We start from the raw sequence: 72089 nt of genomic DNA on the forward strand, positions 1-72089 counted from the left end.
GATTGACTTCTTCAGGACTGCGTGATTGGTAGACAGTACTCCATTTTATAGGCTGAAGGTCTGCCAATCAGACCGCTGGGCGGGACAACCACTGCCATACTAGTGTAGTCCGAATGGTAACTAGGCAACCCTACCGTCGGACTCGCAGTGAAAACAAGCCTGTTTTCCACAGACCCTATAGATCACAGGGCAGTACTTCTTAATGGCACTATATAGTATATATCCCTTAATGGCTCCCAACATCATTATTGGACAGTATAAATTGGACAGCCTCAAAAAACCTTTAATAATCTAAATAATTATAAATTTGATAAAAATACACTAGATAAAAAAATAAAAAAACTCACCCCCTAATCCTCAAAAAAAACGGGTGATACCAACCTGATGCAATTAATATAAAAATTAGTATACAGAATTATATGTATATAAAAAATATTTTAATATACAAAACCTTTAATCAAATACTGTATACTAATAATCTCATATTGCCAATCCATAATATATGTGAATAAACCAAAATAAAATTACCTTTTATTAATATAATTAAAAAAGTAAATAAACCCTTAAAAAACAGAGAAATAATGCTCATAATAGTGTATTAGCACAGGATTTTTTTTAGGCGGAGTGTAGACACTCTGTGCCTGAAGGAATGGAGTGAGGCTACCTCTCGGGGAAGCTCTGAAACTGTGGCAGGACAGGAATGTTGGTGGTGCATAGTTCTGAGGAAGTCTCGGCCTTCCTGTTGGGTTCACGAAGTTCAGAATTGATTGCACCTCCTCCCAGTTGGGTGTGGTCTGGTGGAATAACTGGGGTGTTGTGCATGGCCTGATAGATGGAATGTGGGTGGGGTGTCCTCCTTCAGGGGGTGATCACAGTACCCTGAGGGTTGTCATTCCCCCTGTTGCTGCCATGGGCTCTATTCAGATGTTTTGGAATTGTAATTCTAAAAAAAACCTAATTTATTTATTTAACATCCAATTATTTATTGTAACACACTATTGTGAGCATTTTTCTATGTCAGTAAAACTGAGGACTGGTAGGATGAGGAGGGCGACAAAGGCAGTTCTCTGTGAACAAACTTCACTACAATTAAATCGCTTTAGACCTTTCAGACTGAAGGCATCTATGTGGAAGAGAGCTCTGCATTGATTAAAGAAGGGGAAATGTGTCGGGACATTACAGGTGATCATTGCTGACCACTGCATCACCCACCATAAGATAACAGCAACAACCATTTCAAGTCTGTTCTCTGTTTTGTGAATGAAAAGGGTTGTTCTTATGTAGATCTTAGTAAACAAGTCTGGAGAGGAAGATGGAAGGTTCTAGGATGAGGCTTATTACAATCAGGCATCTAACACTAAGAATACGATGACTAGCATGGAGTAGGTTAGCGTAGTGTAGTTTAGTGTAGGTCCTGCCCTGAAAGAGTCTACCTTGTCGTGGTGGGCAGGCTTGTCATCTTTTGGTTACAAATGTCAAAACTGGAGAAAGAATGTATTGTCTCTGGGCAGTTTCATTTTTGACCATGGGATTCAACTAAAAGACTCCTAAGATTTCATATAGGCAGACCAGAAAAAAGTGTGACCAGGGGTCTGACGAAGGGCGGCAAAAACAGCAAATCCCCAAAATTAAGCAAGTGCAGCACCACCCATAAATGAACATAATTAACAATGTGTCTCATTTATAAAATCATGTAACAATAAAGTTCTGTGACTATTTGTAAAACTGTAATGTAACAATGTGAATAAATGCAATAAAGAAAAAAAAATAGAAAAAAATTACTAAAAATGAAAATAAAAATAATAATTAAAAAATATATTATTAATATATATATTTTTAAGTTTTTTTATCATTTTAATCTTAATTTATTTTTTTCCTTTATTGCATGTATTTATATTGTCATGTTACATTGTTACGAATAGTCATAGAACCTAAGGCCTTGTTCGTGCCATTTTTTTCTATATACCTTTCTGAGTTTTTCTGCATACGTTCTGCAAGGGTACAAAGAAAACAATAGTTCTCTATGTGCCCTATTCTCTGTATAAAACTCACTGATATGCGTATGAAAACAGATGTAAACTTGTGCTCTGCGAGTGAAATCTTTTCCATCAGTTTTTCTGCACGTATAGTGTGAACGAGGCCTAACTTGTATGATTTTATTAATGAGACACATTGTTAATTATGCTGATTTATGGGTAGCACTGATTTTAGCTTTAATAACTGTTGATCCTTCAGTTGAGAGGAGATACACATTTTTTGGTGTAAGCAGCTTCCTTAATTAGGATACCTATACCACATAATAGGCACGGGATACCTATTGCTCGCCCGCCCGGCAGTGTCATTCAGTCACAGAATTCTGTTAATGGGAAACGACACTCTCGGCTTGTAGTCCTCAGTGAATTACCACAGCACTGTTGAGCACTGTGATAGTTCGTTGTCTCTTCCCGTCAGTGTGTATCTGCTTGCCCGTACGGAGTAAAAGCACACATACACTGACAAGTCTGCAGAAGTCCTGCATAGCACCCGCGATCTGCTGATTGCAGGAGCGATGCTTTCTAATAAATGCACATTTTCTTACCTGCAAAAAGATGTACATGTATTATTTATTTATTTATTTTTTTAAAGGTGAACTTATCTTCTAAAACTAGCTATAAAATGGGACAGTTGCCATTTTTGTAAACGTAATAAACAGGCACAACAATGTGTCACATAGAGGCATGATGAGGGGTGCAGCAATGAGGCCACAGTGTACAAACTGCGGACACCCTGTCCTCAGTTCATACTGAGCTCCTGAGCCGCACAGTGCCATTGGTTGGTAAGATGCTGTTAGGTGTGCAGTAGGCAGTGCCTTAGCAAATAATTACGCATCCCTCGCCCCATTCAGCTGATGATTGGAATGTTCCCCAGCCTACAATTGAATGTAAACAAAGGGTTGGGGTGCTGGGGATGCTGACTGATGTCATTGTTCAAAAAGTGCCATAGCTATATTTGGTTTATTACATCAGCCGGCATTCTTAGCCCCTTCATTTACAATCAGCTGTCACCTGGAGAATCTCCTGGTTGTCAGCTGAATGGAGCCAGAGATGCATCCTTGGTTGCTAGGATAGCAGCAGCCTCCAGCATTCTAGCAACCAGCAAGCCCTAAGGAGGAAGCGTAACATTCATAACACCTTTGCAGCGCAAACATGGTCTGGCCTGTCTCTGTACACCAAATTGGAGGTGGTTTTAATTACCTCCTGATACGTTATCTACAAACTGTCAGTAATTCTTACATTTGAAAATTCCCAAAATAGGAACTACCCAAGTCTGTTGCATGTTTTGGAACTTTACGAGCAAGGCTTTCCTTAATTATGTGCAGATGTTTTAAAGGCAATCTGGATCTCCCCAATGTGCCTAACATTGATGTCAGTGGGAAAATAATTCCTCATACATTGATGTCGGTTAAAATATAATGCCTGCTTGTACATGTGACTTACATCGATGTCACTGGGAATATAATGCTCTCAAGTTGCTGTAGATGGGAAAATAATTCCTGTTTCACTGGTGTCAGTGTGTTGCTACATAAGTGTACAGCCGGTGGGAAGGGGTTTATTTGGTGTGGATGGGAAACCTCACATTGGAAGGAAGACCACATGAAATCACCACACACTGACAGCACAGCAATGAAGAACTCCCTTTAACACGTGTGTGCGTGTGCGTGCGTGTATATAACAAGTTTACTGCTACTTTAAATTGGTAAAGATTGTAAAATAATGCCCTTTATACTGGTGTCAATGGGAACACTATTCCCCACCAACATACCAGTGACAGTGTGCAAAAAAAAAAATAATTACATTGGTGTCAGTGGGAAAATAATTCCCCTTATGTGAGCATCCCTTTGGTAATATTTTTCACATACATGGATGTCAGTGGAAAAATTGCCAGTAAGGCTACGTTCACACTAGCGTTGTGTGCAGGCGGAAGAGAGGCGTTTGGGAAGCGTTTTTACCGCTTCCCAAACGCCTCGGACAATTCTGCACATTGCAGCACATGGTGCTGTTCTAATGGGAGCATTAGCATCGAGGCAAAAAGGACACCTCTGGTCGAGTCAGGAGGCGTTGAAGCCTCCTATTCTAGTCTATGGTGCCGCTCCGCAAACGCCTGACTGGCGTTTGCGGTGCGGTTGCGGGGTGTTTGCGGAGCGGTAACACCATTCAAACTTCATTATAGGCGTTTGTGGGGCATTTTTAATGCTCGGAAAACGCCTAGCAACCGCCGCTAAACCGCGCATGCGGCATTTGCCGAGCGTTAAAAAACGCTCCGCAAACGCCGGACCAACACATGCCAAACGCTATAGGTGTATTTGGCAAGCGTTGGTAAAACAGTCAAGTGTGAACGAGCCTTAAATTGGAGTCAAAAATAATTTCCATTACACTGGTGTCATTAGGAAAATGATTGCTCTTTTCTTTTGTTAGTTCATCCTGGGACAAATCGGTTCAATCTCGGGACAAACTGATGCACCTGTCACCAAACACCAGGTTTTCTCTGGCCTGGTGGATCATCATTCAAGCTTTGAAGTTGGGAAAATCCTTCCTATTGATCTCCTAAAAGATCCTCACAATGGAAGCAAGTCATGGGTTAGATTCCCTATGAAATTGTTATTGCGATCTGTGTTTCCCCTGGGGAGATTCACCTTCTATGTCCTGGTAACAGTAAGTGACATATAATGAGGGATTAAATGGAGTTAACTGTATCTATAGCCAAATCGTTTTCACTTTTGGATAGAGTAGAACAAATGTCTGCATTGGAGGACTTCTCTATTCCTTTTCTGGGAACAGCTTTACAATTTTACATTTCTCATAATGTTCTGCTTCAGTGACAACAGCCATCAAGAAAAATAGAGATAAAGGTCTAAAATTTGCACCGAAGGCAAAATTGGATAAATTTGGTATCTATGTAGATATTAACAAATATATGAGAAAATTAAATATTAAAAAATATTTTGCCTCATTACCGGGTCCTAATAAAAATGCAAATAAAAATAGCCCTAGTGATATTTACGCACATAGTGGACTTAGAAATTATTCAACATTTAATCCTACTAATAATAAGAATCATTATATAGAGGCCTTTAAAAATATGGTCATTGATGATTTAACAGAGATGGAAAGGAAAAAATATCAGGAAGATCAAGCTTTTCAATTAGGACTAAAATCCCTGAAAGAAAAGAAAAATATTGTTATCAGACCTGCAGATAAGGGGGGGGGTGGTTGTTTTAGACAGATCTGCATATGAAAAAGAAATGGAACATAATTTAAATGATCAGGAAACATATATGAAAATTAAAAATAATCCAGTAAAACTGTACAAAAAAACGCTCCATAATCTAGTGAAGGAAGCAGAAAAAGATGGTATTTTATCAGAAAAAGAAGGGAGATACTTGATTCCCAATCATTGTAAAACGCCAATTATTTACTATTTACCCAAAATTCATAAAAATTTGACCAATCCCCCGGGTAGACCTATAATTAATGGGATTGGGTCTTTATATTCAAGAACGGGTGAACATATTGATTTTTATGTACAGCCGATAGTGAGAAAAATGCCTTCATATTTAAAAGATAGCAGTGATGTCATTAATATAGTGAATAATATGAGAATTACTAAGGAGACTCTGCTAGTTACAATTGATGTTAATGCTTTATATACGAATATTAAACATAATGATGGCATTAAAGCCATTAAATGGGCTTTGAAAAACTTCTCTGATCTTCACATTAAGCAGAGAAAGTTTATTATCCAGTTACTTGAATTTTGTTTAGATAAGAATTATTTTTGGTATAATGGAGACTTCTTTGTACAAAAAAAAGGGGTTGCAATGGGCGCAAAGCCTTGCTAATATATTTTTAGCAAAATGGGAGGAGAAGGACATTTTTAAAAATAGAAGGAAGGAACTCATATTGTGGAAACGTTACATTGATGATATCTTGGTTATGTGGGAAGGTTCCCTAGAATCACTGAAAGAGTTCCTCTTATTTTTAGAGAATAATGAATATAATTTAGGTTTTTCGTTTACTGTTGATTTTATGTCTATTAATTTTTTAGATCTTAATATTTTTAAAGAAAATGATTCTCTTTTTACTAAAACATATTTCAAGGAAACAGATAGAAATGGCTTTATACCGACTAATAGTTGTCACCACCCTATTTGGATAAATGGTATACCCAAAAGTCAATTCGTTAGAATTATGCGTAATTGTTCTAGATTGAAGGAATATATAGAACAAACAGAGTTAATTAAAGACAGGTTTGTCCAGAAAGGGTATGACCCCATTAAGTTAGAAAAAATTAGATTTGAAATTAGTAAGAATTATATTGGAGATCAAAAAGTCAGATATCAACCAAAACAAATAAAAGAGAAAAATAAGAGGGTGGATTATGCGTTTATATCTAGATATAATTGCCAATACAAAGAGATAGAATCTATTTTTAATAAACACTGGCCAATTATCAAAAAGGACAGGATTTTGGGCCAGTCAATACCAGAAAAACCTACGTTTATTTATAGGAGAACAAACAATTTAAGGGATATTTTAGTGAAAAATGTTATTTCTCCCCCAATGAAAAAGAAGATGAATATGTTTAATCTTAAAGGATTTTACCCTTGTAAGAAATGCTCCATATGTAAAACAACAGGTATTAATAGTAGATCTATAACAGAATTTACTTCACAAAATACTGGAAAGAGTTTTGAAATAAAAAAATGTATTTCGTGTAATTCGGCATTTGTTACATATTTATTAGAATGTTCGTGCCACTTACAGTATGTGGGCAGAACGTCAAGACCCCTTCATAAAAGATTGAGCGAACATGTTAATAATATTAGAAAAGGTAAGAAAGATCACTGCTTTTCCAGACATTTCAGGGATGTCCATAACTGCGATCCGCGGACCCTGAAATTCTGTGGAATTGATTCTATAGAAGCCCATTGGAGAGGTAGTGATAAAATTAAAATTTTATCACAAAATGAAACATTCTGGATATTCCAGTTAAGAACACTTAGACCCAGAAGATTAAATGTGGATTTAGACCTAAATTGTTTTATTTCTAATTTCTAATAAAAAGAGAAAGTTTTTTTTACTTTAATTTTAATCTAATTTGATTTTTGTTATTTAATTTTAATATTTTTCTAGTTTTTTAGGGTAATAAGAAATAATTAATATTTTATAAGTGATTATAATTATATGTGGAATTTATTTGAATTTGTATTTTAAATAAGATGGTAATATTAATCATGACCAGTAGGGGGATTAGGGAGTAGAGATACTAGTCTTAATGTAGCTTATTATATTAGATGAGATTTCTGTTAGGACATACATGCAGTATGGGGTATTTAGTGAATAAAATAATGTTTTTAATTATGTTTTTAATTAATGTTTGTATTTAGTGAGAAATCATGATTCACCAGTTAGGATATATATTAATGCACTTTTCTGGATTTGGGTTATGTGATATGAATGTTATGTTGGATGTGGCTGTTTAAGGTACCGTGTTCCGATTGCACAGGGAGGACATTTCCTGTGAGTCTAAGATCCCGCTGTTTGGTTTAGTAAGGGCGATGTTTCCCTGTTCCAATATGGCGATCGGAGTATCGTCAACAAATTGAGGAGCATTATATATTGCAGCCAGGTGTCCGGACGTCCCTATCTCTTATGACTAAGTCCCGGATATGACGAAACGCGTCAAGAGGAAGTGAGGTCAAACGCAAGGAGCAGGAACCGGAAGTGTCACGGCGGCCATCTTTGTTGTGGGAATCACTGTACACCTCGTGTGGGAACTGCCTGGTAATCCCCAGAAAGTGGGGTTTGTCTCAAAATCGCATTTCAAATTAACCTTCAAATGTAAGCAGATTCATTAAAGTGATACTATTTTGAATATATGCGGAGTCACACCATGGTCATTTTCCATTACATTGGAGCCTGGTAAATCTGTGATCAAGGCTTGTGATTGAGGATGGCATTACATTGTTACTCCAATAACAAGTGAAGGAGGAGAGGAGGAGAAAGTTCTTTGGGAGGATTTCTACAAGTTGTATTATAAAGGCGCTGGTTTTTCCTACTGTTGGTAAGGGTATATTTGCCTTACTCACTAGAAGTGTCACGTGTGGGTTAGGATTCTCACTGAGTGTATCACTTCAGGATTATATATTTTCTTGAGCACGAGTGTTGCTGGGAATAATTTTTTTCAGATTGTTTCACAAGTGTTTCACTGTTTTTTGTCTCACTTAGTGTTGCACATTTTTTTGATATATATATATCTGTGTGTGTATGTGTGTGTATATATATATATATATATATATATATATATATGTGTGTGTTTGTGTGAATTTTTTTTTTTTTTTCTTCTTCTTTGTTTGTGTTATGTTAATGCACTATTTTGGGTTTCTTTAATTTTGAGGTTTTTCACAAAAGTCATTGGACACAATCAACATTGCAAGAAAATTTTCAAGTTCTACACTTTTTTATTGACTACCGAGACACTGAACTTTATGTTTTTTGTTAGTTTGCTTATATGACTATCACTGATAAGGGGAGGTTTTGGTGTTTTAATATAGGTGGAAAATTTGTTGAAAGAGGGAAGATTCTTTTTTGGAATAATTTATTTGGTTTTAAACTTTCAGGGGTTGAAGGTTTCTTCTAATTAGGAATTAGAGTGGGTTTAAGGTTTTTTTGGTTTGATATCATATTCACATTGTATTTATAAGAAAAATAGAGACTCTCCCAGGTGGGAAAAAAAACCCAATAAAACACAACAGGGGCGCCGATCCTTCCCACTTAACCAAGAACAGAAAAAAACGTTTTGGCTATGCATACAGGTTACGTGTTCTGGTGAGGAATGTCTACGAGGGAATTTCCTGGCAAACAAGGCTCCAGGAGGGTTATTGTTCTGATTTTGGTTGCAGGGATGGGACTGTGTTAGTGTTGGGGGGTGGTGAGGAGGCAGGGGTGTATCTGCCATGAGGCAAACAAGGCGTTTGTCTAGGGTGGCATTTAAAGGGGGGCGGCACACCCCCCAAGCAGAAGGGACACTGTGTGTGTCAGCAACAGTGCTGCCATGGGTGAGTGTACAGCCAAGCCGACACACAAGGAGAGTCACCCGGGCTAAGGGACCGGCTGCAGAGGAGAGAAGAGTGGTGGGCGGATCCCTGGTGTGCGCTCGGAGCGCGTGAGGGCGGGGCCCACTGTCAGTGTGCGCTGGGATGGGCAGGATGGCCAGAAGGTGCCAGCGGAGGAGGAAAAAGAAAAGAACGAGGTCAGGGTGTAGGAGCCCCCCACTCTTTTGCAGCCGCCGCCGGAGATCCTGAGGGATATGGGACACAAGCGTCCCTCCTGGAGTGATCCTGACACTGTCTGGAGGAGCCCCTGCTGGACAGGTAAGAGCTTGGAGGACTGGTGCTTCCCCACTCCTGTCCCCCCGACACACAGCCCCCCACCTGTCCCACTTCCCTCCCCCGTACCATTGCCCCCTCTACGTCACACTGCCCCCTGTCACGCTGCCCCCTCCTGTCACCCATTCCCACACCTGTTCCACTTCCCCCCTCCTGTCCCCCCACATTGTCCCACTACCCCCCATCTGTCCCCACTGCCCCTCACCTGTCCCTCTGTGCTCCTCTTGTCCCACTGCCCCTCACCTGTCCCTCTGCGCTCCTCCTGTCCCACTGCCCCAATACTGTCCCATGCCCCCTGTCACGCTGCCCCCCACCTGTCCCTCTGCGCTCCTCCTGTCCCGCTGCCCCGATCCTGTCCCATGCCCCCTGTCACGCTGCCCTCCACCTGTCCCTCTGAGCTCCTCCTGTCCCACTGCCACTCACCTTTCCCTCTGCGCTCCTCCTTTCCCACTGCCCCTCACCTGTCCCTCTGCGCTCCTCCTGTCGCGCTGCCCCGATCCTGTCCCATGCCCCCGTCATGCTGCCCCCCACCTGTCCCTCTGTGCTTCTCCTGTCCCACTGCCACTCACCTGTCCCTCTGCGCTCCTCCTGTCCCGCTGCACCGTTCCTGTTCCATGCCCCCCACCTGTCCCTCTGTGCTCCTCCTCCTGTCCCACTGCACTTCTCCTGTCCCTCTGCCCCCACCTGTCTCCCCACCCATCATGCTGCCCCCCATCATGCTGCCCTCCCCGTCATGATGCCTCCCTCTTGTCCTGCTACCCTCCTACCTGTCTCGATGGCCTACTCCCCCTTCCTGCTGCCCCCCTCCTCTCCTGCTGCCCCCTTCCTGTCCTGCTGCCCCCCATCACGCTGACCCCCTCCTGTCCCACGACCCCCCCTGCCATGTCACACTGCCCTCCATCATGCTCCTGTACTGAAGAGGTGGATCTTAAACAGCAAGGGGAGAGATAAATGTAGATGGGGGTGCTCAATTTTAGTCTTGCCTAGGGCAGCAAAAAAGTAAAATACACTACTGTGCGGAGGGTCGATGCTGGGACTGCAGGGATGGGTCAGTATGTGGGGACTGCAGGGATGGGTCGGTATGTGGGGATTGCAGGGATGGGTCGGTATGTGGGGATTGCAGGGATGGGTCGGTATGTGGGGATTGCAGGGATGGGTCGGTATGTGGGGATTGCAGGGATGGGTCGGTATGTGGGGATTGCAGGGATGGGTCGGTATGTGGGGACTGCAGGGATGGGTCGGTATGTGGGGATTGCAGGGATGGGTCGGTATGTGGGGATTGCAGGGAAGGGTCGGTATGTGGGCATTGCAGGGATGGGTCGGTATGTGGGCATTGCAGGGATGGGTCGGTATGTGGGGACTGCAGGGATGGGTCGGTATGTGGGGACTGCAGGGATGGGTCGGTATGTGGGGATCGCAGGGATGGGTCGGTATGTGGGGATCGCAGGGATGGGTCGGTATGTGGGGATCGCAGGGATGGGTCGGTATGTGGGGATCGCAGGGATGGGTCGGTATGTGGGGATCGCAGGGATGGGTCGGTATGTGGGGATCGCAGGGAAGGGTCGGTATCTGGGGATCGCAGGGATGGGTCGGTATGTGGGGATCGCAGGGAAGGGTCGGTATGTGGGGATCGCAGGGATGGGTCGGTATGTGGAGATCGCAGGGATGGGTCGGTATGTGGGGATCGCAGGGATGGGTCGGTATGTGGGGATCGCAGGGATGGGTCGGTATGTGGGGATCGCAGGGATGGGTCGGTATGTGGGGATCGCAGGGAAGGGTCGGTATGTGGGGATCGCAGGGATGGGTCGGTATGTGGGGATCGCAGGGAAGGGTCGGTATGTGGGGATCGCAGGGATGGGTCGGTATGTGGGGATCACAGGGATGGGTCGGTATGTGGGGATCGCAGGGATGGGTCGGTATGTGGGGAACGCAGGGATGGGTCGGTATGTGGGGATCGCAGGGATGGGTCAGTATGTGGGGATTGCAGGGATGGGTCAGTATGTGGTGGATGGGTGAGGCAGTGTTGGGTTGGTGAGGAGGGTTGGTGCTGGGATTGCAGGGATAGGTCAGTATGTAGGGATTGCAGGGAAGGGTCAGTATGTGGGGATTGCAGGGATTGGTCAGCATGCGGGGATTGCAGGGATGGGTCAGTATGTGGGGATTGCAGGGATGGGTCAGTATGTGGGGATTGCAGGGATGGGTCAGTATGTGGGGATTGCAGGGATGGGTCAGTATGTGGGGATTGCAGGGATGGGTCAGTATGTGGTGGATGGGAGGATGGGTCAGTGTTGTCTGTGATGGATACTACCAGCACTGATCTCCTCCCACTTCCAGCTCATACATGGGTATGGGGAGCCCTCTCTGTATATGGGTGACACACCATTCCTTCCCCAGTGAGGACCCCTTTGCTCCCATCCTCACCCACCTACCTGTCTTCTGGATGAAGTACTGACAGCGCCTGCTGCTCACTGCACCCATCATCTGATACTTCATGTCCGTCCCCTCGCCCTTCACTTGCCGACATCGTTCCGCCACCTTTACGCATTTGGCGTACATGTTGGCGGCTCACGGCTCTTCCACTATGAGGCTGACGGTACCTCACGTCCAATCAGATTCCCAGTATGGGGGAGGGGCTCTGTAAGACATAAACAGTGAGTTGTATGAGGATCCACCATCGTTAGCGCCCACCCAAGCAATCATGTGACCATCATGGTGTGGGGCGAAAGTCAGACATAATTGAAGAGCGATCTCCACCAATCTGATCTGACAATGTGTGCTGTGCTCATACAATCCTCCACAATTTGACCTTTCTATTACATCCTGGACCACCTAGTAATGGCGGCTGTATTGTAGGCAGGTTCCCTTAATGGGACCTGGGGGGTCAGAGGTCACTGGCAATCTGCACAGGCCGGCTCCCTGCTTTGAATCTGCAGCATAGAGGTGACCCCTCTGATAAAGAACACAGACTGCCCGGACCCTCAGCCATTTGTTATCTGATTGACCGACATGAAGCCGCCTCTATCCCTTACATGGACTGTTCCGATTGAAGTGCCTTTTTACATGGACTCATCCCATCGGAGTGCCCCCTTACATGCATTGTTCCCATCGGTTTGCTCCTTTGCATGGACTGTTCTCATCGGAGTGGCCCCTTACATGGACTGTTCCCATCGGAGTGCCCCCTTTACATGGACTGTTCCCATCGGAGTGCCCCCCTTACATGGACTGTTCCCATCGGAGTGCCCCATTACATGGACTGTTCCCATCAGAGTGTCCCCTTACATGCACTGATCCCATCGGAGTGCCCCTTTACATGGACTGTTCCCATCGGAGTTTCTTCTTACATGCACTGATCCCATCGGAGTGCCCCTTTACATTGACTGTTCCCATCGGAGTGCCCCTTTACATGGACTGTTCACATCGGAGTGCCCCTTTACATGGACTGTTCACATCGGAATGCCCCCTTTACATGGACTGTTCCCATCGGAGTGTCCCCTTACATGCACTGATCCCATCGGAGTGCCCCCTTACATGGACTGTTCCTATCGGAGTGTCCCCTTACATGCACTGATCCCATTGGAGTGCCCCCTTACATGCACTGATCCCATGGGAGTGCCCACTTTACATGGACTGTTCCCATGGAAGTGCCCCCTTACATGGACTGATCCCATGGGAGTGCCCCCTTACATGGACTGATCCCATCGGAGTGCCCCCTTACATGGACTGTTCCCATCGGAGTGCCCCCTTACATGGACTGTTCCCATCGGAGTGCCCCGTTACATGCATTGATCCCATCGGAGTGCCCCTTTACATGGACTGTTCCCATCGGAGTGCCCCATTACATGGACTGTTCCCATCAGAGTGTCCCCTTACATGCACTGATCCCATCGGAGTGCCACTTTACATAGACTGTTCCCATCGGAGCGTCTCCTTACATGCACTGATCCCATCGGAGTGCCCCCCTTACATGGACTGTTCCCATCGGAGTGTCCCCTTACATGCACTGATCCCATCGGAGTGCCCCTTTACATTGACTGTTCCCATCGGAGTGCCCCCTTACACTTACATGGACTGATCCCATCACCATCAGCACCGTGCAGGCAGCTGCTCCAAGCACAGCGCCAGTCTCCTAGCAACCGATGTAAACACTACAGAACAGATCACACACATTTCTTTTTCACGCTCCTCAGCTCCGCCTCCTAGCTGCTCAAAGTTGCTCCGCCCCTTTCTTACTGCATCATCGGAGGGAGGAGTCTTGACTGAGGCGGGGCTCTATTCATACAAGTCTGGCTGCAGAATTTGAGTGGAAACACATGACCTCCACTCCGCCCCTTTTTTAATGAACTTTAATGAACTAACAAATATTCAGAGGCTACAGAGTGGAGCTCCACTTGACAGGAAACATGTGACCTCCAAAATGGAGTTCCATTCTGCAGCCAGACTTCTCAGTTTCTGTACAAATCTACACAGGAAATATGTGACATCCACTTCATTGAGCTGCGATTGTTGGTTGTTTATTGAATTAAAGTTCAATAAACAAAAAGAAAAAAAAAGGAGACCTGAACTAAAGATGGAGTGCAGGCCACATGTCCTATCTAGAGTGGAGCTCCATTTTGCTGCTAGACCCCTCCCCTCCACTCATCTCCTGGAAGGCCGGTCTCCTAGCAACCTATGTAGTCTATGATCCTACCCGCGCGCTCATCAGCCCCGCCTCCTGGCTGTTCGTACCGCATCGCCCCCTTTGGACGTTTCCAAAGGGGGAGGAGTCTAGACTGTGAGGAAGCTCTGCTCAGAGAGCAAGGACACTCTGGAGAGGACCGTCCAATCATCTCTGGGACAGACTGGGGGGGGGGGGGGGGCCAGGTGACATAAAGGGACACTCCGATGAGAACAATCCATACATGGGGCACTCCGATGGGATCAGTCGATGTAAAGGGGGCACTCCGATGGGATCAGTCCATGTGAGGGGGCACTCCGATGGGAACAGTCCATGTGAGGGGGCACTCCGATGGGAACAGTCCATGTGAGGGGGCACTCCGATGGGAACAGTACATGTTAGGGGGCACTCCGATGGGAACAGTCCATGTAAGGGGGCACTTTGATGGGAACAGTCCATGTAAAGGGGCACTCCGATGGGAACAGTCCTTGTAAGGGGGCACTCCGATGGAAACAGTCCATGTAAGGGGGCACTCCGATAGGAACAGTCCATGTAAGGGGGCACTCCGATGGGAACAGTCCATGTAAGGGGGCACCCAGATGGGAACAGTCCATGTAAGGGGGCACTCCGATGGGATCAGTCAATGTAAGGGGGCACTCCGATGGGATCAGTCCATGTAAGGGGGCACTCCGATGGGAACAGTCCATGTAAGGAGGCACTCCGATGGGAACAGTCCTTGTAAGGGGGCACTCCGATGGAAACAGTCCATGTAAGGGGGCACTCCGATAGGAACAGTCCATGTAAGGGGGCACTCCGATGGGAACAGTCCATGTAAGGGGGCACTCCGATGGGAACAGTCCATGTAAGGGGGCACCCAGATGGGAACAGTCCATGTAAGGGTGCACTCCGATGGGAACAGTGCATGTAAGGGGGCTCTCCGATGGGAACAGTCCATGTAAGGGGGCACTCCGATGGGAACAGCCCATGTAAGGGGGCACTCCGATGGGAACAGCCCATGTAAGGGGGCAATCCGATGGTAACAGTCCTTGTAAGGGGGCACTCCGATGGGAACAGTCCATATAAGGGGGCACTCCGATGGGAACAGTCCATGTAAGGGGGCACTCCGATGGGAACAGTCCATGTAAGGGGGCTCTCCGATGGGAACAGTGCATGTAAGGGGGCTCTCCGATGGGAACAGTGCATGTAAGGGGGCTCTCCGATGGGAACAGTCCATGTAAGGGGGCACTCCGATGGGAACAGTCCATGTAAGGGGGCATTCCGATGGGAACAGTCCATGTAAGGGGGAAATCCGATGGTAACAGTCCTTGTAAGGGGGCACTCCAATGGGAACAGTCCATGTAAGGGGGCACCCAGATGGGAACAGTCCATGTAAGGGGGTACCCAGATGGGAACAGTCCATGTAAGGGGGCACTCCGATGGGAACAGTCCATGTAAGGGGGCACTTTGATGGGAACAGTCCATGTAAAGGGGGACCCCGATGGCAAAAGTCCATGTAAGGGGGCACTCCGATGGGAACAGTCCATGTAAGGGGGCACTCCGATGGGAACAGTCCATGTAAGGGGGCACTCCGATGGGAACAGTCCATGTAAGGGGGCAATCCGATGGTAACAGTCCTTGTAAGGGGGCACTCCGACGGGAACAGTCCATGTAAGGGGGCACCCAGATGGGAACAGTCCATGTAAGGGGGCACTCCGATGGGAACAGTCCATGTAAGGGGGCACTCCGATGGGAACAGTCCATGTAAGGGGGCACTCCGATGGGAACAGTCCATGTAAGGGGGCACTCCGATGGGATCAGTCCATGTAAGGGGGCACTCCGATGGGATCAGTCCATGTAAGGGGGCACTCCGATGGGAACACTACATGTAAGGGGGCACTCCGATAGGAACAGTCCATGTAAGGGGGCACTCCGATGGGAACAGTCCATGTAAGGGGGCACTCCGATGGGAACAGTCCATGTAAGGGGGCACTCCGATGGGAACAGTCCATGTAAGGGGGCACTCCGATGGGAACAGTCCATGTAAGGTGGCACTCCGATGGGAACAGTCCATGTAAGGGGGCATTCCGATGGGAACATTCCATGTAAGGGGGCACTCCGATGGGAACAGTCCATGTAAGGGGGCACTTTGATGGGATCAGTCCATGTAAGGGGGCATTCCGACGGGATCAGTCCATGTAAGGGGGCACTCCGATGGGAACACTACATGTAAGGGGGCACTCCGATGGGAACACTGCATGTTAGGGGGCACTCTGATGGGAATAGTTCATGTAAGGGGGCACTCCGATGGGAACAGTCTATGTAAGGGGGCACTTTGATGGGAACAGTCCATGTAAGGGGGCACTCCGATGGGAACAGTCCATGTAAGGGGGCACTCCGATGGGAACAGTCCATGTAAGGTGGCACTCCGATGGGAACAGTCCATGTAAGGGGGCACTCCGATGGGAACAGTCCATGTAAGGGGGCACTCCGATGGGAACAATCCATGTAAGGGGGCACTCCGATGGGAACAGTCCATGTAAGGGGGCACTCCGATGGGAACAGTCCATGTAAGGGGGCTCTCCGATGGGAACAGTCCATGTAAGGTGGCACTCCGATGGGAACAGTCCATGTAAGGGGGCTCTCTGATGGGAACAGTCCATGTAAGGGGGCACTCCGATGGGAACAGTCCATGTAAGGGGGCACTCTGATGGGAACAGTCCATTAAAGGGGGCTCTCTGATGGGAACAGTTCATGTAAGGGGGCACTCTGATGGGAACAATCTATGTAATGGGGTTCTCTGATGGGAACAGTCCATGTTAGTGGGTACTGAGATTAGGATAGTCCATATAAGGGGGCACTCCGATGAGGACAACTGATGTAAGGAGGAACTGTATTGGGGACCCTGATGTAAAAGGGCACTCTGATGGGGTTAATCCATGTAAGGGAGACTCTGTAGGGACATCTGGTGTAAGAGGAACTTTGATGAGGACTCCTGATATAAGGAACCACCATGATGGGGACAGTCCATGTAAAGGGGCACTCCAAAAGGAACAGACCTTGTAAGGGGGCACTCGGATGGAGACAGCCCATGTAAAGGGGCACTCCACTAAGGACAGTCCATGAAATGGGAATTCTGATGAGGACAGCTGATGTAAGGGGACACTTGGAGAATCTGATATAAAGAGGGCCTTTGTGGATTACTCCTGATAAAAGACGGCACTCCGATGGGGACAATGCATGTAAGGGGGACTGTGATAAGGATGTCTGATGTAAGGGGGACCTTAATGAGGACTTCTGATATAATGGGGCGCAGTGATGGGGAGACCTGATATAATGGAGCACAGTGATGGGGAGACCTGATATAATGGGGCACACTAATGGGGAGACCTGATATAATGGGACACAGTGATGGGGAGACCCAATATAATAGGGCCCAGTGATGGGGAGACCTGATATAATGGGGCACAGTGATGGGGAGAGCCGATATAATGGGGCACAGTGATGGGAAGACCTTATATAATGGGGCACAGTGATGGGGAGACCTGATATAAGGGGGCACAGTGATGGGAAGACCTGATATAATGGGGCACAGTGATGGGGAGACCTGATATAACGGGGCACAGTGATGGGAAGACCTGATATAAGGGGGCCCAGTGATGGGGAGACCTGATATAATGGGGCGCAGTGATGGGGAGACCTGATATAAGGGGGCACAGTGATGGGGAGACCTGATATAATGGGGCACAGTGATGGGGAGACCTGATATAATAGGGCACACTAATGGGGAGACCTGATATAATGGGGCACAGTGATGAGGAGACCTGATATAAGGGGCACAGTGATGGGGAGACCTGATATAATGGGACACAGTAATGGGGAGACCCGATATAATGGGGCACAGTGATGGGGAGACCTGATATAATGGGGCACAGTGATGGGGAGACCTGATATAATGGGGCACAGTGATGGGGAGACCTGATATAATGGGGCACAGTGATGGGGAGACCTGATATAATGGGGCACAGTGATGAGGAGACCTGATATAATGGGGCACAGTGATGAGGAGACCTGATATAATGGGGCACAGTGATGGGGAGACCTGATATAATGGGGCGCAGTGATGGGGAGACCTGACATAATGGGGCGCAGTGATGGGGAGACCTGATATAATGGGACGCAGTGATGGGGAGACCTGATATAAGGGGCGCAGTGATGGGGAGACCTGATATAATGGGGCACAGTGATGGGGAGACCTGATATAATGGGGCACAGTGATGGGGAGACCTGATATAAGGGGTGCTGGTTCTGTTTAGTCATCCTAATGACAGTCTAATACAGACTAGTGGATCCCGGGTCATGTCTGGTGGGACAGAAGTGTGAAGAGGGAATACTGGTTCTCTGTGTCTCTACCGCACAGTGTGAACAGCTGTCAGTCACTCACACACAATGGTGACATCATGGCCCCTCTGACTTTTTTTAATCTTTTATTATCTACAGAAATAGTACATATCATACATAACTATATGATACAGCCTGTCACCAACATTACCACAGCCCCCCGTAATATCAATGTATAAATCTGTGTCCCCCTATAACATTGTTTTCTTATCAGAAGGCTGATGTCTGGAAGATGTTGGAACTAAGTATCCGATATGTGAAGGGGGAACTTTCTGGCCACGATTCTTCAGATTATAATCCAAACGAGTCCACCGAAATCATTATCAACACATTAGTGAAAGTGTCTCGGTGAATTCATAAGGAAATCTGTAGCATCATAAAATGTAATACAACAAAATAAAACCGAGGGGTGACTATTATACATCAATAGATTGTCCACTTTGCAATTGCAGTTGCTCCACAGCTTACTAAATACGGGGAAGCACTGCTGACATCCATCACCCCATTAAGTGCGAGAACAAATGTTGTTCTTTTTTATGATCATGCATGTGATTGGGTATTCTTTACCAGCTGCAGCTTTATTTCATTTACTAAGCTCTGGAGCAATAGAACTTGCAAAGTGCACATGCTATTTAACTTTAGTAAATCAACCCCAAAGTGTCCGTGTTTTGTTCAGTTCTTCTCCTTCACGTTGTATTTTAGAGAAGAAACATCGATCAAAGAAAAGGAGATATATAGAGACATTACAGGTGATCATTGCTGACCACTGCATCACCCACCATAAGATAACAGCAACAACCATGTCAAGTCTGTTCTCTGTTTTGTGAATGAAAAGGGTTGTTCTTATGTAGATCTTAGTAAACAAGTCTGGAGAGGAAGATGGCAGGTTCTAGGATGAGGCTTATTACAATCAGGCATCTAACACTAAGAATACGATGACTAGCATGGAGTAGGTTAGCGTAGTGTAGTTTAGTGTAGGTCCTGCCCTGAAAGAGTCTACCTTGTCGTGGTGGGCAGGCTTGTCATCTTTTGGTTACAAATGTCAAAACTGGAGAAAGAATGTATTGTCTCTGGGCAGTTTCATTTTTGACCATGGGATTCAACTAAAAGACTCCTTAGATTTCATATAGACAGACCAGAAAAAAATAGTTATATGTCTATAGAGAAAAAAAGATGCAGACAGTAATCTGTACAAACTATTTTAAAGTGGCCTTGTATGTTATCAGCATTTTTAATGTTACACGTTTATTCCTTATATTTCATGCCGGCAACATTTCTCTGATCTAATGTTTACAGGGGTATACTCTCTGGCCACGACACGACTCTGGAGATTTCTCTGCTGACCCACGGATGTTGATCAGGTGTCCAGGTAGGGTGGCGGCTTTCTCTTTGGGTCCTCATGCTGTTAGGTCTGCTGTCATAGGACTGCCTTGGTCATTCTTCTCTTCTGATCAGTCCTCAGTGTTACCAACATAGAAATAATGCTTGTAATAGTGTATTAGCACAGGTTTTTTAAGCGGAGAGTAGACACTCTTCATCTGAAGGAATGGAGTGAGGCTAATTCTTGGGGAGCTCTGAAACTGTGGCAGGACAGGAATGTTGGTGGCGCATAGCTCTGAGGAAGCCTCGGCCTTCCTGTTGGGTTCACGAAGTTCAGGATTGATTGCACCTCCTCCCAGTTGGGTGTGGTCTGGTGGGATAACTGGGGTGTTGTGCATGGCCTGATAGGTGGAATATGGGTGGGGTGTCCTCCTTCAGGGGGTGACCACAGTACCCTGAGGGTTGTCATTTCCCCTGTTGCTGCCATGGGCTCTGTTCAGATGTTTTGGAATTTTATTTCTAAAAAAAACTTTTTTTAATTTAACATCCAATTATTTATTGTAATACACTATTGTGAGCATTTTTCTATGTCAGTAAAACTGAAGACTGGTGAGATGAGGAGGGCGACAAAGGCAGTTCTCTGTGAATAAACTTCACTATAATTAACCACTTGCCCTCCTGAGGATTTACCCCCCTTCCGGTCAGCAGGCCTCTTTTTGCTACTCGGCGCTGCAGTAATTCAACTGATAATTGCGCGGTCATGCAATGCTGCTCCCAAACGAAATTTGCGTCCTTTTTTTCCACACAAATAGAGCTTTCTTTTGGTGGTATTTGATCACCTGTGCGCTTTTTATTTTTCACGCTATAAACAAAAATAGACCAAAAATTTTGAAGAAAAACAATGTTTTTTACTTTCAGCTATAAAAAATATATAGTAAACTCAAAGTTAGTTATAAATTTAGGCCAAAATGTATTCTGCTTCATGTTTTTGGTAAAAAAAATCCCAATAAGTGTATATTGATTGCTTTGTGTGAAAGTTATAGCGTCTACAAACTATGGTATAGATACTGCAATTAACGCCATTTTTTGCTATACAGCGCTGTGCTAGTTTAATGGACAATTGCACGGTCATGCAATACGGTATATAAATGAAATTCACATCTTTTTTTTCCCACAAATTGAGCTTTCTTTTGGTGGTATTTTATCCCCTGTACGTTTTTTATTTTTTGCGCTATAAAAAAAAAAAGGCTGACTATTTTGACAAAAAAAAAAACAATATTTTGGACTTTTTGCTATAAAACATGTCCAGTAAAAAAAATGTAAAAACCAAATTTAGTCATAAATTTCTGCCAAAATGTATTCTGCGACATGTCTTTGCTTAAAAAAAATCCCAATACGTGTAAATTAATTGGTTTACGTGAAAGTTATAGCGTCTAAAAATGGCGGGAAAGATACTGGGATTTTTTTTTTATTATACTAATAATGGCGGGGATTAGCAACTTATGGTGGTGATCAGCGATTTATGACAGTGATCAGCGACTTATGGTGGTGATCAGCGATTTATGACAGTGATCAGCGACTTATGGTGGTGATCAGCGATTTATGACAGCAATCAGCGACTTATGGCGGGACTGCGGTGGACATTTTGACACTGGGGGGGGAACTGACTAGGGTCACTGACATCCCCAGTGACACCAAAAAAAGAAACACACACACTGTATTAATGGCACTGGGGAGGAAGGGGTTAACCTTTATTAGGTAAAGAAAGGGTTAAATGTGTGAGGGGAGTGTTTTACTAGGGGGCGGGGGTGTGTACTTCACAGGAACACGCTGATCCCGCTGATCCCGAGAGATAAAGTCTTCTCTCAGGTTGAGGTGCTGGGAACTGACAGATAGCAGAGCTGCAATGTAAACACTGCAGCCGTGCTATCTGTAAGTGATTACTTGTAATCGCCGGCACCTGGCGGGAAATGACCCCTACCTGTTTTGCACAGCGATGTTAAAAGATGGCGCTGTGCGTACAGGTTCCGCCCTGCCGCAGTAAAAACACTGCGGGGGGTCGGCAAGCGGTTAAAATGCTTTAGACCTTTCAGACTGAAGGTCAATTATTTTCAATTAGTGTTTTGTACAGACATTGATGCTTGGTCAGAGAGTGAAGTGTGGTTCATTACACAATGGTGTGTACATTAAAACGTGAAGGAAAAAGTGGACTCTTTGTTTTATTCTATTTCAGTATGCTAGAGATATGAATATGTGTGGGAGATTGGGGACAATACCCCCAGTGTCTTTCCAAGTCTAATCAGGTAATAGACACATCTTGGGGAGTCTCCCATCTTGTACACTTCACCTGCCTTATTGCAGGCTAATGTGGATGTATGTATGTGGAAGAGAGCTCAGAATTGATCAAAGAAGGGGAAATGTGCCATTACAGGTGACCATTGCTGACCACTGCATCACCCGTCATATAATACCAGCAACAGCCATTTTAAATTTGTTCTCCGTTTTGTGAATGAAAAGGATTGTTCTTTTGTACATCTTGGTAAACAAGTCTGGAAAGGAAGAAGGCAGGTTCTAGGTTGAGGCATATTACATACAGGCATCTAACACTAAAAATACGATGACTAGCATGGAGTAGGTTAGAGTAGTGTAGTTTATTGTAGGCCCTGCCCTAAAAGAGTCTACCTTGTCGTGGTGGGCAGGCTTGTCATCTTTTGGTTAAGACCAGACCAGAACAGACCAGAAAAAAATAGTTATATGTCTATATTTCTAGAAAAAAAGATACAGACAGCTATAGTTCTGAAGAAGTCCCTGAAGTGGGTGGGACAAAATGCGTAAGCTGACACGTGCCTACCCACTCTCTCTGACATCCACATGCCATCTCCACATGCTGTGGTTCATATGTAGACCTTTCACAGCCATACATCTATTCTTGAGCCGTTTGCTAGGCTTGAACTTGAGGACTGGCCACCATCCACGGGAGTGCAGGCAGATTTTTTGCTGGACTTGGACGTTTCATTGTTATTTCAGCTTTATCATCACAGGACCCAGGGGTCCTATCAGACTGTGAGTTATAGCGATTTGTGATGCTACTTTAATCATATCAGTTGTACAGATCAGGGGCTGGACTGGTCATACGAGTTCATGTTGCTTATTTACTCCTACAATATCCTCTATCACATAGGCTGGCTACTGTGTACTATAGTACTGAACTCCCAGTTACAAGCTGACCATCCTCACTCCATGGCTGTCATTCCTTCTCTGGCTATCAGCTGATTGATTTCAGCAGGCTGCACCAGTTTCATCCATTTTTCTCATGCAATACCTTCCATTGCCTTACCTTCATTACGGCCTCCATCCATCTGGTTCTGGTCACACAAGAGTTTATTTATACCACGTATTGCATGGACTTTGAGGCTTTTGCCCTGTACAGTGACTTTATACCTTGTGATCCTCTTTGGCCAACGGCCATGTCCACACTGGACTTTGCATATTGCTATATATTCTAATGCTATATGTTTATGCATTGATGTTTGTTGTTTAGCTGTGTAATATATCTATATGGTTGGCACTTCCAGGAACCCCCGGTGTGTGCAGTAGGCTTACTCTCCATCTAGTGGGTTTTGGGGGGTTGGGGGTGTCAGTGGGCTGGTACTATCTCCCTCAGCTTCTCCTCTCTCTTTTGTGAGTGGGATGGTGGGATGTGAGGGTCCTCTATCTAGGGGAGGAGTTCCTTGTGGGGGTATTTGGGGGTTGGTTAGGATTGGTGGGGTGGTTTGGGTCAGGGATTGGGTGTTGAAGGGTTGGGTCAGGTTAGTCCCAGTGGACCGACTCCATCCTTTGTCCATCCCTGATGGTTCCCTCTTGATATCTCGGGGGGTAGAGTCCTCTGTCATGCAGGATTATCATGTCTCCGATGGCCTATTACTGTTTATGGTGCATAATAAATTTCTTTTGAGGTTAGTTTTTTAGGTGTGCAGCCTTTTTTCTTCTCCTTTTTTTTGCAGGTTCTAGGTTGAGGCTTATTACAAACAGGCATCTAGCACTAAAATTACGATGACTAGCATTGAGTAGGTTAGCGTAGTGTAACACAGCTGATCACATGACAGAGCCGACGTTATCTGCTCTTTACAGTGATCGGTGATCCACTGTGTCCATCCCGAGGGCGCGCATGCGCAAGTAGAGTGGGAGGATGTCACCCTATTGAGCATCTGTGGGGCATCCTCAAATGGAAGGTGAAGGAGTGCAAGGTCTCTAACATCCACCAGCTTCGTGATGTCATCATGGAGGAGTGGAAGAGGACTCCAGTGGCAACCTGTGAAGCTCTGCTTAACTCCTTATCCAAAAGGGTTAAGGCAGTGCTGTGAAATAATGGTGGCCACACAAAATGTTGACACTTTGGGCCCAATTTGGACATTTTCACTTAGGGGTGTACTCACTTTTGTTGCCAGCAGTTTAGACATTAATGGCTATGTGTTGAGTTATTTTGAGGGGAGGGCAAATTTACACTGTTATACAAGCTGTACACTTACATTGTAGCAAAGTGTCATTTCTTCAGTGTTGTCACATGAAAAAGATATAAAAAATATTTACAAAATGCGAGGGGTGTATATATTTTTTTACAAAGTCCAAACTTCTCTTTTAAAATAGTTAATTTGATTTCTTCAAAGGTTACACTGGAAATAAACAAGTTACTACATTTTACTTTTGCTCACCACTTTCTCCAAAAGTTCTCTGTATATTTTGATGACACATTTACCTAAATGTCATTTTACTTCACTCAGTTTTAGAAAAACGGGACTTTAATGGTATCTATCAGGTGTGTAACTGCAGATCATGGTGCCCCAATGCAGAATTTTGATGCAGCACCCTGGTGGCCTCCCTGCTATTGTTGATCTTAAAGTTGTTCTAAAGGCTTAAGGTTTTTTACCTTCTTGTATTGTATGCATGAAGCTAAAAACCCTTCATTGTGCAGCAGCCTCCCAGCTCCCCTAACATTCACCTGAGCCTGATCTCTGTATAGCGATGTGCATAGGAGACTCAGCTTTCCTGGGCCTCTCCATCCTCATTGGCGGAGACACAGCAGTGGGAGCCATTGTCAATCACAGCTTGTGAGGAGGGAGCGGGGGGTTCGGCTGAGTCCCGCTCTGCTGTGTCTGATGTAGCGCCCTCTAAGTAGCTAGGCTGTTATTTCTGTAAGACAGAGGCTGGGTAGCAGCCTGGGATGAGTCGGCCTGGGAGTGAGGTAGTGAGTTCACCTCAGGACAGGCTGAGAGGTATTACAGGTCAGGGCTTCTGGAGCCCTCCCACCATTCCAGAAACATATAGAATTTTCTGGAAGAGGGGTGGAGGAGGCCTAGGTCTGCATGTTTAGGGGAACTTGGCTAATCCCTTGGCAGAAGGCCAGGCAAAGTGACCATGGACAACCCTTAAATGTGGCAGAGTTTGTGCAGCAGTAGTGTGTTTGATGGATGGAGAGGAAGGTGGGAGTGTGAATCCTGGGAGGGGGCCCCAGGGAGGGGAGCCTACCTACAGGTTGTTTGCTGGACAAAAGTATCTCCACTCCACCATCTCCGAGGGAGGACAACCTGTCAGCTGGGAAGCAGCCAGCCCAGGGTAAGGCCTGAAAGCAGCTTTAACTCATCAAACTGACAGGACAGTGTGAGTACTTTTACACCCCCTGGGGTAGATAAAGGGAGAGAGTGGTCAGGTGCAAGACCCAACTAGTTAGTCAGTTTATTTATTTATTGCAAGTACTTATATAGCACCATCAATTTACGCAGCGCTTTACATATATATATATATATTGTACACTCACATCAGTCTCTAACCCTCAAGGAGTGTACAATCTAAAATCCCTGAGATTCATACATACACATACTAAGGCCAATTTAGACAGGAGCCAATTAACCTACCAGCATGTCTTTGGAGTGTGGCAGGAAACTGGAGTACCCAGAGGAAACCCACGCAGGCACAGGGAGAACATGCAAACTCCAGGCAGGTGGTGCCGTGGTTGGGATTGGAACCAATGACCCTAGTACTGCCAGGCAGAAGTTCTAACCATTTAGCCACATTTTTGTGGTGTTACTCCGTAGGCAGCTTGTGCATGCATTTTAGAGGTACATCAGTTCATTTCTAAAGGGCTCATGTTGTGTCTCCACACACTAAAAAATGCACCATAACACATACACCACTGAACACCTGCATTGCATTGGGAAAATTAAGGTCAGCAGCATTTTTCAGTGTGTAGATGCTCTTTAAGGATCCAGAGGAAATAGGTGGGCACAAGCAGAGACAGGAGCCAATTAACCTACCAGCATGTCTTTGTAGTGTGGCAGGAAACTGGAGTACCAAGAGGAAACCCACGCAGGCACAGGGAGAACATGAAAACTCCAGGAAGGTGGTGCCATGGTTGGGATTTGGCCCCAACGACCCTAATACTGCCAGGCGGAAGTACTAACCATTTACCCACTATGCTGCTAGATCTTGGAATCTTGCCCAGGGATACCCTCAGTGGAGCTGGGTCAAGAGGGGGACTCATCTGGGGTCTGAGGAGGTACACCAAGGGGACTTCAGTGCTCCTTAACAGAGACAGTGCTATTTTTGGATGCACAGCTTTTGTACAGTGTATACGTTGTTAAGACATTTGTCCTCAAGTTTGCAGTTCCTTGGGCATCCAATATACCCCTAGACCCCATCCAAGTTGTTCAGTCCTTAATAAAAACAATTAAAAACAAGCTCAAAGACTGAATTACTAACTCTGTGCATGTGAAGATGTGGGAAAAATGCATGTTGCCTGACCGTGCAAAGCTTACGGGACCCAAAACTCAGCAGCCCCTGAGGATGTAGTGCTACACTCATGAACGCAGAGAGTGGGGCTGGGGAGCGAGCTTGTACAAGAGCCCCTATAGCAAACAGCTTGCTGTGGTGGCACTTCTCAGGTGGGGAGAGCCAGAAGTGCCGACAGGGAACCCAGGAAGAGGAGGATCAGAGCTGCTCTGTGCAAAACCACTGAGTAGAGCATGTAAGTATTTTATTAAATATATACTGTATGTACAAAAAAAAACAAGCCTTTAGTTTCACTTTAAAATAAAGTATGTCTATATTGAAGGGGGGTAGTAGGACTAGGGACCAGTTCTGTGGACAGAAGTTGTCAGGTACGAGGGGTATCAGTACATAAAATTAAAGAGGTCCTTCAGTCCCAGACCAAAAAAAATAAATGTCATCAATTACAAATACTGTAGCTGCTGACTTTAAGTAAGTCCCTGGCTTATTAAACCCTGGCTGGTTCTTCACCAGTCTTTGGGCCCCAGGCACCTCCATGCTAACTGTGGGAAGCCGGGTGTGACTCTGCAGCTTTGCAGGCAGCTCCCCACTACACATGCTTGTGCCATGCTATGCCCTAGAGATGGTCCTGCAGCCTTTTGGGACCTGTGACGTATTCCAAAAGGTTGCATGCAGAGAGGGTGGGAAGCTGAAGCGGGAAGTGTTAAAACCAAGTCCCCACAGCCCCTAAAAAAAGGAAAGTGTCTGAAAGGTGAGGAGGGCAGGAGGAGGCATAAAAGTGGAACTTCTTTTTAGGAGTTAAGTTCTGCTTTAACTTTTAACTTTCATTTTTCAGCCAACTATCCTGAATGCAGCAGCTCACTAGTCTTTTTCAGTATCTCAGATCTCAGGGCCTCAGTGTAAATTTTAAGCCCTTGTAACCCTTCCACCACCACAACAAGCAAGTGCTGAAAGAGAAGGCCTACTAGTAAGTAAAAAAAAAAATCTAAAACACAAGATTTGTAGTAGCAACACTAATGACCATTATAATATTCTATATTATGGCATAATTGTTGGTATTAAATCACACTACACACATTTGCAAATACTGTATATGTGAAAGCCACAGTGCCTTGCCAAGGCTCCTCTGTATACTGTGGTCTTAACTCATCATTTTGAGGTTCCGAGTTGGAACAAATATAGCAATGAAAGAATGAAGGGTAGGTTTGCCTGGAGGGAGCCAACTCCTTAAAGGTACAGGAACACATCAGAGACCCAGCAAGCGCACAATGACAGCTGAAAGCATTCAATGTGTCCCGGCATTAAATTCAATTGTGCAGATAAATGGCAACCACCTCAGAAGAGGTTTGGCACTGCGGCTTTCACATACATTTGCAAGTGTGTGCAAAAAAAGCTTCTCTTTCCGTGCAAACTGTTAGACAGGGCTAAATTGGTTTTGTTGCAGGCTAGCTGGTAAGTGTGCTGGAAATTTTCTGTTGTTTGTAATGTGCAAAGCACCTTCCATGTGCTCCTTACTGTAAAGGCTAGTTATAGATTGGGATGGTTGTCATTCATCTGCACATCTTGCCAGTTTTTTCCTGAGGAGACACTCTGGAATGCTTGCTTTAGACATAAGGAGTTAATTACAGTGCTGACCCGCAGTGGCGTCCCGAGGCAGGTGCGGGGGGTGCGCGCCACACCAGGTGACACCTACCGCATGGGGTGACACCGGACCCGCTCCATGAAAAGGTAACTTGTAAAGCAAGTCGACAATCCCCACAGGATAGATCAGATCTGAGGATTGGGGAGCATAATGGATAGGACTCCGATCCATTATGCTCAATCCACAGATCCAAACCATGCTGCGAGGAACGTCGGCATGCAACTTATACGGGGTGACACCAGACCCGCTCCACGAAAAGGTAAGTTGTAAAGAAAGCCGACGATCCCCGCAGGATGGATCGGATCTGTGGATTGGGGAGCATAATGGATTGGAGTCTGAACCATTATGCTCAATCCGCAGATCCGTCCCGATCCATTCTGTGGAGATCGTCGGAGGGGATCTCACCAAGTGTTATCGCACCGGGTGACACCAACCCTAGGACGCCCCTGCTGACCCGGTTTCTCCTTACTGCACAGCCTGCAAAGGGGGATTTGTTACTAGCAACAATAATGCTTAAATCTCCTCCTGTGTGTCTGATGTCAGCTCTTTTAACTGGAGACATCACAGGGGATACAGAGTCGGTGTCAACAGAAACCTCTGCAATCCTTAATAATAAAGTACTGGGTTTGTGGTATCTTCACATATACACCAATTTTTAATGTTGAATTTGACTTAAGGACCCCCCTAATAGGTCCCCTTTTACTCCCAGGCCCCATATCAGCAGCATGGGCTAACATGGCTATTGTTATACCATTGGTACCCACAACTTTATAATCCATGGCATTATTTGAAATTCATAACCCACAAAAACAGTAAAAATGTTTGGCTGATAATTATTGCGATCTTTCCTTTTTTCATCAATGCCAGCACTGATTTTCTGAACTACTTTATACAGTGCAATATGTTTCACCAAGGCTTTTCACCCATTTTGTATGTGTATTAGGCTGCTGAAAATCATCTTCTCATTCAGTGAGTATTGTGACGAACGCGGTGCCCGACCCCTGCCCTTCTCACCAACTTGTGACAAAGGACCAGCCGATCTCACACCGCGCTGTCACTTGCGTAACAATGCCACTCTCAGCTGCACCCTGCACAAAGATTTTCCAGCTCGCAGGACCACAACCAGGGGCAGACTGACATCTCATGGGGCCCCTGGGCAATAGGGGATCATGGGGCTCCTGTGTCCTTGCCCAAACTCAAAAAAGCCTATGAAAAAGGTACCAGGGGCATCTCATGGGGCCCCCTACTGACCCCGGGCCCTCGGGCAGTGCCCGAGTTTCCAAATGGTCAGTCCGCCCCTGACCACAACCTAGGTGCCAGCAGCCTCAGAGCGATGGCCACTGGGTTAAGTTAATTATGCAATTAACCCTTCAAACTCCAAACTGCCACCAGATAGCTTTGGGACTATCAACCCTTCACAATGTTAGCAAGAACAAACATGAACAATAAATGTCTGTAACACACACTGTCACCAGAGACAGGTATATTAAGAGGGTTATTATATACAGTAGCACTTTTCAAGAGACAGGGATTCTTTAGTTTGCATTAAAAGTCTTAGAGATAATTTTAACACTTTTAAAAATAGAGTTTATTAATGAAAAAGTCAAATGGTGCAATTAAATTATTTACAGAAAAAGATGTTACAAAGAAATAAAGAGTACAATAAAGTAACAGAGAAAAAGGAAAGGAGGTAAGAAAGCAGAATACTTGCAAAGTCCTTGGTTTTAGCAGAGTCCAATTGTCCAAGCAAATAACGTTGCCTTGGCTCTCTTGGGTGTTTCTTGGTTGATGGTAAATGAGAGCTCCCCTACTAGATCTGGTCAGTCCCTTTTCTATGATATCAAAGAGGTGTTGCCTGAGAACAACTGACCAATCATCCGGTTTAGGGGATGGGTGCTAGGAGGTCACCAAATTTATTACCAAGTTCCAACTACAGTTTCATACTAATATTAACAACTTCCAATATGTGCAGGTGGTATTCTAGCAACTGGCAGATTATTATTCAGAATTATATTTAGATCCCAGGGATACCAAACACAGCACAGCATACCTTTGTCACCCAGGAGGGAGGAGACTGCTTTCTCCCCTTCCCTATGTAATACCATAGTTATGTATGACCTTGATTTGTTCAGTATGATATTCCCCATTCAAATATATACCCAAAATTAATGTGCCCTGTTCCTGTTGAATTCTATTAATTGTATGTGGAATTGTTACGTTGTGGGATAGACATTTTATGGCATGCTCTGTATTCCTAGAGCCTTAAAGGTCACATGTGACGGCTTGACTGAGTTATTATGGTTTTACGATAGGGCAGTGGAAAGTGTTTTTCATGGTTTGTGGAAATAGACATCCTGCCTAGACTAATTAGCTGTTTACAGCTCTGGTCAGGTCTGGACACTGCATCTTTTTGTGTTTTAATTAAGATAAGAAGTTCTTTTGAAGTTTGTTAAAAGTTTAAGCTACAAATTCCATAGTTTGCAAAGGGGGGGAGGCAGTAGGAACACTGCTCATGAGACTTTCACACGATGGCTTTTGAGTACAACTTCCATGTCTTTATTGCGCACAATTGTTACAGGTATCACTGTGCAAATTCATAGAGCAACCTCTTTGTCAACACTCAGAGCCCATTCACATTAGTGCGTTGTGTTAACGCTCAGTAATGCACAATTATCAGTGTTGGTGCAATGTGGTGCCATTCATTCTGAATAAAGCAGTCAATCTTTCTAGTGCATGTGTTTTAAAATATATGGACTAATTAAAGTATAACTAAAGGCAAAATGTTTTCTTTAGTTTTAGATAGAGTGGAGATGGATTAGAACACTTATCACTTTCTATTGCTGCCTGTGCCCCCTGTTAAAGAGATTCACCCTCTTTATTTTTGCTGTTTATCATTATCATTGAAAGTGAAAATAAAAGAAAATCCCAAATTTTGGGTTGTCCCCAGAAAAGTAGAAGATGGGAAATCTTCCAATAGGGACACTAGTTCTGGTTACCTGGGGGTCCCAAAGGAATTCCCTTAATTTGCATGGATTTCCTTTTACTTCCTGTTTAGCTATGGGACAGGAAGTGAAGGTAAATCTTTGCAATGGGACACAGATGTCAAAACAAAAAAAAATCTGGCAGAGGTTATTCCTCCCTTGCTCTATCCAGTATGAAAAAAAAGTTCTGCCTATAGTTCTACATTAACCTTTTATAAGTGCATGGTGCATGTCACATTATGCAAAAGAAAGTTATTTAGTCTGAATAGCATCCCATTTTACATGGAATAATTAACCGCCTGTAAATTCTCACTGAATGTCACATTGTGTGTTACATAGTCATTCATTCTGAGTGGCACCCCGATGCACCTTGTCAAAGGGCAGTGCCTGTCTGTCAAGCACCTTTTTTGGTTTGGTTTGGTGTGTTAGGCCACCCATTTCAATGAATGGACTGCCTTAATGCACCACACATTTAGACATGTGCACTGTGACACCTCAATGGTGTGAATGAGCTATTAGGGACATATTGGCAAAGCACTGAATGTGACACTCCAAGTATTTAATGATGGTTAATCATTCCCTGTACTTTTAGGCGCTTGGACTAGGGAGAATGACTGCTTATTGTATAGGTCACTAGATCTTAGTTTCGAGCTAAGTAAAGCCCTGTATACACGTTGAAAATATCGGACGAATGATCGTCCGTTTTTTTTTGCATGCTAGTATCATATCGAAAGTGAAGAGGTTACTAAAGTTACGAAAATTCTTGAATAAAAATTCAGAAGTGATGTAATAGAATGTAGCACTACCCTCTTAGGAGTTGCTAAAGATTTGGGTCCCCCTATAGTCCTGCACAGTCAGGCAACACGCATTTTCTTCAGACCTTGCACACTGGAGTTAATAAACAGTCTTTGAGCTTGGTTTTTAGGTTTTATTAAGGGGTTTGAACTTCGATGGAGTTGAGAGGTGTATGGGATGCCCAAGGAACTACAACTTGAGGACAAACTCCTTAGCAACTATGTACAAGTCTCTATACAGCAAAATCTCTTCTTGGAGAGTTCTCCTGGTGTATCACCCCAGATCCAAGATTAATTCTTTTCTTCACCCAGCTGCCTGAGGGAATCCCTGGGCAAGAATACAAGAAGCTGCCACTTTAGATGAAAGCAGTCCCAGATGAGGAGCTAGTCAGGTTTCCCACCAGAATGCTCTCTCCCCTTATCAGGCCCAGGGGGTGTAGGATTACTCACTCAGTCCTCTCCAGTAATACATGAACATAAAATATGCATCACTAAAAATTGGATATTAAAATAGATAATAAAATGTACATGATATACGTGTGCAAATGAGCAACATAACTTAGTGCTGAAACCAATGATGTAAAGCAATCTCAAATATCCTGAAGGAAAAAGGTGCATATAGTGACAATAGTGCCAAAGCCAGTCTATTCAGTCGTATTGCAAAATGATAAAAACAATCCGTGACATCTGTGGCTTAGAAAGTGAATGTTGATTGCACTAACCAGATAGCGCAATTATTGCGCATTGGAGTAAATAGGACCTACTCCTGGTCATCTGGATCTGGAGCACTGCAACGTGGCTCGTCACCAGGTCACCAGCATTCAGGTACTATGCGTCCAAAGGTAGAAAGCTCATCATCAGGTATTCCGTCATCAGTCACCAGAGGAATGTTAAGCCGCTCTCATATGTCAGGAATCACCTTAGGGGGGGCTCGCAGGACAAACAAGCCCAGAAGAGAGGTATCCGATAGTGTAGTATTTTTATTAAAGGATGTAATATAAAAACAGGTAAACAACTTACATAAAATATCAAGATGGCCACCGGTCGTTCATAAGGACCGTGCGGGCTAAGGTCACTGTGTGGGGGCACCTTTCTGACGCGTTTCGTGTAAGTACACTTTTTCAGGTGCCCATCTGACCACAAAAATTTCTCCCACTCCTTCTCTGAATCATTTAGATGTTTACTGGCAAACGTCAGACTTTCACATTTACATGTGCCTTCTTGAGGAGGGGGACCTTGCGGGCGCTGCAGGATTTCAATCCATGGAGGCATATTGTGTTACCAATGGTTTATTTGGTGACTGTGGTCCCAACTGCCTTGAGCTCATTCACAAACTACTCCCAAGTAATTCTGGGTTGATCCCTCATTTGTCTCATCATCCTTACCCCATGAGGCGAAATCTTGCTTGGATCTCTAGACCGAGGGCAATTGATGGTTATTTTGTATTTCTTCCATTTGCGAATAATCACTCCAACAGTTGTCTCTTCTCACCAAGCTTCTTGCTGATGGTCTTATAGCCAATTTCAGCCATGTGCAGGTCTACAATCTTGTCCCTGATGTCCTTTGACAGCTCTTTGGTCATTTGCCCATAATGATGGTGAGGTTTGAATGGAAGAAAGAGATTCTGTGCACAGGTGTCTTTAGGAGCACCTTCTTAAATTGACAGGACTAATCTGTGGCCCACATGAGCACATAGCCAGTCTGTAGGAGCCAGAATTATTGTTGGTTGGTAGGGAATCAAACACTTATTTTACTCACTGAACTGCAACTCAATTTAAAGCATATTTTTTTTTCTGGATTTTTGTTTGATATTCTGTCTCTATCATTTAAAATATACCTATGATAAAAAATGATAGACCCTTCATTTCTTTGTAAGTGGGAAAACTTACAAAAGCTGCAGGGGATCAAATAATTGCATTCCCCACTGTATACCCAGGTCCAGCCAACAATTAAAGTGATCACTTAAAAGTGTCTGGAAACCTATATTTTTTTAATAAAAACATGTCACCAACTTACCTGCTCTGTGCAATCATTTTTCACAGAGTAGCCCCAATCCTACTTTTCTGGGGTCCCCTCTGCCAAGTGCCCCCCATAGCAAGCCGAATGCTATGGGGGCACTCATGCAGGCTCACTCCTAAGACACATCTGTGTGTCCATTGACACACAGAGTAGAGTGTTGCTCGGCTCTGCCCCCTGCTCTCTCCGCACTGGCTGCGATTGACAGTTGCCAATGGCTCCTGCTACTGTCTCTGAGGGAGAGAGCCTCAGTGCTGGATCGAGATTGGACTTAGGTAAGCATGTTGGGGGGGAGCTGCACTCAGAAGGTTTTTTTTACCTTTATGCAGTAAAGGCATTAGGTTAAAAAAAGACCTTCAGCCTCTAGAATCATTTTAAGGAGAAGAAAAGATGATTATTAATTTTTAATTTTATAGCCACCGTTTAAGTTCCAATTTCCAGAAACTGTTAGTAAAAAGCCTGCATAGAGTGTCTTAGTGCCCATGATTGGACTTTATTACTATTGCAGCCATTACTAGCATTACTAGCACCTGAGGGGCTTCTTTTGAAAACCCAGGGACTATTGATTCTAATGGGAAACAAAGAGGTGCTGATTTGGTGCAGACTGAAGAGTGCTGTAAATGCTGACTATTATTATTAAGGTAGGCATACATGGACGGGCTGAATCAGTCTAAATTTAGGCTGTGAATGGCCCTGACAACACCACCCAGGTTGATCAAATCAACTGAGCTAGGTGGAAAATATTCCCTCAAAGAGTGACTGCATCCTATCAGATGCATGCCCTATTCAGGTATTCAGACAGCCGCGGTTGCTGTGGCTGTCTGAATACTATGCTTGGCATGTAGTGTGGAAGTAGAAATCGATTGCTTTTCTCTCATTCAATCTATGGAATGAATGAGAAAAATCTAAATGTGTATTGCTAGCTTTAGTGGAGGGGGATTTTGCTTATACCAGCTACTGTACCTAAATAAAGCAGAGAGTGATTAAAGATCTTTTGAGGTTTTAAGACCTGTATATTAGAACACTCAGAGCAGCTAGCTGTACTGTGTCATTATACAGGTGTGTAAGTCTGATAACCAGTGACTAAGTAGTAAGTGTTTCTGCTTCAGAATGCAAAAACAGATCCTCTCTGAATGTAGCAACCAGCCCAGAAAACCACATCTGGAATATTACTTCCCTCTGTATTTTATTGTATGAGTAAAGCAAGCCTTAAGATTTCTTTAAAAAGTTTTATAATAAAGGCCAGCAGTCTAAAAAAAGAAATAAAGAGTTCAAGAAATAAATTACAAAACACAGCAACCTATAACAACTCAACTCATTAAAATGACTAACGTAGGGCCAACATAAGCTAGATTCTGATCGGTTATCAGTTGGCAATTGTATTTATTTCTTTGCTTCTTGCGTTGGTTTATTGAATAAAAAGGTTAGTCTAGCAGGATGTTAGGGCAGAAACCTCAAAAGCTTGTGTTGTTTTACTGCAGATAACCAGGGGCGTATCTGCTGCAAGGCAAACAAGGCGTTTGCCTAGGGCAGCAGTTTTCAGGGGGGAGCCCTGCCCCCAAGCAGAAGGGACAAAGGACCAGGGCTTGGCAGGTTAGGAGAGCTTGGCAGGGCTCGGGCGGGAGGCAGGCTCAGGTGGAAGGCAGGGTTTAGACGGGGGCGGGCTCAGCAAGTTTTGAGCAGGGGAAGGTGGGCTCGGCTTATGTCATCTTGAGTTAATGGCAAGCCAGCTGTCTTACCCTCTCTGTGCCTTCCCGGAGCTCTGATTCCCTGTTGTACCCACTGCCATCATTAAGATCCGGCAAGAAGCCCAGAGCCGGACTGACCATTGCAGCTATGCTCCGCTTACCCGGCCTCTCTGCAGCCAGCCGGCTGTCTATTCCATTCACTGCATAGGGCCGGAGGGCGGAGCCTAGAGGTCAGCTGACAGTGCAGAGGGGGTGCAGAAGAGGAGACCATCGCTGCATGGCAGGTATCAGTGCAGCCGCAGACACCACGGACCCCAGATAAGGGCCCCTTTACTTGTCAAAGAGAGTCTCCCCCTCTCTCTCTCCTCCCCTCTCTCTTCTCCCCCCTCTCTGTTCTCCCCCCCTCTATGTTCTCCCCCCCCTCTCTTCTCTCCCTCACTCTCTCTCCCTGTCTCCCCCTTTCTTCCCCCCTCTCTCTCCCTGTCGCTCCCTCCCTCCCTCTCTCTTCTCCTCACTCTCATTTTGCACAAGATAAAAGTAGTCTGGGGGCTAACAAGCCTCTGGATTACTTTTACAGGCGGCGGAAGGGTGTCCCTCCCCCTCCTGCCACCGACGCCTTTACCAGGCTCTACCATGCAGTCCCAATGCAAATGATCAGACTGATCTGTGTCTGATCGCATGCATTGGGAGGCCAGAGGAGAGATTTGGGGTCTAATAGACCATAGATCTCTCCATAAACAGGAACTGTCATGGCGTATGCTATCACAAGGGATGTTGTTCATCCCTTGTAATAGAAATAAAGTTGATCAAAAAAAAGTTAAAAAGGTACAGTGTACAAAAAAAATGTAAATAAAGAAAAAATAAAATTAAAAAAAAAATGAAAGCACCCCCGTTCCCCCATGCTCACAGGCACATAGGTCCCTCACGCATATGTAAATGGAGTTCGCACCACACATGTGAGGTACTGCCATGAAAGTCAAAGTGAGAGTTCTAGCACCAGACCTCCTGTGTAACTCTAAACAGGTAACTTGTAAAGGCTTTTAAATTTTGCCTATGGAGATTTTTAGGTACCATAATTTGGCACCAAATGGTATACCATGGCTGGAGTGGGACAAATTCAGATGGTGGGGGTTGCCCGATTTTAGTCTTTCTGGGGAAGGAGGGGACGCCCAATTTTAGTCTTGCCTAGGGCAACACAAAACCAAAGTACATCACTGCATATAACAATTCATCTTATAGAATGAAATACTGAAATAACAAAACATCATTTTTTTCTCTGTACTTTCCATTAAAGTACTGAAGTATTAATTAAAGTATTAACCACTTGCCTACCAGGCACTTATACCCCCTTCCTTACCAGGCCAATTTTCAGCTTTCAGCGCTGCCGCACGTTGATTGACAATTGCGCGGTCATGCAACATTGTACCCATATGAAATTTTGATAATTTTTTTCTCACAAATAGAGCTTTCTTTTGGTGGTATTTAATCGCCACTGGGCGCTTTACTTTTTGTGCTATAAATTAAAAAAGTGCAAAAAATTTGAAAAAAAAAAAAAGTTTGTTTCTTTTATAAAATTTTTCAAACAGGTATTTTTTCTCCTTCACTGATGTGCGTTGATGAGGCAGCACTGATGGGCACTGATAGGCGGCACTGATGGGCACTGATAGGCAGCACTAAAGGGCACTGATAGGCAGTACTAATGAGGTGGCACGGATAGGCGGCACTGATAGACAGCACTAATTAGGGGTCACGGATAGGCGGCACTGATATGCAGCACTGATAGGCGGCACTGATAGGTGACACTGATTATGGGTACTGATAGACGGCACTGACTGGCATCACTGCTGGGCACTGACTAGCGGCACTGACTGGCAAAACCCCTGGGCACTGACTGGTGGCACTGACTGGCAGCACTGCTGGGCTGCACTGGTGGGTGGCACTGGTGGGCAGCACTGGTGGGTGGGCACAGGTGGGTGGCACTGGTGGGCACAGGTGGGTGGCACTGGTGGACACAGGTGGGTGGGCACAGGTGGGTGGCACTGCTGGGCACATGTAGGTGGCACTTCTGGGCACAGGTAGGTGGCACTGCAGAGTGGCACAGGTGGGTGCACTGCTGGGCACAGGTGGGGGCACTGCTGGGCACAGGTGGGTGCACTGCTGGGCACGGGTGGGCGGAGCTAGTGGGCGCACTGCTGGGCGGAAGTTGCGGGTGTCACTGCTGGGCACCGATCATCAGGGCACTGATCATCAGTGCCCTGATGATCGGTGCCGATCCCCGCTCTGACAACTGCCGGTTCTCGGCAGTACTTTCCTCACGATCTGACAGCGTGAGGAAAGTGCAGCCGAGAACCGGCACTTGCATTTCCATGTGATCAGCGTGTCATTGGACACCGCTGATCACGTGGTAAAAGGCCGGTATGATCGGCCTTTTACCACATCTCGTGATCAGCTGTGTCCGTAGGACACAGCGATCACGGAGATCGCCGGGTGCGCGCCCCCTGGGGCGCGCAGGAGAGCGCGTTCTGGGAGGACGTCAGAACTGGCCGGCCGCGGTGAAGCCGTCATTCGGCTATGCGCGGTCGGCAAGAGGTTAATAAATCATCCAGTTTTATCTTGAACCAGTGAATAAGGTATTGTCTTCATAAACATGACAAAATACATACATTCATTAACAAAAACAAACTCAAAAAATCGAGTAAGGAATTACATTTGCATTGCAGTACAGATACAATCCCAGCATGCATTCAAATGACAATACCTTTTTTTTACCACAGTGCAAAAAAATGAATGCATCTACGTTGCAGCAAATTGATTCATACATGTTGACTGCCAACACGTGTATATCTTGCTTACTAAATTGCGATGGCTTTCTCAACTGCCTTGTAATTTTTACTAGGATTATAAAACAGCCCATCACAATAGATTGACAATTAAACTATTCAGGCAAGGGGAATTAAACAATAAATGCAAGGGGAATTCTGACAACTGCCATACAGAGGCTATTGTCAAGAGATACTTTGAACCTGTTTTGAGTTGTAATTAAGCTGGGTAAAATCAATGGTGGAGTTAAATAGAGAGAATAACAAATTAACAAAAATCATAATTGGTTGTAACAATATCAACTTTCTGTGTGCTGATTCTCCAGTTGATTTTTCATGTCTTAAAACAGACAAAAAGGTAGTTTCAATAAAAATAAAGATGTTTCGGTACACAAAATGGTAAAATGATGTAAAACAACTTCATTAAAGTGTCATATGAAGTGATTAAAGAATGCTGAACTAACTTAGCTATGATGGCGAGGGGAATGTGCAAAGTGCTAGGTGATAAATGAATTATTATGCTTTGGCCCCTCCCAATTCCATTGGAAACATTACTAACTGCTAGAGGCACCGAGGGCAGGACAGCATACCATGAGCTAGGACGGCAATGCTTACAAAGTATTGGCATCCTCTTACCATCACTACAGCAGTCTGGTTGTTGGGATATTACCCTAATAAGTGACATGCTCAGGAAGGCATAGCACTATTCATATCTTGCTGCAACTAAATACATTTCACAATTAAATTAACAGATTCATTTGCTAATTATGATGAGCAAAATACTCAGGAAAAATTACATTAAACCAGGAGAAAAAGTAAAAAAAGAATGAAAGTACAAGGGTCTGAATTATGGTAAAAAAATATATTTTCATATTTTAGTGCCGCTGAAAGAAAAATATGTCAAATTGCTCTGGGTGACATACACATTTTTATACACGAGGACCATTTTAAGTGGTTTCAGAGCTAAACTATTTTACAGTACATGATACTGTAAAAATAATACACATTCATAAATCACAACTCTAACTACACGTACATACAATTAATTTTGCACTCATTTAAATCACACAAATATATTACTAGAATTAAAGTCAAATATCTATTAATTGAACGCCACATAGTTCAACTAGAGACGTCGCTTTTGTCATTGAGGTTCTTCTTAGTTTTGTTCATACTAATTAGCATGGGAATACCCAGTGTTTCTGTCATGGTCATCATTTTCTTTATTTTGTTGTGCTTCTTTTCTTTACCTCTAAAAAAAAACCAAAAAAAAACCAAAGGTTAAAATATAAATATGACATAATGCATCTTGGGAGACTTGTTTGTAAACGCCATGTTTGAATCATATTTATAATTGCAGTGTGTGTGACACAGTCTAAATAAGCCCCAACTTCTATTCCACATGTGCCGAATCCATCCCTCCAGGTCATTTCATGTGGCCGTCAGCTGCAGCACCCCCTAGTCTTTGCCCCCACCTTGCCTGAGCAGTCAGTAACTGGAAGGGAGACAGAACCCCTCAGCCAGATCCTCCGTCACTTTGTGCAGCCAGGGACAGGCTCATCTCCATCCCCTCCTCTCCTGTCTCAGCAGTCAGTAGCAAAGAAGAGGATTGAGCTCCTCCTACAGATCCTGTGTCTCTCTTTGCAGCTTAGGACAGGCCATCTCCACCCCCCACCCCCTTTTCTGTCCCAGCATTCAGCAGCAGAGAGGAGTACAGACCTTCTTTGCCAGATCCTGCATTTCTCCATGCAGCCATGGACAGGATCGTCTCTGTACCCCCTTTCCCATCTCAGCAGTCCACAGTAGAGAGGATGACAGATCTCCTACATATGCTGTGCCTCTCTGTGCAGTTGCAGCATTCCCTCGTTTCTGCCTCCCCTGGTCTCAGCATTCAGCAGACTCCAGTCCTTCTCCAGACCCTACCCTTTCTGCTTCCAAGCTCTGCCCCAAGTTTATTCCCTGCAGCAGCAGTAAGGGGGGTGCACTGTAATGCAATGGAGAGTGGGGGACTCTTGACTTCTGATGGTGGGGGGCTCTTGACATCTGATGTAAGGGAGGGTGGGGAGCTCTGGACATCTAGTCTTACAGGTACAACTGGCCCTTTGAGGGCAACCATAATGCTGGTGCAGCTAGACATGCTGATGCGGTTAGACACCCCTGTTCTATTCTATTTTCTCTCACTACAGAAGCCTTGGCATTGGTGTAAGACATGAATTAGGGCAACACTTTGGCTAGCATACATATTGAACCACTTGACTTTCGTCTAGGCTACAGGTACTCAGTGTGTAACAAATCTGGCCATTCATGGCAATAGCCAAGTTAGGTAGATGTAGACAGGCCAGGAGGCTACCAAGAGTCTACATTTGTTCAGATGTTTCTGGATGCCCTCTAACCATAAATAATTTATTCAGACAGTTCTGTATCTGCGTGGCAAGCTCTTGCCCTGGAAAAGCAGTCATTAGCCTACAAATAGACCAGTTAAAGACAGAGGGCCTAAAATGAGCTTTCCCTGTGATCATCTGCACATACAAGAGGCTTTTTAAATACTTAAAACGAAACTTCACTCTCTCAATCAGCATGGACTATTTCTAATCCTTATGCTGCTAGCATTAGTAAAGTATATCATATTTACTTGTTTTAACCTTTTCTTTTTTTGTATTCCTTCATTAACTTCCTGGTTTCCGTGCCTAAGGAAATGATGTCATGCATCCCAGGAGTCTTCAGGAGGGGAAGGAGCTCAGCCAATGCCTGAGCGAAGGACAGATGGATTCCAGGAAGTAACTGCTATGTGAAACATCTGCCCTTACTCAAGATGACCACTGCCAGAAATGCCAGGAGGTGTTTTTCAAAATGTTTTCTTAGCAAAATAAAGCATGGAGGCATGAATGGATGGAGGAGTTTGTTTTGAATATTAAAAATGAATTGTATAGCATTTTTGGTTTGTGGTGCTCAGATGCAGTGCAGTTCCACTTTAAGTTGGAATCTAAGCATTTGAATCTGAGGTTTAAATCGTCTTAACTTACCCAATCTCCTTCACCTTCTGAATAACCCAGGGCAAGTTAGGTCTGGAGTAAAGAATCTTGCCTTCTTTTGTGATAAACCTGGAAGAAATACATAGTATTTGAGAACACTTCATAAGTGTTTATTAGCATTAAGATATAAACAGCAGATATGCATATAATCAGAAACTGGCTAGTTTTTGCTCATATCAATGTAAACATTTGTTAAAAGTTAATTCTACAAATATACTGTATGAATATAGCACAAAGCACAGCACCTACCCTCCCCACAATGCACCACTTAGGACCTCAGCAGCCCATCACCAGGATCCAGTACAATCACATGGGGTGCAATTATCCCCAATAATGGGTATTTTTGCCCCACTTCCATTCTCTTCCAGCTCAGTGGCTAAGTAATTAGCACTCCTGCCTGGCAGCACTAGGGTCGTTGGTTTGAATCCCAACCATGACACTATCTGCATAGAGTTTGCATGTTCTTTCAGGGCAGGGACTGATGTGAATGTACAATATAAATGTAAAGCGCTGCGTAAATTGAGGACCCTATACAAGTACCTGTAACAAATAATAAATAAATTCTAATCTTAATACTTACATCACAGCTTCAACACAAGGAGGAGCTGCTGTAGGAGGAAGTCCACTATAGGAACTTTGGATTTAGCTGAGGAGACCTTGGTGCAGCAGGTGCTAAATTTATCAGTGTCTGCAAATAATAACAAGTGTAGAGAATTAACCATCACGTGAAATTCTATGTTATTAAAACAAAATGTAAGGTGACAGCAAACTGCATTTCATATACATACCATTTGATATTTCATAAAGGAATATCTCCACCAAAATGAAGAAATCCCCACCAATTCAGCTTTTGGGTTGGTTGCTTGCTTGCTTTTGTGCCTTAGTCTACAACAGCAAGCCTATAAAAGGTATCACTTTCTTACATCCAGATTCCCAAGATATTTGTTTGTTCTTTCAAATGAGGAATCTGCTACATAACATGACACATCAATTTAGCTAGTGGATAATGGCTTTGCCAATTGGTCCAAATTGAGAATTTAGAGGGAATATTTTACTAATGGCAAGATTGCCTTTTAAAAAAAAATGGTGAAGGATCTGTATATAAAAATCTTCAGAAGAGGTCCTGAGTAGTCTTTACCAGTCAGTCATATGAAAATCGTCATTTTATGGCTGCATGATTAAATACATTCAGTGTTGCAAAAAATCTATTAATAAAAGATGGGATGCAGAAACAAACAGGGAAAATATTGCCCAATAAATAGTTATAACACTGTATTGTCTTCTACTCTTCTTTCTCCTTAAACCCTGCCAAACATTTAAGTCATTTTATAAAAAGTGATACAAATTGGGAGATTTTCTCACAGATTCCTCCCATTGTCCTTGCTTAGTTTCCTTGTGTATATTAGAGGCTGAAGTAAAAAACTCACTAGTTTATGTAGGAAAAATCTTTACTGACCCACTTGTTCCATAAATCAGTTCACATGTAACCATACATCCTTCCACCTGCATATTATCTATCTGCTTACTATGTGTTCTTCTGTCGCCACTTACCAGCAGATACGGTGACTACTGCAACTGCAAGGAGTGCCATACACAGCATGGTCTTCGTGGAGCACATGATGTTGGGGTATCTTTGACCTTTAGGGCTCTTGTCTTCTCCTGTATGCAGAGCTGCTGAGTACTGATAGCCACATGGAGCCATCTTCTTTTATAGACCCAAAAAGAGGAACTTTACAAAGGCAGAAGGAAATGATGCTGGTATTTCCATGTAGTGATTACAGCTTCAGCACTTACAGGTGAAACCAAAGATGACAAATATTTTTCTATAGCACTGAATAGCTGAAGATAAAAGAAAAGAAAGAATAATTGTTGCAGAGCTGGCCATCACAGAAACATTGATAATGGTAATGTTGATGATGAGAAAAGGTCAATTTAACCAACTTGCTGGTTTATTACATTTTTTATTGACAGCAAGGGCAAAATCTCCTCTTTACAGATCCCAGTTTTCCCCCCTCCACTAAGTCTCACCACTTCTGCTGCATTCAACGGTACATAAAGTATAAATGGAATATTCCACAGGTGAACAGGGAACCTCCTGATAATGGCTCTGGTGGGTAAGCAGAGTTGAGAATTTAGGTACAAAACTGGTGTCACTGGTAGTGTAACTCAAAATTTATTTTTTTTAATATAATAATAGCTTCCATAGTGGAGTTAGGTCCCTTTTACAGTTTTGCCAATGCTGATCTGTTCCCACTGTTGAATGCTACATTATCCTATTATTTGGCAGTGAAGAACTCCTCCTGTTGTTTCTAGGAGGAGGTAAGGAAGAGTCACCAGTTTTCATCAATGGCAGTAGCACCTACATCAACACAAGGCAACTTGTGAAAACAGATGACACCTTCCCCCTGTCATGATGCCTCCCTCTTGTCCTGCTACCCTCCTACCTGTCTCGATGGCCTACTCCTGTCCTGATCTCCCCCTTCCTGCTGCCCCCCTCCTCTCCTGCTGCCTCCTTCCTGTCCTGCTGCCCCCATCACGATGACCCCCTCCTGTCCCACGACCTCCCCCTGCCATGTCACACTGCCCTCCATCATGCTCCTGTACTGAAGAGGTGGATCTTAAACAGCAAAAGGAGAGATAAATGTAGATGGGGGTGGTCGATTTTAGTCTTGCCTAGGGCAGCAAAAAAGTAAAATACACTACTATGCGAAGGGTCGATGCTGGGACTGCAGGGATGGGTCAGTATGTGGGGACTGCAGGGTTGGGTCAGTATGTGGGGACTGCAGGGATTGGTCAGTATGTGGGGACTGCAGGGATGGGTCAGTATGTGGGGATTGCAGGGATGGGTCAGTATGTGGGGATTGCAGGGATGGGTCAGTATGTGGGGATCGCAGGGATGGGTCAGTATGTGGGGATCGCAGGGATGGGTCAGTATGTGGGGATCGCGGGGATGGGTCAGTATGTGGGGATCGCGGGGACGGGTCAGTATGTGGGGATTACACGGAAGGGTCAGTATGTGGGGATCGCAGGGATGGGTCAGTATGTGGGGATTGCAGGGATGGGTCAGAATGTGGGGATCGCAGGGAAGTGTCAGTATGTGGGGATTGCAGGGATGGGTCAGTATGTGGGGATCGCAGGGATGGGTCAGTGTGTGGTGGATGGGAGGATGGGTCAGTATGTGGGGATCGCAGGGATGGGTCAGTATGTAGGGATTGCAGGGATGGGTCAGTATGTGGGGATTGCAGGGATGGGTCAGTATGTGGGGATTGCAGGGAAGGGTCAGTATGTGGGGATCGCAGGGATGGGTCAGTGTGTGGTGGATGGGAGGATGGATCAGTATGTGGGGACTGCAGGGATGGGTCAGTATGTGGGGACTGCAGGGATGGGTCAGTATGTGGGGACTGCAGGGATGGGTCAGTATGTGGGGACTGCAGGGATGGGTCAGTATGTGGGGATTGCAGGGATGGGTCAGTATGTGGGGATTGCAGGGATGGGTCAGTATGTGGGGATCGCAGGGAAGGGTCAGTATGTGGGGATCGCGGGGATGGGTCAGTATGTGGGGATCGCGGGGACGGGTCAGTATGTGGGGATTGCACGGAAGGGTCAGTATGTGGGGATCGCAGGGATGGGTCAGTATGTGGGGATTGCAGGGATGGGTCAGAATGTGGGGATCGCAGGGAAGGGTCAGTATGTGGGGATTGCAGAGATGGGTCAGTATGTGGTGGATGGGAGGATGGGTCAGTATGTGGGGATCGCAGGGATGGGTCAGTATGTAGGGATCGCAGGGATGGGTCAGTATGTGGGGATCGCAGGGATGGGTCAGTATGTGGGGATCGCAGGGATGGGTCAGTATGTGGGGGTTGCAGGGATGGGTCAGTATGTGGGGGTTGCAGGGAAGGGTCAGTATGTGGGGATCGCAGGGAAGGGTCAGTATGTGGGGATTGCAGGGATGGGTCAGTATGTGGGGATTGCAGGGATGGGTCAGTATGTGGTGGATGGGAGGATGGGTCAGTATGTGGGGATTGCAGGGAAGGGCCAGTATGTGGGGATTGCAGGGATGGGTCAGTATGTAGGGATTGCAGGGATGGGTAAGTATGTGGGGATTGCAGGGATGGGTCAGTATGTGGGAATTGCAGGGATGGGTCAGTATGTGGGGATTGCAGGGATGGGTCAGTATGTGGGGATTGCAGGGATGGATCAGTATGTGGGGATTGCAGGGATGGGTCAGTATGTGGGGATTGCAGGGATGGGTCAGTATGTGGGGATTGCAGGGATGGGTCAGTATGTGGGGATTGCAGGGATGGGTCAGTATGTGGGGATTGCAGGGATGGGTCAGTATGTGGGGATTGCAGGGATGGGTCAGTATGTGGGGATTGCAGGGATGGGTCAGTATGTGGTGGATGGGAGGATGGGTCAGTGTTGTCTGTGATGGATACTACCAGCGCTGATCTCCTCCCACTTCCAGCTCACACATGGGTATGGGGAGCCCTCTCTGTATATGGGTGACACACCATTCCTTCCCCCAGTGAGGACCCCTTTGCTCCCATCCTCACCCACCCACCTGTCTTCTGGATGAAGTACTGACAGCGCCTGCTGCTCACTGCACCCATCATCTGATACTTCATGTCCGTCCCCTCGCCCTTCACTTGCCGACATCGTTCCGCCACCTTTACGCATTTGGTGTCCATGTTGGCGGCTCACGGCTCTTCCACTATGAGGCTGACGGTACTTCACGTCCAATCAGATTGCCAGCATGGGGGAGGGGCTCTGTAAGACATAAACAGTGAGTTGTATGACGATCCGCCATCGTTAGCGCCCACCCAAGCAATCATGTGACCATCATGGTGTGGGGCGAAAGTCAGACATGATTGAACAGCGATCTCCACCAATCCGATCTGACAATGTGTGCTGTGCTCATACAATCCTCCACAATTTGACCTTTCTATTACATCCTGGACCACCTAGTAATGGCGGCTGTATTGTAGGCAGGTTCCCTTAATGGGACCTGGGGGTCAGAGGTCACTGGCAATCTGCACAAGCCGGCTCCCTGCTTTGAATCTGCAGCATAGAGGTGACCCCTCTGATAAAGAACACAGACTGCCGGACCCTCAGCCATTTGTTATCTGATTGACCGACATGAAGCCGCCTCTACCCCTTACATGGACTGTTCCGATTGGAGTGCCTTTTTACATGGACTCATCCCATCGGAGTGCCCCCTTACATGCATTGTTCCCATTGGTTTGCTCCTCTGCATGGACTGTTCTCATCGGAGTGCCCCCTTACATGGACTGTTCCCATCGGAGTGCCCCCTTACATGGACTGTTCCCATCACAGTGCCCCCTTTACATGGACTGATCCCATCGGAGTGCCCCCTTAAATGCACTGATCCCATCGGAGTGCCCCCTTAAATGCACTGATCCCATCGGAGTGCCCCTTAAATGCACTGATCCCATCGGAGTGCCCCATTACATGGACTGTTCCCATCAGAGTGTCCCCTTACATGCACTGATCCCATCAGAGTGCCTCTTTACATGGACTGTTCCCATCGGAGTGCCCCTTTACATGGACTGTTCCCATAGGAGTGCCCCTTTACATGGACTGTTCACATCGGAGTGCCCCTTTACATGCACTGATCCCATGGGAGTGCCCCCTTACATGCACTGATCCCATCGGAGTGCCCCTTTACATGCACTGATCCCATCGGAGTGTCCCCTCACATGGACTGATCCTATCGGAGTGCCCCTTTACATGAACTGCTCCCATCGGAGTGCCCCTTTACATGGACTTCTCCCATCGGAGTGCCCCCCTTACATGGAATGCTCCCATCGGAGTCCCCCCCTTACATGGACTGATCCCATCGGAGTGCCCCCCTTACATGGACTATTCCCATCGGAGTGCCCCCTTACATGCACTGATCCCATCGGAGTGCCCCCTTTACATGGACTGTTCCCATCGAATTGCCCCCTTTACATGCACTGATCCCATCGGAGTGCCCCTTTACATGCACTGATCCCATCAGTGTCCCCTTACATGCACTGATCCCATCGGAGTGCCCATTTTACATGGACTGTTCCCATCGAAGTGCCCCCTTACATGGACTGTTCCCATCGGTGTGCCCCCTTACATGCACTGATCCCATAGGAGTGCCCCCCCTTACATGGACTGTTCCAATCAGAGTGCCCCTTTACATGGACTGATAACATCGGAGTGGACCCCCTTACATGGACTGTTCCCATTGGAGTGCCTCCTTACATGCACTGATCCCATCGGAGTGCCCCTTTACATGGACTGTTCCCATCGGAGTGCCCCCTTACATGCACTGATCCCATCGGAGTGCCCCCTTTACATGGACTGTTCCAATCGGAGTGCCCCATTACATGTACTGATCCCATTGGAGTGCCCCCTTACATGCACTGATCCCATCACAGTGTCCCCTTACATGGACTGATCCCATCGGAGTGCCCCTTTACATGGACTGTTCCCATCAGTGTGCCCCCTTACATGCACTGATCCCATCGGAGTGCCCCCTTTACATGGACTGTTCCCATCGGAGTGCCCCCTTACATGGACTGTTCCCATCGGAGTCCCCCTTGCATACATTGTTCCCATCGGTTTGCTCCTCTGCATGGACTGTTCTCATCGAAGTGCCCCCTTACATGAATTGTTCTCATCGGAGTGCCCCCTTTACATGATCTGTTCCCATCGGAGTGCCCCCTTAAATGCACTGATACCATCGGAGTGCCCTTTTACTTGGACTGATCCCATCGGAGTGCCCCTTTACATGGACTGATCCCATCGGAATGCCCCTTTACATGCACTGATCCCATCGGAGTGCCCCCTTACATGCATTGTTCCCATCGGTTTGCTCCTCTGCATGGACTGTTCTCATCGGAGTGCCCCCTTACATGAACTGTTCCATCGGAGTGCCCCTTTTACATGGACTGTTCCCATCGGAGTGCCCCCTTTACATGCACTAATCCTATCGGAGTGCCCCTTTACATGCACTGATCCCATCGGAGTGCCCCTTTACATGGACTGATCCGATCGGAGTGCCCTTTTACATGGACTGATCCCATCGGAGTGCGCCTTTACATGGACTGATCCCATTGGAGTGCCCCCTTACATGCACTGATCCGATCGGAGTGCCCACTTTACATGGAATGTTCCCATCGGAGTGCCCCCTTACATGGACTGTTCTCATCGGAGTGCCCCCTTACATGGACTGTTCTCATCGGAGTGCCTCCTTACATGGACTGTTCTCATCTGAGTGCCCCCTTACATGCACTGATCCCATCGGAGTGCCCCCTTAAATGCACTGATACCATCGGAGTGCCCTTTTACATGGACTGTTCCCATCAGAGTGTCCCCTTACATGGACTGATCCCAGCGGAGTGCCCCTTTACATGGACTGTTCCCATCGGAATGCCCCCTTACATGGACTGTTCCCATCGGAGTGCCCCCTTACATGGACTGTTCCCATCGGAGTGCCCCCTTACATGCATTGTTCCCATCCGTTTGCTCCTCTGCATGGACTGTTCTCATCGGAGTGCCCCCTTACATGGACTGTTCCCATTGGAGTTCCCTCTTACATGGACTGTTCCCATCGGAGTGCCCCCATAAATGCACTGATCCCATCGGAGTGCCCCTTTACATGGACTGATCCCATCGGAGTGCCCCATTACATGGACTGTTCCCATCGGAGTGCCCTCTTACATGGACTGTTCCCATCGGAGTGCCCCCATAAATGCACTGATCCCATCAGAGTGCACCTTTATATGCACTGATCCCATCGGAGTGCCCCTTTACATGGACTGTTCCCATCGGAGTGCCCCCTTACATGCACTGATCCCATCGGAGTGCCCCTTTACATGGACTGTTCACATCGGAGTGCCCCCTTTACATGGACTGTTCCCAACGGAGTGCCCCCTTACATGGACTGATCCGATCGGAGTGTCCCCTTACATGCACTGATCCCATCGGAGTGCCCCTTTACATGCACTGATCCCATCGGAGTGCCTCTTTACATGGACTGTTCCCATCGGAGTGCCCCCTTATATGGACTGTTCCCATCGGAGTGCCCCCTTACATGCACTGATCCCATCGGAGTGCCCCCCTTACATGGACTGTTCCCATCGGAGTGCCCCTTTACATGGACTGATCCCATCGGAGTGCCCCCTTACATGCACTGATCCCATCGGAGTGCCCCATTACATGGACTGATCCCATCGGAGTGCCCCCTTACATGCACTGATCCCATCGGAGTGCCCCTTTACATGCACTGATCCCATCGGAGTGCCCCCTTAAATGGACTGATCCCATCGGAGTGCCCACTTTACATGGACTGTTCCCATCGGAGTGCCCCCTTACATGCACTGATCCCATCGGAGTGCCCCCTTACATGCACTGATCCCATCGGAGTGCCCCCTTACATGCACTGATGCCATCGGAGTGCCCCCTTACATGCACTGATCGCATCGGAGTGCCCCCTTACATGGACGGTTCCCATCGGAGTTCCCCCTTACATGCATTGTTCCCATCGGTTTGCTCCTCTGCATGGACTGTTCTCATCGGAGTGCCTCCTTACATGGACTGTTCCCATCGGAGAGTCCCCTTACATGGACTGTTCCCATCGGAGTGCCCCCTTTACATGGACTGTTCCCATCGGAGTGCCCCCTTAAATGCACTGATCCCATCGGAGTGCCCCATTACATGCACTGATCCCATCGGAGTGCCCCCTTACATGCACTGATCCCATCGGAGTGCCCCTTTATATGCACTGATGCCATCGGAGTGTCCCCATACATGGACTGATCCCATCGGAGTGCCCCTTTACATGGACTGTTCCCATCGGAGTGCCCCCTTACATGCACTGATTCCATCGCAGTGCCCCCTTACATGCATTGTTCCCATCGGTTTGCTCCTCTGCATGGACTGTTCTCATCGGAGTGCCCCCTTACATGAACTGTTCCCATCGGAGTGCCCCCTTTAAATGGACTGTTCCCATCGGAGTGCCCCCTTTACATGGACTGTTCCCATCGGAGTGCCCCTTTACATGGACTGATCCCATCAGAGTGCCCCATTACATGGACTGCTCCCATCGGAGTGCCACCTTACATGGACTGTTCCCATCGGAGTGCCCCCTTAAATGCACTGATACCATCGGAGTGCCCCCTTACATGCAATGATCGCATCGGAGTGCCCCTTTACATGCACTGATCCCATCGGAGTGCCCCCTTACATGAACTGTTCCCATCGGAGTGCCCCCTTTACATGGACTGTTCCCATCAGAGTGCCCCCTTAAATGCACTGATCCCATCGGAGTGCCCCCTTACATGGACTGTTCCCATCGGAGTGCCCCATTACATGCACTGATCCCATCGGAGAGCCCACTTTACATAGACTGTTCCCATCGGAGTGCCCCCTTACATGCACTGATTCCATCGCAGTGCCCCCTTACATGCATTGTTCCCATCGGTTTGCTCCTCTGCATGGACTGTTCTCATCGGAGTGCCCCCTTACATGAACTGTTCCCATCGGAGTGCCCCCTTTACATGGACTGTTCCCATCGGAGTGCCCCCTTACATGAACTGTTCCCATCGGAGTGCCCCCTTTACATGGACTGTTCCCATCGGAGTGCCCCCTTTACATGGACTGTTCCCATCGGAGTGCCCCTTTACATGGACTGATCCCATCAGAGTGCCCCATTACATGGACTGTTCCCATCGGAGTGCCCCCTTACATGGACTGTTCCCATCGGAGTGCCCTCTTACATGCATTGTTCCCATCGGTTTGCTCCTCTGCATGGACTGTTCTCATCGGAGTGCCCCCTTACATGAACTGTTCCCATCGGAGTGCCCCCTTTACATGGACTGTTCCCATCGGAGTGCCCCCTTTACATGGACTGTTTCCATCGGAGTGCCCCCTTACATGCACTGTTCCCATCGGAGTGCCCCCTTACATGCACTGTTCCCATCGGAGTGCCCCCTTACATGGACTGTTCTCATCGGAGTGCCACCTTACATGGACTGTTCCCATCGGAGTGCCCCCTTACATGGACTGTTCTCATCGGAGTGCCCCCTTACATGGACTGTTCCCATTGGAGTGCCCCCTTTACATGGACTGTTCCCATCGGAGTGCCCCCTTGACATGGACAGTTCCCATCGGAGTGCCCCTTTACATGCACTGATCCCATCGGAGTGTCTCCTTACATGGACTGATCCGATCGGAGTGCCCCTTTACATGCAGTGTTCCCATCGGAGTGCCCCTTTACATGCAGTGTTCCCATCGGAGTGCCCCCTCACATGGACTGTTCCCATCGGAGTGCCCCCTTACATGCATTGTTCCCATCGGTTTGCTTCTCTGCATGGACTGTTCCCATCGGAGTGCCCCCTTACATGAACTGTTCCCATCGGAGTGCCCCCTTTACATGGACTGTTCCCATCGGAGTGCCCCCTTTACATGGACTGTTCCCATCGGAGTGCCCCTTTACATGGACTGATCCCATCAGAGTGCCCCATTACATGGACTGTTCCCATCGGAGTGCCCCCTTACATGCATTGTTCCCATCGGTTTGCTCCTCTGCATGGACTGTTCTCATCGGAGTGCCCCCTTACATGAACTGTTCCCATCGGAGTGCCCCCTTTACATGGACTGTTCCCATCGGAGTGCCCCCTTTACATGGACTGTTCCCATCGGAGTGCCCCCTTACATGCACTTTTCCCATCGGAGTGCTCCCTTACATGCACTGATCCCATCGGAGTGCCCCCTTACATGCACTGATCCCATCGGAGTGCCCCTTCACATGCACTGTTCCCATCAGAGTGCCCCCTTACATGGACTGTTCCCATCGGTTTGCTCCTCTGCATGGACAGTTCTCATCGGAGTGCCCCCTTACATGAACTGTTCCCATCGGAGTGCCCCCTTTACATGGACTGTTCCCATCGGAGTGCCCCCTTTACATGCACTGATCCCATCGGAGTGCCCCTTTACATGGACTGATCCCATCGGAGTGCCCCTTGACATGGACTGATCCCATCAGAGTGCCCACTTTACATGGACTGTTCCCATCGGAGTGCCCCCTTACATGCACTGATCCCATCGGAGTGCCCCTTTACATGCACTGATCCCATCGGAGTGCCCACTTTACATGGACTGTTCCCATCGGAGTGCCCCCTTACATGGACTGTTCCCATCGGAGTGCCCCCTTACATGCATTGTTCCCATCGGTTTGCTCCTCTACATGGACAGTTCTCATCGGAGTGCCCCCTTACATGAACTGTTCCCATCGGAGTGCCCCCTTTACATGGACTGTTCCCATCGGAGTGCCCCCTTTACATGCACTGATCCCATCGGAGTGCCCCTTTACATGGACTGATCCCATCGGAGTGCCACTTTATATGGACTGATCCCACCAGAGTGCCCCCTTACATGCACTGATCCCATCGGAGTGCCCACTTTACATGGACTGTTCCCATCGGAGTGCCCCCTTACATGGACTGTTCTCATCGGAGTGCCCCCTTACATGGACTGTTTCCATTAGAGTGCCCCCTTTACATGGACTGTTCCCATCGGAGTGCCCCCTTGACATGGACTGTTCCCATCGGAGTGCCCCTTTACATGCACTGATCCCATCGGAGTGTCTCCTTACCTGGACTGATCCGATCGGAGTGCCCCTTTACATGCAGTGTTCCCATCGGAGTGCCCCTTTACATGCAGTGTTCCCATCGGAGTGCCCCCTCACATGGACTGTTCCCATCGGAGTGCCCCCTTACATGCATTGTTCCCATCGGTTTGCTTCTCTGCATGGACTGTTCCCATCGGAGTGCCCCCTTACATGAACTGTTCCCATCGGAGTGCCCCCTTTACATGGACTGTTCCCATCGGAGTGCCCCCTTTACATGGACTGTTCCCATCAGAGTGCCCCTTTACATGGACTGTTCCCATCGGAGTGCCCCCTTTACATGGACTGTTCCCATTGGAGTGCCCCTTTACATGGACTGTTCCCATCGGAGTGCCCCCTTTACATGGACTGTTCCCATCGGAGTGCCCCTTTACATGGACTGTTCCCATCGGAGTGCCCCTTTACATGGACTGTTCCCATCGGAGTGCCCCCTTTACATGGACTGTTCCCATCGGAGTGCCCCATTACATGGACTGATCCCATCAGAGTGCCCCATTACATGGACTGTTCCCATCGGAGTGCCCCATTACATGGACTGATCCCATCGGAGTGCCCCCTTTACATGGACTGTTCCCATCGGAGTGCCCCATTAAATGATGTGGCCAGATTTGAGGTGACGTGGGAACTATGGATCAGATATATTTCTGTTAGTTAATGGTGCTACCGCTCAAACCCCCCCCCCCCCCCCCTTTTTCTCTCTCTAATCTTTCTCTCTTACCTTAGACCTTTTTATGACTTTTCTAGTCTTCATCCTTATTTCTTTTCCTTCTCTGACCTGATCTTTGATACTTTTGGTAAATCTATAAGATCCTTGCCTATATTCACTGATAGATGTAAGGTTTCCCGTCTGGTGGTGATGGTGTCCTTTGTACACAATGTGGTTGACTAGGGATATGTTTCCTATATTTCTTGTGATCTGCTATGTTCTAAGAATATGCTGATGTACTCCATCTCACCATGTCGGTGAGTGTTGTCTATATTTCTATGGATACTGTTCTATACCCATCTTTCAATAAAAATATTGAAGTATAAAAAAAGAATAGAAAAAATATATTGTTTTTTTCTTCATTTTCCAAAAACTTGTGGCAACAAATGTGATCTGCAAAATACTCACCATGCTTTTTATCCAATTCCTTGGGGTGTCTACTTTCCAAAAAGGGGTCATTTGGGGGGGTTAGGTGCTATCCTGGCATTTCAGGACCTCCGAAACTGTGATAGGTAGTCTGGAAGTGTAATGAGGAAATAAAGCCCTTTAAAAGCCTGAAGGTGCTTATTGGATTTTGGGGTCCTGTACTTGGCTAGACTGCCAAAACGTCTCTCACTTGTGGTACCCCCATACTCGTGAGAAGTAGCAGAATGTATTTTGGGGAGTAATTCCACATATACCCATGGCATGTGTGAGCAGTAAATCATTTAAGTGACAATTTTGTGTAAAAAAAAAATATATTTTTTTGTCATTTTCCAAAAACTTGAGGTAAAAAAATAAATTCTTCTATTGATTCAATATGCTTCTCAGCAAATAGTTTGGGGTGTCTACTTTCCAAAAAGTTGTTTCGGGGGTCGTTTTGGGGGGTGGGGGCATTCTATGCCCAGCATTAGAAGTTTATGCCACACATCACTCACTCTTCTAACCACCTGAAGACCAAACCTTTTCTGACACTTTTTGTTCACATGAAAAAAAATCAGTATTTTTTGCTAGGAAATTAATTTAAACAGCGTATATTATTTTAAAGCAGACACCCTAGTGAATAAAATGGTGGGTACTACAATTTATTATGGCACATAGTACTCGCGCAGCGATTTTTCAAATGCAAATAAAAAAAAAATACACTTTTTTTACTTTTAATGCACAAAAACACAATATATTGGCCAACTCTTTGGTAAAATATAAAAGATATAAAAATGGTATTCTGAGTAAACAGATACCAAACATGACATGCTTTAAAACTGCGCATTCCCCGTGCAATGGCGACAAACTGCAAACATTTTTAATATCCATAGGCAACACTTTAAAAGCCTTTAAAAGCTACCATTTTAGATTTACAGAGGAGGTCTAGTGTTAGAATTACTGCCCTTGATCTGACGTTCACGGCAATACCTCACATGCATGGTGCAACCGCTGTTTAATGAGGGTGGGGGAGGGGAGAGTAGCCTGAATTGGGTTCTGTAGCGCCCCCACAAGCCGTGGCGGAGTATAATGAGGGAGGGGAGAGTAGTCTGAATCGGGTCGTGTGGCACCCCCACGGGCTGTGGAGGAGTATAATGAGGGTGGGGGAGGGGAGAGTAGTCTGAATTGGGTCGTGTGGCGCCCACACAAGCCGTGGCGGAGTGTAATGAGGGTGGGAGAGTAGTCTGAATCGGGTGGTGGAGCGCCCCCACATGCCGTGGCGGAGTGTAATGATGGTGTGGGAGGGGAGAGTAGTCTGAATCGGGTCATGTAGCGCCCCCACATGCCGTGGCGGAGTGTAATGATGGTGTGGGAGGGGAGAGTAGTCTGAATCGGGTCATGTAGCGCCCCCACATGCCGTGGTGGAGTGTAATGATGGTGTGGGAGGGGAGAGTAGTCTGAATCGGGTCATGTAGCGCCCCCACATGCCGTGGCGGAGTGTAATGATGGTGTGGGAGGGGAGAGTAGTCTGAATCGGGTCATGTAGTGCCCCCACATGCCGTGGTGGAGTGTAATGATGGTGTGGGAGGGGAGAGTAGTCTGAATCGGGTCATGTGGCGCCCCCACATGCCGTGATGAATAATGAGGGTGGGGGAGGGGAAAGTAGTCTGAATCAGGTCGTGCAGCACCCTCACATGCTGTGGTGAAGTAAAAATTTGGTGAGGGAAGGGAGAGTAGTCTGAATCGGGTTCTGGTAGCGCCCACACGCACGCATTTCTTCACTCTTCAGTGGGGTGCTTCCATCTCACACCGCAGACTTGCTCTGCCAGCCAATCAGGAGTCTCCTTCCAATGTCCCACATGACAACATCTCTTCTTTTTCTTCACTGTTCGATTGTTGCTCTTCTCATGTCATGTGGTCTGGGTGGACCCACCAGTGATTGGTTCTGGCCTCACACCCGCCCAAGGTGTGCACATAGCCTTGGTAGTAAGCCGTCCCTCAGCTGATTACTATGGTGTGTCCTGTTCTATATAAACCCTTCCAGGATCTGTGAGGGTCACATCATGGAGAGCCCGTCCATCTCATTCCCTTTATTCCTAGACGTGTCTGCTGTGATGTATGTGTGGATGTATTATTATTAATAATGTATACCTCCTACACCGAATACCGTACTCATACATTACACACAACCGCTCAGCCCCCATCCCCGGATCACACACCGACATACCCACAATCCTCTGCAACATTTATGCAAATGAGAGGGGCGGGGACTTTGCCACCTACCACTCAGAAAACGGGGGCGTGGCATCAGAGCATGGGGGCGGGGCGACAAAGCTTTGGGGCGGCATCTCTATGTCCTCCCATTGAACTTTTTAGAGGGGGTGGCTTTCACCTCCATAAATGTGGGGGCGTGGTACCTCTCTAAATGAGAGTGGGGAAAAGACCGAAACTCCGCCTGGGGGGAGGAGTATGGTGTAGAACTCTTCGAGGGGGCGGAGAAGAGGCGGGATCAGAATCCTCATCTGCCGTGATGGAAGGGGCGGGTCTCCACCTAGGGGGAGGAGAACAGGAGGCAAATCATAGAGAAAGAGGCGGCGCTCTGTGGGTTGAGGACACTTGAAGTGACAGGCTGCCCTCTTTTCTACTTCCTGGTCACCTCTGTTTCCATGGCAACGCCCTGTGATTACAGGGAAAGGAGACATGGATATAGTGGATGGCTCCTCCCACTCTTACAATACTAGATATCTAATAGAGAGATGGTGTCACTGAAATTTGCTTTGGTGTGTTAATGGAATTCTATTCTTTACATGAATCTGAAGAAGAGAAAAAACCTGTTGCCAAGAAAGCTCCTGCCAAAATGCCTCAAGGGAAGAAAGCTGTAAAGGAGGAGTCTGAAGAGGAGGGTAAGCTGCCTGCTGTCTTGTGAATTGTTGGCACAAATGATGAACAATTTTGGGACTTAATACTGATCTTTGATGACTGATGTTTGCTGATGTGCCATAAATGTGATAACTTTGTTTTTAACATGCAATGGAGATCTCTTTTTACTGGAACTTTTATTTTTTTTTTACTTGTGTAATGAAAGAAAACCTTTTGTCAGATTTTTTTTTTTTTTTTTTTGCCGTCTGTGTCCCCGTTGTAAAGATTCAACATTTTGTTGCCACCAAAACATGAATGCAGGAGACCTTTTTCTAATGGGGGCACGTTTTCCTATGACAACTGTCTGAGAGGATATCCTTCACATTGGAAAGATATCTCCTCTTCATGTTGAGGCAACATTGAAGGAAGTGAAGGGAATTCTCTGACACAGATGGTCAATAAATGGAACCCTCTCCTCTTCTATCCAACATATTTAAAAAGGGAAAAAAGCCTTTTTGCTCTACTTAACTGTATTGCCATATTTAACCACTTCAAGTCTGGACACTTTTACCCCCTTCCTGGTCCAGGCCAATCTTCAGCTTTCAGTGCTATCACACTTTGAATGACAATTGCGCGGTCATGCAACACTGTACCCATATGAAATTTTTAGCCTTTTTTTAGACAGATAAAGCTTTATTTTGGTGGTATTTATTCACCACCGGGATTTTTATTTTTTTTGCTATGTAAATGAAAGTCCAAAAATTTTGAAAAAAAGTGTTTTTCTTATAAAATTTTGCAAATATATATTTCATCATAAATCTTGGCCAAAATGTATTCCGTTATCTTTCTAGTAAAAAAAAAAATCCCAAATTAGTTTATAACCAAAATTATAATTTTTAAACATTTTTTTTAACTATTTTATTTTTTTATATTTGTTTTTTTACATACTGTCACTCTAGGAGTGGAGTGTCACCATGGTGACACTACTTTTTTTTTTTTTTTTATACTTTACCAGGAAATTGAGCATTTGTTTTCATTAGTTTTTTGCTGAAAAATATTAAAAAAAAAAAAAAGTTCATACATTAAAATTTTTTTTTTACCTTCTTAAAATATTTTCAGGGTTTCATGTGCATTTTTATGTACAAATGTGCACAAAATTTAAAAAAATTGGCTCTGGAAGTGATGTGTTTAGGAAACGTTACTCGGGGCGCTGGATGTATGCTGGACTCTTGGTTTTCTGGCACCTATAGACCTTTGTCGTGTACTATGCATATCCAGATGCAGAGATTAACGAAAATGTCAGGAAATCCATGTTGGCTGTGTGCATTCCAGTTGAGAAAATCTGAGAATTCTCACCTAGCAATATAACGGCCCTTCTGGGGTACAAGTGTCAAGAAAATTTCAGTTGAGTTTTCTCTTGTCAGTAGTATTAAGTCTGCAAGTGTCAATTTCCTTTAGATTTTCCAAAACATATGCGGTCAAACCTAAACTTTCAGTTTGTATGCAGTCAGGAAGGCTCTTGCGTGTCTTAGTTGAAGGTAAATCTAAAGGAAATTGAATAGGAAAGTTGTGTAATGTATGGCCAGCTTTAGCCTCTGTTCTGCAGTTGCCATGGTGCTGCGCGTGTGATTGGTTAGAACACCAACCATTAAATGGCTTGACAGTTTAGTTGAAAGATGCAGGTAACTGTGACAGTTGTTGTCATGGGATGCTCTGAATGTCATTTATGTGAAACTGTTAAATCGGTGTGTGTATATCTCTGCTTTAAGTTGTGTTCGTATAGTAGCATAATAGCGTTCCCTTGGGTCTCTGGGACAGATAATGAAGCTGAAATTCCTGCTTTACATGCTAATTCTATTCAATGTTGGCCATCATTTCAAAGTTCATGCCATATTTGCTAATGTGTATTTGGTATTTCTGGTTATAATATTTTTTTCTTTTTTTTACTCCTTTTGTTAGATTTGTCAGTATTTGTTGCAAATCTGAATTCTGCAAAAGATTATGATGAACTTAAAAATGCTCTGAGGGAGTTTTTTTTGTAAGAAGAACTTGCCAGTGCAGGATGTTCAGATTGGAGCCTCCAAGTAAGTATTTATTAAGATAACGTGCTGAATAGGCGCCCTGTGCTGCAGCTCCTTCACTTGCTCTGCAACTGCATGCCTCTGCTGGGTCTACGGCTAGGTTCACACCTATGCAGTTTGCGTTTCTGCAGTGCTTTTTGCGGTGTGTTTTTGTACATACGGTTTTTTTCTAGTTGCTAGGAAGATTAAACCAAAAAAATGCATTAAAAAAAATGCACTACATGCTTTTCCGCATTGTCTCCATTGAAGACTATAGAACCGAAAACTCAACTTTGTGTTAAAAAAAAAGTCCCTGACCCTTTCCAAAAATATATATACCTGTGCTTAAATCCCAATAGCTTGTACATGCATTTATCCATCAGGTGCTAAAAGGGATGTAACCACATATTAATATTAATTACACACCTTTAGCACCTGATGGATAAATGCATGTACTAGCTATTGGGATTTGAGCACAGGTAGATCTTGTTTGCTGTATTGTGGGTCAGTAGCCAGACCTGAACCTTGTAGCTCCCCCCATTGTGTCTTTTCCCCTATGCTAGCATTGTGTCCACAGTAACATTTGCGTAGGCAGAGCAGAGTAGGACTGGCCATAGAGGGATTACTTTGACACAGTTGGCCAGCTTAAACATGTATTGCAATGTGTGTGAACTAAATATCCCTATTTATTGCATAGTCTGCTGGAAAGGGTATATACCAGTGTGCAGAGGGTCCTCAGAATTTCTAGTGTTAATATGTGGTTACACCCCTTTAGCACCTGATAGATAAATGCATGCACTAGCGGTTGGGATTTGAGCACAGGGATCTCTTGTTTGTTTGTTGTGCTGCAGCTCCTTCACTTTTCCATCTCTACTGCAGGAGGTTTGGCTATGTGGAGTTTGCTACTGCGGAGGAAGTGGAAAAAGCCCTGAAATTAAATGGAAAGAAGGTTCTTTGTTTTGCGATGAAAGTAGAGAAGGCCAACACTCCTGCAGAGAAAACAAAAAATGCAGAGAACATAGGATAGGATCTGTTTGTCCTCCCATACAGTACTTTTGTTTTTAAATTGATCCGTTGGCTAGTTTTTACATTTTCATAATATGATTATATATTAAATGTACACATCTAGCCTAATAGCAAGAATAGGTCCTGTGTATCTTTTGGATTCTAATTGACTTTAAGGCATGGATTGTGAAACTCTCTGTAAATTAAAGTCAATTACTGCTCACTCTTTGTTCCCTTTATAGTGATGCTGTTATTGGGGGGACCAAAAAGATGTTGGCAGTCTGGTTGTTATGCTGACACACTGTTTTTAATACTTAATCACCAGTTTCAATAAAGTGAGCAGATAAGGAAGGTTGGGGTTCAGTCAAGCCTATATTTGCATCCTTGTTTCAACAATAGCTTCAGTTTCCTCATAGGTAAAGTTTGCAGTACTAGAGGAAGACAATAGTAGCTTCGTCGTGGTGCATGTTCCAAAGTCGTAGAAATGTAGGCCTGATGTGTTCAGTTAGCCCTTCACAAAAGGTTTGTTCTGTGAGTTTAAATAAACATTGCATTTCAGTAGTTTTCTAGAGCTATACCTGCATTATAGTTTGCAGTGAAAATCGTTGAATTTTCAAAGTGGGGCTGGTCTAAACTGAATCTAGCAGAACTCCAAGGTGGTGGTCCTGGAGCTGCTTATTTTTCCAGATGGGTTATCTGAACAACATTTTAATGAAAATATTTTTAATACTTAAATGAAATGTGTGTAACTTCATAAGACTCGCTTCTACTCTTAGAGAGAGATGCACGAACTCTGTTTGTTAAGAACATCCCCTATAGCTCAACTTCAGAGGAATTGCAAGAGATTTTTGAAAATGCCAAAGACATCCGTCTTCCAACTACAAAAGATGGTGCTAGTAAAGGGTAAGTAGATCCATGCTGTCTTTGACTGCCTGCAAAAGAATTTGCACATTTTAAAGTGTTAGTAAACCGCAGGAGAAAAGTGATCCCTGCAAGTTAATGTCATAATATGCACTGCATACTAGCACATTATGTAAAGCTTATCTTAAAACTAAGCCCTCCGGTGGGGCACTGTCACTGCTGCAGAGGCTTCTGTCTTCACCTGGTCTTCCTTTTCAGGTTCCGTCTGATAGGCTGGGCCATGATGGTGTCACTCATGCGTGTGGGAGTCCCGGGCTACGGCACAGTACTCTGAAGGATTGGCATGGGTATGCCGTTCAGAGCGCATGCGTCGACTTTAAAAATGGATATCTTCTAAACAGTGCACGTTTAGGACATATCATTTCATCTACAGGGAAGGCTTATAAGCTTACCTGTAGGTAAAAGTTAAAAAAAAAAAACAAGTTCACTACCACTTTAATGAGATTAAATGGATTTACTCGCGCTTTATTGCATTGAGTTGCCCATTTATTACTGCCAGTGTGTGGTAGCAGACTTTAGAATTGCACAAGAATTTAATACAGTGCACTACAAAATACATACAGTTGTGTTCAAAATAATAGCAGTCAGACATTGCTAACCTGATGAATCACTGTTTTTGGTTCAAAATCATAGCAGTGTGGAGTTCTATTAGTGAGGTCATTCATTCTTTGAAAAACAGGTGGCAATTATTGCCCTTATTTAAGGAAGGAAGGCAGCAAATGTTGTACATGCTGTTTACAGTGCATTTCTCTCTGAAATTCTGAGGAAAATGGGTCGTTCCAGACATTGTTCAGAAGAACAGCGTACCTTGATTAAAAAGTTGATTGGAGAGGGGAAAACATATAAAGAAGTGCAGAAAATGATAGGCTGCTCAGCTAAAATGATCGCAAATGCTTTAAAATGGCAACCAAAACCTGAAAGACGTGGAAGAAAGCGAAAAACTACCATTCGAATGGATAGAAGAATAGCCAAAATGGCAAGGACTCCGCCAACAATCAGCTCCAGGAAGATCAAAGAAGGTGTAAAGTTACCTGTGAGTACTGTTACAATTAGAAGACGCCATGTGAAGCCAAGCTATCTGCAAGAAGACCCCGCAAAGTCCCACTGTTGAAAAAAAGACATGTGCTGAAGGGGTTACAATTTCCCAAAGAGCACATTGACTGGCCTAAAGAGAAATGGCGCAACATTTTGTGGACTGATGAAAGTAAGATTGTTCTTTTTGGGTCTAGTGGCCGGAGACAGTTTGTCAGACGACCCCCAAACACTGAATTCAAGCCACAGTACACTGTGAAGACAGTGAAGCATGGTTGCGCAAGCATCATGATATGGGGTTGTTTCTCGTACTACGGTGTTGGACCTATTTATCGCATACCAGGGATCATGGGTTAGTGTGAATACATCAGAATACTTGAAGAGGTCATGCTGCCTTATGCTGAAGAGGAAATGCCCTTGAAATGGGTGTTCCAACAAGACAACGACCCCAAACACACCAGTAAATGTGCAACATCTTGGTTCCAGACCAACAAGATTGATGTTATGGAGTGGCCAGCCCAATCCCCGGATCTTAATCCAATAGAAAACTTGTGGGGTGACGTCAAAAATGCAATTTCTGAGGCAAAACCAAGAAATAGAGAAGAACTGTGGAATGTAGTCCAATCATCCTGGGCTGGAATACCTGTTCACAGGTGCCAGAAGTTGGTTGACTCCATGCAACACAGATGTACAGCAGTTCTCAGAAACAGTGCTTATACAACTAAATATTAATTAAGGGATTCAAAGGAAATCAAAATCTTCAAACATTTTTCAGTTTATATAGTGAATGTTTGAGCTTGTAAAGAAGAATACAAACACTGCTATTTTTTTGAACCGTCTAATATTCACTTTTCTTCAATTTTTTTAAGCGGAACAACAAAAATTTGATATATTTTTCTTCATGTTTTGATTTTATTTTGAATGTGTTGTGTTCCCAATGCATTTGTGTGTATGGAAATAAAAGCTATTAGAAGGATGTTGAGCTTTATTCACTTTTTTCAACACACTGCTATTATTTTGAACACAACTGTATATGTGTAGTAAAATGATCTTTGAATTGTGTTTCTTGAATATATTCAGCTGTGGCATGGTTCTCTATACATGTATATCATGTTAATATGTGAGAATATCTTCATTCCTTTAGAGGCAGTCTCCAGGCTTTCTTTTGATTATACAGTTTAATGTTACTAGTGCTTATAAAGCGCTTACATTTTCTACTGACTGCAATATTCCATTATTTGGCCTGCTTGGACTACAGGCTAGCAAGGACTTTTTGGGACTGTTGGTAATGTCAATGCATCTAGAGACCTACGCCAGCTTTTTTTAAATATATTGGAGAACAATCGGGGTTCTGGTCATACCCTATCTGTCTTTCTGAAATTCTATTGTGTACAGTAAAGGTCATAGAAGATACTGGTCTCCTGTGCATAAGATGGATTTACAGTGGGGCAAAAAAGTATTTAGCCACCAAGTGTGCAAGTTCTCCCACTTAAAAAGATGAGAGAGGCCTGTAATTGGCATCATAGCTAGACCTCAACTATGAGAGACAAAATGAGAAAAAAAAATCCAGACAATCTCATTGGCTGATTTGGAAAGAATTTATTTGCAAATTATGGTGGAAAATAAGTATTTGGTCAATATCAAAAGTTCATCTCAATACTTTGTTATATATCCTTTGTTGGCAATGACAGAGGTCAAACGTTTCCTGTCAGTCTTCACAAGGTTGGCACACACTATTGCTGGTATGTTGGCCCATTCCTCCATGCAGATCTCCTCTAGAGCAGTGATGTTTTGGGGCTGTCGCTGGGCAACACGGACTTTCAACTCCCTCCAAAGGTTTTCTAGGGGGTTGAGATCTGCAGACTGGCTAGGCCACTCCAGGACCTTGAAATGTTTCTTACGAAGCCACTCCTTCGTTGCCCTGGCGGTATGTTTGGGATCATTGTCATGTTGGAAGACTCAGCCACGTGTCATTTTCAATGCCCTTGCTGATGGAAGGAGGTTTGCAGTCAAAATCTCACGATACATGGCCCCATTCATTTTGTCCTGTACATGGATCAGTCGTCCTGGTCCCTTTGTGGAGAAACCGCCCCAAAGCATGATGTTGCCACCCCCATGCTTCACAGTAGGTATGGTGTTCTTTGGATGCAACTCAGCATTCTCTCTCCTCCAAACATGACGAGTTGTGTTTCTACCAAACAGTTCTATTTTGGTTTCATCTGACCATATGACATTCTCCCAATCCTCTTCTGGATCATCCAAATGCTCTCTAGCAAACTTCAGACGGGCCCGGACATGTACTGGCTTAAGCAGGGGGACACGTCTGGCACTGCAGGATCTGAGTCCCTGACAACGTAGTGTGTTACTGATGGTAGCCTTTGTTACGTTGGTCCCAGCTCTCTGCAGGTCATTCACTAGGTCCCTCTGTGTGGTCCTGGGATTTTTGCTCACCGTTCTTGTGATCATTTTTACCCCACGGGGTGAGATCTAGCGTGGAGCCCCAGATCGAGGGAGATTATCAGTGGTCTTGTATGTCTTTCATTTTCTAATTATTGCTCCCACAGTTGATTTGTTCACACCAAGCTGCTTGCCTATTGCAGATTCAGTCTTCCCAGCCTGGTGCAGGTCTACAATTTTGTTTCTGGTGTCCTTCGACAGCTCTTTGGTCTTCACCATAGTGGAGTTTGGAGTGTGACTGTTTGAGGTTGTGGACAGGTGTCTTTTATACTGATAACAAGTTCAAACAGGTGCCAATGATACAGGTAATGAGTGCAGGACAGAGGAGCCTCTTAAAGAAGAAGGTACAGGTCTGTGTGAGCCAGAAATCTTGTTTGTAGGTGACCAAATACTTATTTTCCACCATAATTTGCAAATAATTTCTTTCCAAATCAGCCAATGTGATTGTATGGATTTTGTTTTACTCATTTTGTCTCTCATAGTTGAGGTCTACCTATGATGCCAATTACAGGCCTCTCTCATCTTTTTAAGTGGGAGAACTTGCTCAATTGGTGGCTGACTACTTTTTTGCCCCACTGCATATATAAGCAGGTGAGAATAATGTAGCTGTAATGAAGAGGCTGGTATCACAGGTCTGCCTAAATGGTTCGGTTTTACAATTTTAACCATGCCAAAGGGTATTTCATCGACCTTTCTTTGTAGACAACTTGTCTACAATCCTTCTTGGCCTCAGTTAACCACTTGGTGCCCACCCATAATGTACTGCAGACAGGCAGCCACTGTAGGCAAAGCAACATAACCGTACATCGCTGCCTACTTCTGAGTTTTGGGCATGTGCATGGCATCCCCTGGCCAGCACCCTCTGATTTTACACAGCGGGAGCCTGTGAGCAAATCCCAGCTGGGACCTGCTGATCACCAGTGTACAATCACAGCCCAGAACTGTGTTGACTATCAACAGAGGGATCTATCTGTTTCTCATCCAGGATGAGAAACTTGGAGATCTAGTAGTAAAAGAAGCACACGTTACACATAGTTGGGCACACCCCTTGATCGCCCTAGATGGTAACCCTTCCCCCTTCCATCCAGTGTCATTAGTACAGTGACAGTGTATAATATCACTGTATTAATGTCAGTGGCAGTTGGTCAGTTCCCCCCCAGTGTCAGTGTCAAGATTGCCACACTATTGCAATCCCCAAGTTGCTGATCACTGCCATTGGTACAAAAATAAATAAAAATGTTAGTGTGTGTATGTAACCTAGGTTTAATTAAAAGTTATAGCACCTACAATCTATCAATATACACTTTTCCATCAGACATGTAGCACAATACATTTTGGCCAAAAGTTATCTTTTTTTTTTTTTTTTTTTTTTTACTATTTTCATTGGATATGCATATAATAGCAGAAAGGGAAAAAAATAAACTTTTGGTCTTTTGATTTATATTGCAAAAAAAAACCCAGTGGTGATTGAATGCCACTAAAAGATCTTTGTTTACAAAAAATTGTATATAAATTTCTCTTGGGCTCAGCGTTGTTGACCGTGCATTTACCAGTTACAGTAACGCCTCATTCAGTATAGCATCAAATGGCTTAGTCATGCAGGATGTAAAATCTTCCGGAGCTGAAGTTGTTAATGAGTCGAGTAGAGTGTAAGCTTGTTTTTTGTAATTGGCTGCAATGTGGTACACCACTATTCTCATGCATTAACCTGGGGATCAGCAACCCATAGATCGCGGCCAGGTGACTGGAAGATGGCAGTCTGGACTTGCTTACAGAGTGCAATGCAGAGGGGCTACTTGTGAAGTTGGAGCTGTAGTAGGGATCCAGAGCTGCATAAGCCAATGCCGCCTGTGTGCTGGCTTCTGTCCAATGTGAAGTGATACCAAATGCACTCCACCTCTTACCCTGGCCAGCTGTCTCCAGAGTGGTGTCAGCAGCAGGAAAGAGATCTTGAAGTCACTGTGAAGCAATATACTGGGCATAATAGTATAGGGTTGCTTCTGTACTGATGCACTGCGGTTTACCCACACTAGTGCAGTGTACCTGCTTATGATTGAGTGCAGCTTTGAATGAGTGCAAAGCAGTTAAACACAGCACTTTAATTATGCCTTCTCTACTTTCACAGGTAACTGCATCTATCTCCTACCTCCGCTCTTAACCAGAAAAACGCATTGACTCCTGTTAAATTCTGAACAAATGGTGTATTTATATTTGTGTATATGTTGACCAGTCCTCACCTCCTAGGTGCACTCAGGTTTACGACTGTAGCCTGGTTCCTAAGAAACATCCCCCACTATTCATGTGAGCCTTATCAGCTTCTAATTAGGGCGGAGTTGAATGCTCATTTGAGCATCTCCCTATAAATTTAGATCAGCTCATGGGGGGAGATCACTGATGGGGGTGCTGCTTATGATTGAGTGCGGCTTAGAATGAGTGCGAAGCAGTTAAACACAGCAGTTGAACTAAAGAAGGAGAACTTAAGCAGCAGGAAGACACAACAACAGCAAGAAACTCTACTGCATGCTGGACAGACTGCAAGCAAACACCCTGGGAAACATCTCTTACATACCTGAGACCCACTCCGTGTACCTTTTATACAATACATCCCCTCTTCTCCTTTCCATATTACTATCCTCTGTTCCCAAATCTCATTTCTTTACCCCTCTGCTCCACCCCAAAACTTGTACATCTCCCCCTCATTGCTATCATCTCCCTACTATTGCTCTCATCACCTCCCCAAAATGCCTCTTCCACTCCTCCTTCTCATTTTCCTCTCCTCCATTCCCAAAATCCATTCACTATATCCCTCTGCCCCTCCCAAACAATTGTATATTGTGTCCTCACTGCTTCCTTCACCCCTCTATGGCACCCACCACCTCCTCCTATTACTCCACTCTGACACTGACCCGAACACCTCCACTAGTAGTTTCTCACGCTCCTGCACATCCCGCACCCATGCCACCTTTCTCACCCTTCTCCTCCTCATAACCGCGGGGGGACATCTCCCCGAATCCTGGCCCTCCACCACCTCCCTCACCCGCACAACACCCTCCCGCCGCAACCCCCGCAACTTAGTATCTGTCCCCCCGCTCTCTAAAATCTCCCCCCCCGTTTTCATGTGCACTCCTGAACGCCCGATCGGTGTGCAACAAGCTTACCACCATCCACGACCTCTTTGCTTCCCGCTCTCTCATCCTCCTAGCGATTACGGAAACCTGGATCCAGCCCACTGACTCTACCTCCCCTGCTGCACTCTCCTACGGAGGTCTCACCTGGACCCACTCACCCAGGCCCAACGGTCGTAAAGGTGGTGGGGTTGGTCTGCTCCTGTCACTGCTGAGCACCTTCCGAGTCCTCCCAAACCCCCCTCCCTATCCTTCTCCTTCGAGGCCCACTGCGTCCGACTATTCTCCCCAACCGCCCTGAAGATTGCTGTGATATACCGGCCTCCTGGATCCATACCCCGCTTCCTGGATGACTTCTCCTCCTGGCTACCCTTCTTCCTCTCCTCTGAGCTACCCACCATCATCCTTGGGGATTTCAACATCCCTGTCAACCTCGACAACCCGGACACAGCCCGTCTCCTCCACTTAACCTCCTCCTTTGCACTTGCACAGTGCATACAATCCGCCACCCACTCTGACGGTAATATCCTTGATCTTGTCTTCTCCAACCGCTGCGCTCCCCACAACCTCACTAACACCCCTTCCCTCTCTCTGACCACAACCTGATTACCTTCTCTATCTCCTCGTCCTCCAACGCCTACCCCTCCAAATGTCACACTACTACCAGCCGTAACCTCCGCAACCTTAACCCTGCCTCCCTCCACTCTGCAGCTGATCAACTCCACGACCGCATCCTCCCCCTGTCCTGCCCCGACTTGGCTATGACCGCCTACAATAACGCGCTCTCAACAGCCCTTGACTCACTAGCGCCTTTAACCACACGCAACATCAGACCCCGACCGCTCCAGCCCTGGCAGACTGATCACACCAAAACCCTCAAACGACAGTCGTGCCCTGGAGCGACTATGGCGCAAAACCAAATCTCAACAAGCCTTCACCCGCTACAAATCTGCCTTCCACACCTACACCTCCTCCCTCCATGCTGCCAAACAAGCCTACTTCCTGACCCTCATCAAGGCCCTCTCCTCCAATCCTCGCCGACTCTTCTCCACCTTCAACTCTCTACTCTCTCCATCCCCACCTCCACCCAGCACCTCACTCACCGCCCTTGAGATTGCCAATCACTTCAAAAACAAGATTGACACAATTCGCAAGGACATTGCCACAACTCACACGCCCTCTCAACCCGTCCCCTCTCACACAGCTACCCCCTCATCCCCCCTCCCCCTCGACATTACCCGCAGGGACTTCGTCACTGCTCAAACTCCCTCCAACCCCGTTCCCCCTCACTCAGCTACCCCCTCATCACCCCTCTCCCACGGCCCCACCACTGCTCTGACCTCCACTTCCACCCCACCCTACATTCCTCATACTGAAGCTCCCCCAACAATCCACACCTTTGACCTTACTACCATCGAGGAAGTCTCCAAGATCCTCTCTGATGCCCGCCTCACCACCTGCCCCCTCGACCCTATCCCCTCACAATTCCTACGACCTCCCTCCCCCTCCATCCTACGCTCCCTCACCCACATCTTTAATCTCTCCCTCTCCTCCGGCACTTTCCCCTCCCCACTGAAGCATGCACACATCACCCCCATACTTAAAAAGCCCTCCCTGGACCCCAATGACCCGAACAACCTCAGACCCATCTCCCTGCTCCCACTTACATCTAAACTCCTCGAGCGCCTCGTCTACACCCGCCTATGCTCTCACCTCAACGACAACAACCTCCTCGATCCCCTACAGTCTGGCTTCCGTCCCCTACACTCCACCGAAACCGCCTTACTCAAACTCTCCAACAACCTTCTAACCGCCAAAGCTAATGGCCACTATTCAGTGCTCCTACTCCTTGACCTCTCTGCGGCCTTCGACACAGTTGACCACCCCCTCCTCCTCAAAATACTACACTCCCTCGGCCTCAGAGATTCTGCTCTCTCCTGGCTCTCATCCTACCTGTCACAACGCTCTTTCAGTGTTACCTATAATGCTACCACCTCCCCCTCACTCCCCCTCTCTGTTGGGGTCCCTCAAGGCTCTGTCCTTGGGCCCCTTCTCTTCTCCATCTATATCTCCTCCCTTGGCCAACTCATACACTCTCACGGCTTCAACTACCACCTCTATGCTGACGACACACAGATCTATCTCTCAACCCCCCACCTCACCCCCTCGGTCTCTGCCCGAATCACACACCTACTGAGCGACATATCAGATTGGATGTCACTCCACTTCCTTAAACTGAATCTCTCCAAAACCGAGTTTCTTGTCTTCCCCCCAGCCCGAACCCCACCCCCCATTGACTTCTCCATCACATCCAACAACGCCAATATCAAACCCGCCCTGCAGGCCACAGTACTTGGTGTCATTCTGGACTCCAACCTATCCTTCCAGCCCCAAGTCCAATCTTTAACAAACTCGTGCAGACTCCACCTCCGCAACATCGCCAAAATACGCACGTTCCTAACCCCAGAAACCACTAAACAGCTCATCCACTCCCTCATCATATCACGACTCGACTACTGCAACTCCCTCCTCACTGGCCTGCCTTGCCGCTGGCTATCCCCGCTTCAGTCGATCCTGAATACGGCTGCCAGACTCATTCACCTTTCCAACCGCTCCGTCTCCGCCACCCCCCTCTGCCAATCCCTCCACTGGCTTCCGATTGCGCAACGGATCAAATTTAAAATCCTAACACTGACGTACAAAGCTGTCCACCATACTGCCCCGAACTACATCACCGACCTAATATCCAAGTACCGCCCAGCACGCACACTCCGCTCCTCACAAGACCTCCTTCTCTCTAGTTCCCTGGTCTCCTCCTCCCATGCCCGCCTCCAGGACTTCTCCAGGGTGTCACCCATCCTCTGGAACTCCCTTCCCCAACCCATCAGATTATCACCTCCTCTCCTTTAGGCGCACCCTGAAAACCCATCTCTTCAGGGAAGCCTACCCCCTGCTAACTTGACCGTCCTCCTCCACTCTTCCTACCACTCCATCCCCCACAGCTATCTCCTCCTGTACCACTATCCCGTCCCTTCTAGATTGTAAGCTCGAAAGAGCAGGGCCCTCGATCCCCTCATGTTTTGCATCGTATTGGTATTGTTCTGTCACAGGTTCTGTCCCCCTTTGTAATGTACAGCGCTGAGTGAACTATCGGCGCTTTATAAATACTGTATAATAATAATAATAATAATAAAATAATAATCTGTTCACTGTAATCACTGTCTTACTAGAAACAAATAGATAGACTTTTAGTTCCCTCTTCTGTGTCTTCCTATTATAACAGGAAGTAGTTCTGCCCTCTTGTGATGATACAATAAAAATTCAATCACGAATATCTTCTATTGACAAAGATAGATTACTGTTATATTAGGTATTAGGCTTTGGATTTTAATTTTATGGGGCTGCCTATTTTCTACAACTCTTACAATGACAGGTTTACACCATGCCCAGAGCTGAATTGCACAAGAAAGCGCTCTGCATTCCTGTGCGGTGTGAATTCAAGGCCATGAATTGTGAATGGGCTAAAGTCGCACTGCACTGTGCCACACTGGGGTATATTTACTAAAGCTTGGGAGTGCAAAATCAGGCTCACTTCTGCATAGAAACCAATCAGCTTCTAACCTCAGATTGTTCAATTAAGGTTTGGCAATAAAACCTGGAAGCAGACTGGTTTTTATGCAGAAGTGAGCCTGATTTTGCACTCCCCAGCTTTAATAAATAAGCCCCACTGTAACCAGATCACATGGTACAAAAGTACCATGCAATCTGGTGCGCGCAAACGCACTTCATTTGCGACTAGCACTTGGGGTGTCATTAAATTTCTATTGACACCCGCCGCAGATTGCAAAAGATGTATGTTTTGCATCTAGGTTTAATTGCAAAGGAAAGCACAGCATGTTCCTGCGTGATTCAGATGTGGGCATGTGAGAATCGGCCTTAATAGCCTGTTTTTGGTGTATAATATGTATAAATTCTAGGTCAGCCGGACAGTAATGGTTATTACCTGTACAGAAAGGTCAGTGCGGTAACGCACGTTTGATGTTACAGTTAGAGATGAGGGCTTCTCAAAAAAGGCAAAAGCAAAATTCACAAATATGGTGACATACAGGATCCTTAAAAAGTAAGTAATAATAGATAATAAAATAAAGAAATACAACTTTACAGCAGAGATGTGTTATTCATTGGAGGGATTAGATAAAAGTCAAATGTCCCCAGACATCCCAGGATGTAGAAAACACCTCCAGAGGCTTTGCTTCTGGTATTTCAAATAAAATCCAAGGACAGGCAG

The 72089-nt window shown here is 45.8% G+C and overlaps 1 long non-coding RNA gene and 1 other non-coding gene across 2 annotated transcripts; both read left to right on the top strand.

Moving 5' to 3' along the window:
• Positions 1–7742: 7742 nt before the first annotated feature.
• On the top strand, positions 7743–41412 carry LOC149467733 (uncharacterized). Its single transcript, XR_016311861.1, has 3 exons — positions 7743–7880; positions 19776–19848; positions 41215–41412. It is a non-coding gene; the product is annotated as an uncharacterized LOC149467733 (long non-coding RNA).
• A 15862-nt stretch (positions 41413–57274) lies between these two features.
• On the top strand, positions 57275–57340 carry LOC149467734 (small nucleolar RNA SNORD82). Its single transcript, XR_016311869.1, has one exon. It is a non-coding gene; the product is annotated as a small nucleolar RNA SNORD82 (small nucleolar RNA).
• The last annotated feature ends 14749 nt before the right edge of the window (positions 57341–72089 follow it).

This window comes from Staurois parvus, unplaced genomic scaffold (genome assembly GCF_062004578.1).
Source record: "Staurois parvus isolate SC_StPar_1 unplaced genomic scaffold, SC_StPar_1.0 ptg000102l, whole genome shotgun sequence".
Taxonomy (NCBI): domain Eukaryota; kingdom Metazoa; phylum Chordata; class Amphibia; order Anura; family Ranidae; genus Staurois; species Staurois parvus.